General features: G+C 43.9%; 2 protein-coding genes and 1 non-coding gene across 3 annotated transcripts in view; 1 reads left to right on the plus strand and 2 right to left on the minus strand.

Annotated features, from left to right (window-relative positions):
* Window positions 1–35132: 35132 nt before the first annotated feature.
* On the minus strand, window positions 35133–44605 carry LOC129332015 (uncharacterized). The gene is made up of 2 exons (XM_054982767.1): window positions 44024–44605; window positions 35133–35846 (listed from the first exon to the last, which is right to left on the minus strand). The coding sequence occupies exons 1-2, from the start codon at window positions 44603–44605 to the stop codon at window positions 35133–35135; spliced, it is 1296 nt and encodes a 431-aa protein (XP_054838742.1).
* A 9640-nt stretch (window positions 44606–54245) lies between these two features.
* The window catches only part of DNAJC19 (DnaJ heat shock protein family (Hsp40) member C19), a 13971-nt gene continuing 430 nt past the window's right edge, over window positions 54246–67786 (plus strand). Inside the window, exons 1-6 of the mRNA XM_054984169.1 lie at window positions 54246–54342; window positions 59253–59304; window positions 60896–60969; window positions 63838–63914; window positions 65050–65120; window positions 67658–67786. The exon at window positions 67658–67786 is cut by the window's right edge and continues 430 nt beyond it. Of these exons, the coding sequence (XP_054840144.1) occupies window positions 54340–54342; window positions 59253–59304; window positions 60896–60969; window positions 63838–63914; window positions 65050–65120; window positions 67658–67728 (348 nt within the window). The 5' untranslated portion in view covers window positions 54246–54339 and the 3' untranslated portion in view covers window positions 67729–67786. The remainder of the gene's footprint in view (window positions 54343–59252; window positions 59305–60895; window positions 60970–63837; window positions 63915–65049; window positions 65121–67657) is intronic.
* TRNAV-GAC (transfer RNA valine (anticodon GAC)) lies at window positions 60219–60290 on the minus strand. Its single transcript has one exon. It is a non-coding gene; the product is annotated as a tRNA-Val (tRNA).

A 67786-nucleotide genomic window follows, 5' to 3' on the forward strand; every position in this document is an offset into this window, starting at 1 on the left:
GTAGCCACAGAATTCTGCACTTGCTGCAGGTTCTCTTCAAGAGAAGAGTGTCCCTCTGGCTTGGTCTGCTGCTGTACAGAGAAACCTAGGAGGCAGAGCTGTCAGATTTACACCACAAGTCTCATCCAGCCAGGCCTCCATAATACATGCCAGATCCCCTTACCTGTCCAGGATTAAATCCTGGATGTGTGTAGCTTTCCCATTTACTGATCTGGCATTCAGCAGTAGAATCTTAAGCCCAGCTTCAGTGCAACCAGGTCTCTCTTGGTTCAGAGACAGTCTGCATCCCAGTATTGGATACTGTATACTGTATACAGACCAGTGTACAGATTGGATCCAAGGACTCCCCTTCCATTAAGTGGGGAGCTTTCCTCAACTGGAAGGAAATCCAGAAGAAAAACCTTAGATCCAACCCAAAGTTTAGTGGCTCAGTTTAGGGTACTGGTTAAGAGCGTGGGACTCTAATCTGGAGAGCTGGGTTTTATTCTCTACTCCTCCACTTGAAGCCAGCTGGGTGACCTTGGGCTAGTCACAGCTCTCTGGAGCTCTCTCAGCTCCACCCACCTCACAGGGTGTTTGTTGTGGGGATAATAATAACATACTTTGTAAACCACTCTGAGTGGGTGGTATATAAATCAAATGTTGTTGTTGTTGTTGTTATAATACAAGTGAACCATCATTTGTTGTCATTGAATGATAAACAGGCACATATAAATGAGGCCTTATGTGTTCTTCATGTATATTTGGACTGTAAGATGTTTTCTGAGGCATTTTTGATGACAGAATCCACAGGATCTTATTAAAATCTCAATTATCTTAGAAATCACAAGTAGTATATAAATCAAAGAGGACATCAACCATGCTAGGAGACTCAACTGTTCCCCAGACTTCTTCTCAGTGTGGCAGCTTCATACTAGTAGAGATTATTAACAAGATACTTCAGCCTGACAGAGCAACACACAACACTCATTTCCAGTTCAAAATGCCTACTTCTAGCTCTTGTTCACATCACTTTCTGGTAGAAATTTGTATTGTGCCTCTGGCTATATAAAGATTCCAAACTTTCTTCCAAACATGCTTGGTTTCCTTAATAAACTAAATAAAACAAGGACAGCACTTACAAGACCATCAACTTGGCAATGGGGGGGGGCAGGAACCAATGAAATTATTGGACAAGGAAGTTTGGCTGTGCATCACAGAAGTGAGAGGTAAGTGGAAAAACCTGTATCTTGTGCTTTCCACAAGATTATTTTTCCTGATGTATCTCTGCTTCCTCCAACAGATGTTCCCCTTCTTTCCTTTCTCCTAGAGTGAATAATCAAGATATGCTAATTTCTTTCCCCTATAAGACATGACTCTTTGATCTGTTTTTTGCCATTCTTCATTCGTTCAAATTACTCTCTCCAAGTTTAAAACAATCTTTTAGGTAAGTTTACGCACCTCATCACAACCCCCATTATTCTGCTAGTGATGCCATCACATCCTGCTTCTCCATCTGTATCTGCGCAACACAGAGTCATTCTTTCCTGTTTTCACTGTGGGAAATGTGGGGCACATACCCATGCCAGAGACATTGTTTGCGGGATGGGTGTTTGAAGAACTAAATCAAGTTGAGGTGACAGATTATGTTCCAGCACTTATCAGCAAATTGAAAACTAAGTCTCCAGGTACAGATGCCGTACACCCACATGTTCTTTAAGAACTCAAATGTGAAACTGTTGATCTACTAACCAGTATATGTAATTTGTTGCTAAAATCAACTTTTGTGTTAGACAACTGAAAAATAGCAAATGTTATACCAATTTTCAAAAATGGGTCCAGGAATTACAGGCCAGCTAGCCTAACTTTTGTTCCAGGTAAATTAGTAGAAACTATTATTAAAGACAGAGTTATTAAGTATACTGAGGTACAAAGCTGGCTCAGGGAAAATCAGCATGGTTTGTACAAAGGAAAGTCTTGCCTCATGAACCTTTTGGACTTCTTTGAGCAGGTTAAGAAGCATGTGAGTGATCTGGGTAGACTTCCCAAAGACTTTTGAGTTGGTGCCTCACCAAAGATTCCAAAGCAATCATGGGATAAGAGGACAGATCCTCTTATGGATTTAAAATTGGTTAAATGGCAAGAGACAAAGAGGAGTGATAAACTAACGTTATCTCAATGGAGGGAAGCAAGCAGTGGGGTCCCAATAAGGATTATATTGGGACTAGTGCTAAGCAGAATAGTTTTGCAGGCACTCCTAAATGCCCTTAAGAAAGAAGCTTTACAGACATCTTCTGAAAGATTATTCAACAGAACTACAGAAGTCAACAGAAAAAGCTAATCTCCCTTTGAATACCAAATTAATAGTCCTGATTGAAGGGACAGATAAAAGTGGGAAGACTTAAGCTGGATCACAGGAAATAAAAGATGTTAGTCTTTAAATTGCCTTGGTGAATTGGAGTACATAGAAAACTAATCTGAGTAATACTCTTCTTTATCACAAGCAGCCAACTAGTCCAACTGCACATGAGTGAGGCAATGGGTATGCCTTTTGGAAACTTGTGCAGGAAGGCTCTGCAGAATCTCTTGCTTCTTGCAAGACCACAGAGAGAGAGAGAATAAAGGCACATAAAGAGAAGCAGGAGTCAGAAAGAAGCTTCTAGCTCAAAGAGAGGCATCACACATATACAGTCTAGCTCTAGAGAAAAGAGAAATATAGCATCCTCCTCAGTGTCCAGGCATGCTGAATCACCTCCATTCCAACAAAAGCAAGATTTTAAATCTTTCTTCAAAGGTTTAAAACCCCACTTTGTGTGGACTAAACAAGCTTCAATTCACAGAGGCACCTGCATATAAACAATAAAATATGATTAACTGAAATGTAATCAAGGTAAGAAATGTTTGCTGAACCTCCATGTACTAGAGGGGAAGAAATGCGGGAGGAGCAATGAACACTGCAACAAACTGTTCTTGGGCCCACCTGAAGTTTAATTGCAGCTTGTTGTTATATCTTAAGACAGATCCGTTGCTTTCCTTCCCTCTTAGGTTTATGAAGTACGACTAAACTTGCCTTTTATGAATTCTGGGGTGGTTACCCCAAGACCCCCTCCCTGCTGAGAATCATGCTTTGGAGCTGCCCTTGATCCTAGGGCCATATGTGATCAGAGGTATGGGCAGACTCCATATCTGATACCAAACCAGAGAATCATGATCAGGCTACATGAAATAAAATGCAAGAAGAAAAAGCCAGATTCCTATGGGAACGCTATTACATCCCTACCAAGACCACTTTCTGTGATTCTCCAAGGCCCTTCATGCTCAGGTGATGTGTGATGACTGATGGTTGCAGGACAATAACTGTACCATTCTCTAGCTACTGCAGCTTCCCCCTCCCTCCTGACTAGGGACTCCTTCCCTCCATCCTCTTCCACCTACCCTCCGATGTTCCACATCCCTGTAAGGCAATACAAGCTCTCTCCTATCCCCAAGAAGTTTTTCCTTGGAACTAGCCTCATGGGAGTATTTACTGTAATATTACAGTATTTACTCAAAGAAAGCCTAAGTTTTTTTCCTAAGTGTTGTCAGGCTATGGATGACAGGCTATGGCAGATAGACCCCTGTACCATCACAGCAAGAATCCAGGCTCTTGGTTAGAAGGTTTTATTCAGGAATCAGATCATTTCCACAAATATGTCCATAGAATTACTCAGAAGCAAGGTAAGCAACTAAGCAATAAGAACAGGTTGACAGGAATGGCAACACGTGGGAAAACCCTTCCTCTTAACTCACCCATTTACTCCTTCCCCCTCCCATCAGCAACACAGAACTTTTGGCATGAACCCGTCCTGAGAACGTCTCACATATTTGCACTATCAAGTCTAGACACTGAGAAAGCAGATCAAAGTTGAAACAAAGCAGTGCATGGGAGTGAGCAGTGTACAAGGTCAAAAGCACTGAGAGCTTCTACAGTCCGTTAGATAAGACACCTACAACTTCAATAAGCCTGTGAAAGCAAACCAGTTATGGCACTGGCAATATGACATAAAGTTATAGCATGAAACATTGGTTCAGAACAACAGTATCAAACATGGCTTGGATGAGGCACAGACATGACAAGTGTGCCATAAAGAAAAAGAGGAGGTACTGTTACTTTTGCATACAAGTTTCAAGTGCGTACATCACTTTTAAAAGTTTTGTGTATAACTTTTTTTAGGGTGTCATCTTATATTCAGAGTTGTCTTCCTTTCAGGTAAACATGTAGGTTAAATTGGACACAAAGGATTTGCTGCTGAATGTTATTGCTGAATGTTTCAATTGCCACAAGTAAAGCACCACGGTGTTATCATTCAACTGCACAGAACTGCCTCTCATGTTTTTACTGCATAGAACTCCCATACTGCTTAGAAGACATGAAAAATGCCTCTCTGCTACTTTGCATTCTTGGTTAAGACAATAAAAGTGCCGCTTTCGGTTTCGTTTTCTCAGCCATGCCGGACGCTCCTCTCGGCTGGTCCGGGAGGAAACGACCGGGCACCCTGACCGGGCGGCTGATCCGTAAGGATTAGCCCCCAGGACTCCCAGGGAGGGAGCCAGGGTCCGGGACGCGGCGGGAAGAACTCCCCGAAATCAATGCGGGGGGGGGGAATTGCCCGTTTGTCCCTATGGAGGCCGGCAGATGTGCGCGGCGCCTCGAGTGCCGCCGGGCAACGAGAAACGGCAAGTAAAAGAAACAGGCGGAAGCCTGTAAACAAGCGAATCCCTTCTGTTCTACAAGCGTTTGTGAAGGAGAGGTTGATCTGAAGAAGACTCGCTCTTCCCCTTCGTGGAGTTCCAGAATTTTGTTGGCGCCCCCCCCCCCCAAAATGGCAGCAAAGAAGCAAAGTCCCGCTCTCGGTAAGTCAATCTCGGCCACCTTGCAGAAAGGGGAGTCGCTCGAAGAGTTGGTGCGCAGGGCGGTGGTGGAAGCCATAAAACCCTTTGTTGACAAGCTGAACGAAACTGATCAAAGGGTGGGCTTAATTGAAAGCGAGGTGAAAACCATTAAGGCAGCAGCGGGGGGGGCAGAAAAGTCTGCTCTGGAAAGTGCGTCACTTGTGAAGGCTACAAAAAAGGAGCTGAAGTTGGTGGAGAACCAACTGATCGGGCTACAGGTGGAACGAACGCAGACAATTTTGCGTCTCCAAAACGTGAAAGAGGAGGAAAATGAGGATCTGTGGGATTTGGTCTCGGAACTACTGGCGACACCCGCGAGGACGACTAAAGGAGAGGTTAAAAGCGCCATTTTGGAGGTCCGTCGGGCTTCTTCAAAATATGCAACAAAGCGACAGTTGCCTCGTGAGATCATTATTGACTTTTCAACTAAAAAGATTCGGGACACCATCCTATATAACTCATACAATGCGGATTTGGACTTTATGGGTTTGAAAGTCAAGATTTTGAAGGACGTTCCATTTCTAGTCCGGAAACGGCGTTTTAAATATAAAAAGTTTGCAGCTCTTCTGAGGGACCATGGAATAAAGTACAAATGGTTATTCCCGGAAGGAATATGGTTCAGATATAAAGATCAGGCCTATAAGATATTATCAGAAGATCAACTAAAGGATTTTGAGAATAAAAACCCAGAACTCTGCTGCACCAAGAACGAAGAAAAGGAGGAGCCGGAGGGGGGGGGGGAGGAGGAGAGCATCGCAACAGCAGTTGCACAGAGAGAATTGCGTCCGGGACCTAGAAGGGGGAGGAAAGTTTAATCAGAATTTGAAATGTTTATTTTCTGTATGATTAACCACTCCATCATTATTCTATGGAGCTATTTTTGTATTATGACAGTATGAAGGGAAACATTGAAGTGTAGTGTTTAGTGTTTGTAGTTCATTCCCCCCCCCTTTTTCTTTTTCCACCCCCCTTTGTCCTTTCCCTTTCCTTGTGATAGTCTGGTGTAGTGTTTTGTAGTTATGAAAAATAAAAAAATTTATAAAAAAAAAAAAAGACAATAAAAGTGCCATCTAGTTAATGACTTTTTTCCTTCCCCTTTCTTCTCAGCAGGTATATCATATACTAATAGCCAAGATGCCCTGATCTGTGGATACTTAAATCCAGAGACTGAAGCCATGAATGGACAAGACAAATTTTCCTATACACCTGAAAATGCCCCAGGTTTTTTATTTAAAAAAACTTTTTTTAAAACCAGTTGATAAAATTATAATAACTGCGCTTATATACCACTCTTCTAGTGCCTCACCCAGAGCAGTAAACAAGTTAGTGTTATCATTATCCCCACAATACAGCTTTGGAGCTGGGACTGAGAGGAGTGGCTTATCCAAAGCCACCTACTGAGCTCATGGCAGTAGTGGGATTCAAACCAGTAGAATGCTGATTCACAGCTGAACTACTTTAACCACTATGCTACAGCAGCTCTAATCCAACCTAAGGGCTTAGAATCTCATCACATCCACATACCAAGGAGCACCTGGGCTCCCGAGACTGTGGGAGGGGCTGTCCCCCCCTCCATGGGTTTTAGGACACAGGGAAGAGCAATGGGCTTACAGGGTTGCAAACGTCCCACCTAAGTTTACGGGAAGTTGGGTGCACACCTCAAATAGAACTGCCAGGCCTCAACATAGGAGACCTGAGGCAGCAGGAGGAGGCAGGAGGCGGTGGGGTAGGGGTGCCAGGTGCAGGTTAGGAAATTCCTGGAAGTGTGGGTGGTGGAACTAGGGGAGGGGTCTTAGTAGGGTATAGAGCCCACCCTTAAAGCAGCAATATCCTCCAGGGGAAGTGATCTTTGTCAAGACAACAAGAAGCTACCACAGTACCAGAACACAAACAGAAAAAAGGCGTACCCCGCCTCCCCCATGGTATACAATAAAGAGCCTCACTAAAACAATTTTCATAAAGTGCAACAGTGTTAATGTGAAAAGTGCTACAATAAATAGGTAATAAATATCAATAAATAACTGACAACGGATTGTCCACATTTGTGCTTTTCATTTCATTGTAGGCTGCAGTTAGAGACACCCTTGAGGAAGCTCTGTGAAATCGGCCACCCACTAACATCCTGTTGCGGCCAGAGTGATTGTTGTAGCTTCTTCCAGACCTGGGGCTATCTGAAATACATAATCAAGATAATTTATCCATTGGTCTTTTTACTGGACTATAACTTTAAGACTTTCCAGCTCTGTACTTACCTCAGATCCAAGAAGCGGTTTACCATTTAAAACCTTGTTATCTGTAGCAGAAGGAAATCATTTATGTTGTTTCAACCAGCAGATAATTAGCTGGTGTATAATTACTGTTCATACATTGTATTTCTTGGTCATCATAACTCTTGTTATTTATTGATTATTTATTGATATTTGTTATCTATTTATTGTAGCACTTTTGCACATTAACACTGTTGCACTTTATGAAATTGTTTTAGTGAGGCTCTTTATTGTATACCACAGGGGTACACCCTTTTCTGTTTGTGAAGTAATCTTTGTCACCTGGAGATCACTAGTAATTCCAGAAGATTTCCAGCCACCACCTGGAGGCTGGCATCTCCAGTGCATGAAGGTCTTATGGTGGCTCCACCCACTTCCACTCTTTAGCTGTGAGCAGTGGAAGAATTTTCTCCAGACATCTCCCTTCTTGGGGAGTTTAATCTGTTCGGCTTCAGGGCTTCCACTGCGTGTAATGGGGACAGGCATACATGCACAAACACACACACCAAATAAAAAACAAACAAACAACTGCACGAAAGGGGAGGGGTTGTGAGGGGCTCACTTCAGGGAGGCATTTCTACCTCTGGGTCTGGTCTGGAGTGGGAGGAAGAGTAGGTATAAGGAACCAAAGGTTCAATATTCCCTCTCTCCCCTCCTCTGAGCAGAGTGCTCTGGAAAGCAGAGGCACAAACAAACAAGCAGACAAACAAAACAGACCACAATTTTACAAATAAAAATCACATGGTATTCCAGGAAGCTTGCCAACCCCAGGAACCAGTTGGGTCTGAATGCTGAAGTAGCCCCATGTTCCATCTAGGCTAGAAGTGGGTCCAGAGCAAGGCTCTGTCTGTTCCTTCTTAAAATTCTTAAAATAAAAAGAATGACTGTAGCTTTAACCAGATGCCTTTAGTGGCTGCTGCTAGGCAACCATAACAGTTTTGCCAGTATTCCAGGCTTAGTTTGTGTCAGGAAAGGGCTAGTGTAGGGGACAGGGCCCTTTTCAGGGGTGTTTTGGCCTTTGGGGGTGGACTCATTGGGGTCAGGCCCAGACACAACCATTGGACAACTTGATTCCACATGACTTGCATGACTCACCCAAGCCTGACTGCTTGCTACTGTGCAACAACACACCCCTCCCAAAAGCCAGTGTAATGTAATGGTTATAATTTTAAGTAGGATGTGGAAGACCCAGGTTCGAATCACCACTCTGCTGTGGAAGCTCACTGGGAGACTGATTCAGTCATACTCTCTCAGCCTAATCTATCTCTTAGGGTTATTGTGAGGATAATATGGAGGAAAGGAAAATTATGTAAGCTACTTTGGATCCCCACTGTGGATCCAAATTAATTATATAAATTAAGTAAATTAAGAAATATAAGCAAAGGTGTATGATCTTTTGGTGTACAATCAATTTCTTCTTGGACACTTGTGTAAAAGTTTTCAATTTCTTCCTCCTCATAATCTGTAGTTGGAGCATAAACTTGAATGATGATTATGTTAACAGGCTTTCCCTGAAGTCTGATTGATATTACTCTGTTAGACTTTGCATTGTAGCTCTTGACTGCTTATGCTATGTCTTGCCTCTCTATTAGAGCAACACCATTTCTTTTGAGTACATTTCCGCCGTAAAACACTGTGTGGTTTTCTGAATGATAATATCGAGAGTGAGTCCACATTAGTTCACTCATGCCCAGGACTGCAATGTTTAAACGTTTCATTTCTTTTTTTACGATTTCTAGCTCACCTGGCTTCATACCTCTCACATTACACTGTGTGTGTTGCACAGCTTTGGACGTTCCTTTTGCATCTATTCACATCTGCAATTGGATGTCCTTTTGGCTTTAATCCAGTCCCATCATTAAGAATAGCACTATTTGTACTTGTCCTCATCTCTTCCCCAGTAGCCAACTGAGTGCCATCGTTTTCATTTTGGATGGGACTCATCATAGGGTTTTCAAGGTAAGAGATCAGCAGAGGTTGTTTACCATTGCCTTCTTTTGCTGCACAGTACCAACCAGGGTTAGTTGAAATGACACTGCCATTGTCTGTGAAAGATCCTTCGCCAGTGTCACCTTCCACTACTGCTGCTGCCTCCCAGTAGCTATCCTTCAAGAATTCCACTGCTCCCATCACCATTGGAACATTCAGTTCTCTTCTGCTGATGTGACTGTTGATTCCTGAAGGGGGTGGATGCATCTTAGTCTGGCGTCTAAGCTTTGACCATTCTGCCTTGAGTGCCTCTTCCAGGAGTTTAGACTCTTGACCAAGCCTGTGCTCCTGATGGTGTTGCTCTCAGCTTCACTGACACACTCAAACTCCCTCACAGCATTAAGGTGTGTATTCAAAAGGGTCCAAAATAGTTTGTGGAAAGACAGGAGCATAGGAGCTAAGTAAGTTATAAAGGATGCACTTTACATTGTTAAAGCAGTAAGATTAGTTTAGGCTTGATAGAACAATAAAAGTAAGAGTAATAACTAGCATTTTAAATTGGGCCTAAAAGCAAATAGGTAACTAGAGCAATTGATGTAGCATTGGAGTTATATATTCTGACCCCAGACAGGAGTACTCACTGCTGCATTTTGTACCAACTGAGGCTACCAAACCATCTTCAAAGACAGTCCATACAGAGCACACTACAGTAGTCCACTACGGAGGTTACAGTAGCATGGTCAACAGGGCTACGACTCAAAATACACATTACATATGATATGATAACAACAACAACAACAACAACAGTGCATATATACCGCTCTTCTAGACAGATTAGTGCCTCACCCAGAGTGGTGAACAAGTTAGTGTATAGTTGGGTCATGGGTGCCCAACTCAACTTTCAGTCACAATTTCACACAGGGACAGCCTTTTAAAAACCCTTTCAGTCACTCCGCACAGCTCCAAACAGTGAGAGTGGGAAGAAGGGGCTTCAGGCTTCCCTCCTGCACCATTTTGACCAGCAGAAATGGACACAAAGGGAGCTGTTTATAGCCTGGGATGGACACACAGAGCCTGAGAAAGACGCAAACACACACCCCTGCAGCAGGTTCCAGTGGCTAAAATGGTGCAAGAAGTAAGCCTGAAGCTATTCCTTCCCTCTCCCCCTTGCAGTGTTTGGAGCGACGCAAAGGAATAGGGAGGTTTTTAAAGATTAGTCCCCACGTGAACATTGTGATTGAGAGTCACATAATGTGTATTTTGGCTAGCTGTTGAGAGAAAGTGCTCCTCCTAGCAACAGCGGCAATCTGTTTACATATTGACACAGCCAGGTTCAACAGCACCCCAAAACTTTTAACTTGGCCAACTAAAAAAAGTTTAACTCCCAACTAAGATTGAAAAATCAACACTGGTCAAATACTCTGCCTTCTCAAACGGTATCTCTTCTGTCTTGTTTAGATTATGCTTCAGTTTGTTCACCTTCTGCCACCTGACCACAGCCTCAAACCATTGTCCGAAGACCTTCACAGCTGCCTCCTGTGAAATGTAAATGTAAATGTAAATGTAAGATGTAAAGCTAGGTGTCATCTGCATATTGGTGACAACTCCCCCTGAAGTGCCTGATGATCTCAGCCAAAGGTTAAACATAAAGATTAAAGAGCCTGGGGATAAAATAAACTCTTGGGGCACTCCATATATCAGGTTCCAACTAGAGATGGGCACGAACAGCAATACGAACAAAAAGAAGCCACGAACAGCCCAATCTGCTGTTCGTGAACAAGCTGTTCGTGAGGCCCCATTCTAAATGAACAGGTGTTCGTTGCCAGTCTCGTGAGTTGCTGTTCATCGTGCTGTTCATCAAGCCAGACAGTCTGGCACCTGCAATCAATTCCCTTGGCAACTTAGGCAGGGATTGTCTGAACTCTGTCTGAACTCCTGCTGTTGCCCTGGAAACCCCAATCTTAAGCCCAATTTAGCTTGATAGGCAGGTCTTCCTTTCAAGTGTGGAGCTCCAAATTTGTTACAACAAGGGAACAAAGAGCAGGGGGGCTCCCAGATCTGGCTTAGTTTGCAGACAGTGGAGAGGGAGAAAGTTGCTGGTGGCATTTTGATAGAGTGCATTGGCGCTTGAATTTTCTTTGTGTGTGGTGGGATAGGGATCTACCCCTTCAAGTTCCAGGGCTGCTGCCAGGTTCTGGGCCAAGCTATTATTTATTATTGGTACCTTTCTTGCTGCCAGCTCAGGTAAAGTTTCTGAGATAGGTGTGGTAGGGATCTACCCCTTCAAGTTCCAGGGCTGCTGCCAGGCTCTGGGGCCAAGCTATTATTTATTACTGGTACCTTTCCTGGTGCCTGCTCAGGTCAGGTTTCTGGGAGTTGTGCAATAGGGATCTTGACCAAACTCGGATGATGGCTGGAGGAGAGCCTGCTGGCCCCACGAACAGCCAACCACGAACATGTTCATGAATAGGGCCATGTTCGTGGTTGTTCGCGAGTCCCTGTTTGTGGATGGCAACAAACAATGAACATGATGTTCGGTTTATTTCTGTTTGTGCAAATCTCTAGTTCCAACTGCTGATTCTGTCTCTTCTATAGAAACTCTTTCCTACCAAAAATAAACAAACAGAGGGCTGTCTCTTTTATTCCAGACATTGACTGTAGTCGAGCTACCAAAATATCATGGTAACTTCAAATGCTGCTGATAGATCTTACAAAATCAACAGCAATAGATTACCCTTATTCAATTGTAGCCAGAGATCATCAACCAAAGCCAATAGTGCTGTGGTTTTCATTCCTGAATTTCAGACTGAAGCCAGACTGAAATGGGTCAAAGGATATGAACAGTGCAAAGCTGCTCTTCTTGTCAAGAAACTTCCTCCAGACTAGACTGTGCAGCTCGAAACAACATATTGCTGCATGTCTCTCAAGTGAACCAAAAAGCAGAGCCCCTGCAATTAACTCTTCAAGCAGTGTGCTGCAGTACCTCTTATCTAGGACATTTGCTTGAAATAAGGCATTGCAGCACATTGCTTAAAGGAAATACTAGTGATGGATGGACTTTCAGAACGGATGGACTTTGGAAATAGACTCTCCCCGTTTGGAAACAGTACTTAGTTTCTCCTGTGTGTCCTGTTCCTGCCCACTTAAAAGACAAACACAAATCATCTCTGAAACCTGTAACAATTCGCCATCAGTCAACCCTACCTGCTTGTCCTCACTACCTGGCTGCTTCCCAAGCAACTTGGGGGGGGGGTTGCAGCAAGGAGGCCTGACAGTAACAGGAAAGGTCTTACAGACATGCATCATCCTTAACAACTGAATGGAACTAAACATGCTCAAAAGCAGCCTTTGCTAGCGAGGTGTTTGAAAGTTGCAGTTTCCAGGGCCACCCACAGCATAACCTAGGAGACACTGAAATCTTTGTCCCATGATTCAAAGCAGCTCTCACAAACATCCTTAAGGATGAATACAATGCCTCTTGTATTACCAATACACTTCCCACTACTGATCTTTGCAAGGGCGTGTTTGCTCGATGTGTAGTAGGCTGGTAGAAAGAGCTTGGAACAAAGTTGCCCATTCTTGTCTTCACAAATTCTCTGGAAGGACCAAACCTGGAGAAATTCACTGGAGGACTGTTTTTTCCAAAAGCTTTCTTAGAAAACTCAGGGAAATTGAACTAATTATGACTAGAGATGGGCACAAACAGAAAAAAAAATGAACATGATGTTCCTTGTTCGTTGCCATCCACGAACAGTGACTCATGAACAACCACAAATATGGCCCTGTTCATGAACATGTTTGTGGTTGGCTGTTCGTGGGGGCCAGCAGGCTCTCCTCCAGCCATCATCCAAGTTTGGTCAAGATCCCTACTGCACCACTCCCAGAAACCTGACCTGAGAAGGCAGCAGGAAAGGTACCAATAATAAATAATAGCTTGGCCCAGAGCCTGGCAGCAGCCCTGGAACTTGAAGGGGTAGATCCCTATCCCACCACACACAAAGAAAATTCAAGTGCCAATGCACTCTCTCTATCAAAATGCCACCAGCAACTCTCTCCCTCTCCACTGTCTGCAAACTAAGCCAGAGCTGGGAGCCCCCCTCCCCCCTGCTCTTTTCAGACCTGCCTATCAAGCTAAATTGGGCTTAGATTGGGGTTTCCAGGGCAACAGCAGGAGTTCAGACAGAGTTCAGACAATCCCTGCCTAAGTTGCCAAGGGAATTGATTGCAGGTGCCAGACTGTCTGGCTTGACGAACAGCAAGACGAACAGCAACTCACGAGGCTGGCAACGACCACTTGTTCATTTAGAATGGGGCCTCACAAACAGCTTGTTCACGAACAGCAGATTGGGCTGTTCGTGGCTTTTTTTTTTTGTATTGCTGTTCGTGCTTATCTCTAATTATGACACAAGCTGTTCAGGTGGTCACCCATAACCTTAAAAATGATAAAACCTCAGGTGGACACAACTCAGGATGAGAAGTGAACTGCACCACTTAATCACTGTATGTTCAATGACAAATCAGTCAAAAACAGCTAGTGAAAACACATAAAGGTGGAGGTCACATAAAACAAAAGTTTTAAAGGCACCCTGAAGATAGGAGGAAGTAAATTAACCACATCTGAAAAAAAAACATACACACACAATTAAGAATGGTTTGGTGTACATTTTAACAAAAGAGTTATGAGAGGAAATATTTTAAAATTCCTAATTTCAAAAGCTGGTTTGGAGAATAAAATTCAGATAGTTGGTTTTATGTGACTAAATTCAGTTTTCTACACCTAGATTGTACAGGACACATATTACACCAATCCTACAGCAGCTTCACTGGCTCCCCGTGGAATTTCGGATCCGTTTCAAGGTGTTGGTTTTAACCTTTAAAGCCCTAAATAGATTGGGACCAGCATACCTGAGGGACCGTCTCTCCCCGTATGTGCCCCGGACAGTGCTTCGTTCAGCAGGTAAGAACTTACTGGTGATCCCTAGCCCCAGGGAGGCTCGTTTGGCCTCGACCAGGGCCAGGGCCTTTTCAGTCCTGGCCCCAACCTGGTGGAAACTCTCTGTCTGAGGACACTCGGGTCCGCCAGGATCTTGTATCATTTCGGCGGGCCTGCAAGACGGAGATGTTCCACCAGGCTTATGGTTGAGGCCAGCGTCAGGACCATCATTGAGCCTCCCACTGGTCTGTCTACCTCCTCTTTGTATGCTGGGGGCAGGAATGTGTAGCCAACTATATCAGGTTTTTGTATATAATTTTAATTGCTGAATTTTATTGTAGAATCTGCTGTGTAATTGTATTTTATGACTGTTGTAACCTGTCCTGAGCCCACTTGTGGGGAGGGCGGGTTAAACACCGAATAAACTAAACTAAACTAAACTATTCTTGAAACCTAACTTTCACCACACTGCTCAGACTTTCACCTCATTCAATGTCATTCAGACACTTCAGAAGTATAATTTCCAAATGATAGAATTCTAACATTCTTCTATATGCACAAGTACAGTCCCCAGAGCATTGGAACGATAGGCTCCTGAATAACTTGTTGCATCTAGAGGTAGGCTAGAAGAACACACTAGAGGTATGCACTGAAGCAATTTCCATTTCAGTTTCAGATCTGGGGCTTCTGAACGAATTCCGTTCCATTATTGCTTTGTTCCAGATGAGCCAGTGCTGATTCAGATCTAATCCATTTGGGGTTTTCATTATCATGAGTTTCAGCCTGTTGCACACACACACACGACAGATGTTGGCTATCCATGAGCACACACATGCTATTCTTTTCAAGGGGGTTGGGGACACGAGTCTCTGGGTCTGCTGTTATTGCACTTAAAGGCACCAAAAATGCATAAAACACAATCCTCCCTCCATATCATCAACCCATCAAGTCTGAACACACACACTATAGCAGGGTAATGTTCAGCATTTACATATCCCAAAGAATGCTTGGGGAAAGGAGTCATGGTGAGTGTTGGGCTACGAATGCACACGCTGTTCTTTTGTGGGGGCGGTTGGGGAAACAAGGCTGTATTCGCACTTAACCAAAACTCAAAAATTTGTTACCAACCATTAGTCCCTCCTCCCAGTCCAAAAAACCACTGATCCAACAAATTTCTCCCAAGCACAAATTATACATACACAACAATGGAGCTCAAAGAAGGTGAGGATCGGCAGGTGCACACAACAGCAGGAAACTGTCTGGCAAAGCAGCAGAGTCAGGGCAGCTCTCAAGCAGGAGAGTGCTCCACTGCAAACATGTGCAGTGCAGCAAAAAAGAAAAAAAATCAAATCCTGCTTTAAGATAGTGCCAAAAAATTACTTTTGCATCCTGCTGTTGCCTGTTGATCCCAAGTTTCCCTGCGTTTTGTAGTTGCATTCCCACGGTGAGGGGTAAATCCTTCCTTTCGACACTCAGGAGGAGCCACCCACCAAAGTCCATGCAGGTGGATCTGACTGAGCTCTGTTCTCAGCTCTGATCTTTGAACTCCAGAACTGAAAAGCCCAGAAACAGCATTGTAGAGCTCTTCCCAGGCTTCAGAATTAAGAGCAAAGTGCTCCCAATAAAGGGCTTCACCTCAGGTTTCTTGTCAGAGTGGACCTGCTGTCACAGTGAAGAGATCTGCTGGAACAGTGACTGGCACTTCACTCAATGTCCTCTGCCAGTGGACACCTGCTCTTCAAAGATAACTGTAGACCATGTATCCCACATTACTTTGATCCTTTAGGTTTGGCCCTTGATCTGTCTTGACTATCTTGACTGGGCCATAATGATGTTTCACACCATACCTCAAAATTGATAAAGCATTGGTAGAATTAAAAGCCCCACAAAAAGGGCAGAAAGCAAAAGTAAAAGAAAGTAAAAGAAGCTTACAAGAGAAAAGAAAAGAGAGTTTAGAAATAGAACAAAACAATAATACATATTTCATTTCCATTCTTCTTTACAACACATCTTATTTTAGCAAAAATCATACTTAAAATTTTAATCTTTCCAAAAAAAAAAATTCCACTACTGCCTCCCTATTTTTTCCCCCCAGATTTATCTTCTTAAGGATCAAAACCACAAATCATCAAATTGCTATTCTTCATTTCATGCAGAAAGTCAATAAGAGGATTCCAGTTAGCCAAAAAGGTAGACAATGTTTTGTCTCTGATCAAAGCTGTAAGTTTAGCCATCTCCACTAATTCCATCATTTTCATAATCCTGTCCTCAATTGAAGGCAATTCTGTACTCTTCCACTTTTGTGCATACAAAAGCCTGGCTACAATAGTCATATATAAAAATAAAATCCCATGTTGATTTTCCAACTGTTTGTCCATTAATCCCAACAAAAAGGCTTCTGGCTTAAACTGTATAGTAGTTTTAAAAAAATTTTGTATTGTCATATGAATTTGAGTCCAAATTTTTTTAGCTTTATGGCAAGTCTACCAGAGATGATAAAATGTTCCTTCTTGTTTCTCACATTTCCAGCATTTATTTAACATACTTTTACTCTTTTAGCTAATTTATCAGGGGACGTATAACATCGATATATCATTATATAAAAATTTTCTTTAAGTCTAACACTCAAAGTAAATTTAAGCCCCTTTACTCACATATTTTCCCACTGATCCATCATTATATTATACCCAAAATTTTTAGCCCATTTAACCAAACAATCTTTCATAGATTCTTCTTGTGTTTCAAATTTCAGTAACATCTTATACATTTTGGAAATATTAATAAAATTTAAAAATATTGAAAAAAATGTGATAGAGCATTGGCAGAGAAATCTTGGGGGGATGTTGCCATGCCATCAACATGGAAGTCAGTGTTATGTTTCACTCGTACCTTCTTACACCAGTCATTCCTCTCCTTCCTAAAACAGTCCACCATGGTGAGATTGAGAGAGCGGAGGGGAGAGTCCTTTGGTTTTGTTAATGGGACATTGAGGGAATAAGGGAGGACCCACTATCTTTTCTCTATATTTTAAGAATAAAGGTGGGAGACTAGCAGGTTGCCCTGTCTCCCTTATCCGACTAAAACCATTAACCCAGAGTTGAAGGATGAAGGAATAGAAGTTAAACTGAAGCCAAAGCCAGTCTCAATAAAAAAAATGAAGGGAGCCTAGTCTTTAACCAGATCAGTCCACGTGGAATATAGATCTGGAAAGACTTTGACGTCTGCGTGGAACTGTGCACAATGCACAGCCCTGCTATCTCTGCTCATTTAACGCTGGGTTAACCATTTTAATCAGGACCCAGGAAAGATAAAAACATCTTTTCTGGGCAACATGAGGTGTATTGTCAAAGGCTTTCACGGCCGGAGAACGATGGTTGTTGTGGGTTTTCCGGGCTGTATTGCCGTGGTCTTGGCATTGTAGTTCCTGACGTTTCGCCAGCAGCTGTGGCTGGCATCTTTAGAGGTGTAGCACCAAAAGACAGAGTGACACTGAGAGATCTCTGTCTTTTGGTGCTACACCTCTGAAGATGCCAGCCACAGCTGCTGGCGAAACGTCAGGAACTACAATGCCAAGACCACGGCAATACAGCCCGGAAAACCCACAACAACCAACATGAGGTGTCTTTTGGTTTTTCTTGGCCCATTATCATAGGCTGACTTCTGCAGTCACAGTTGGCTAGTTGTGGTGGCACCTAAGCGAAAAGCAGGAGCAGAGAGGCAGTAAATGGGCAACCTGGTCCTCACATGCTTAGGCTCTCCTTGGCATCGCTCTCCTTTAATAATTTTTACAATTTCCAGTTTTCACTCTGATCTACATAATATGTGCCTTTGCAGAAGCCAGGGACTCAGGCTGGAGCTCACCCTCCCTCCTCAGTCCTGCGTGTGTGCCCACATGGAATTTGGTTGCTTGCCAGCCTTTCCTTGCATTATGCATAAAAATGCACAGAAAGGAACAAGTGGATCATTGGTTACTTTCATGGGAAGGGAAGTAGAGGGAAGATGACCCTATCTTTTCTCTATCTTTTACTAGTAAAAGTCAGAGACTGGAAGACTGGACAAATTGCCCAGTCTTCCTTTCCAACTAAAACTGTTAACCCGAAGTTGAATGAAGGAGAAGTTGTTGAATTAAAGGCAAAATGAAGTTTGATGGGGGGGGGGAATTAACCAGATCAATCCTCCCACCTGCAATACTGATCTGGAAGGATTACTAAGAGCATGCACGGACCTCTCCTGTTCTTTAACCGAGGGTTAACAATCTTAATCAGAAGATCCCAGAAGAAGAAAAAAGTCTTTCCAGGCAGGGTAAAGCTCCTCTTGGCACTTCTTGACCTGTTTTGTTTTATTTATTTATTTATGAGCCAGAAATACACCTAGAAATCACTGGTTCAGTTCATTAAAACAACTTCCGGAATGGTGAAACAAATTTGGGAAATGAAGTTGCAACAACTCCGTCCCACTGAAAGGTTCGTGTGGTTTGGTTTGGTTCTTACTATGCAGCTGCAGTGCAGGTAGGCACTGACCTGGCAGCCGGCAGCATCTGTAACTATTTTTCTTAATGGCAACCAATCAGTCAACTCTCAAGGTGAGAGACTGAAGCTAACATAGTGTAGTACTGGCAGGAAGGGGAATGTGCACGAGTGCCTTTTGTCTTTGGTGCCTTCTGGGCAATGGCATTGGCACTGAGACGCTCATCTTTGTATGGATAGATTCTCAAAAGGCTTCCTTTGCACCAGAGAGGGGAGCAGTAGGTGGCATGGCAGCAGCATCTCACCAATCCCTTTCTGCGCACTTTTACGCATAATCCAAAGAAAGCCTGGCAAGTGACCAACATCTATGCGGGCATGCACATGTTGGTTTGAAGAGGGAGAGGTCTCCTCCAGCTTCTGAGTCTCTAGTTGCCACAGAGTTATACAGATTAGGGTGCAACAAAGACCCAAATGAAAATCCTATTGAACTTGCTTTCCTTATAGCTCCTGCCTGCTGCTTCTTCAGCTAAGCCCTTTTCAGCAATATAACAGTTACTTGGAGCAAACACGTCTTCCAAAATCCCCCCCTCTCTTTCCCAGTTCAAAATAACCAGCACTTATGCTTCACCCCCCACCAAGGTTACAGTGAACAAAGTAGCTACATACAATCCTCCCAGCATGCAAATTAGGTAGTTGCTTTGATCCACCAAACAGCCTCCATCTCCCAAGCTCTACGAAAGTGTTGTCACAGCTTTTATATAGAATGGCCATTTGGATTTCTGAAGCTAACAGCTTTATTGATTGACTCATCGAAGCTTTCCTTTGGAAAATTAACGGAGTTCCTCATTGCATGGCCTCTGTGGCCCTTTGACTGGAATTGGGTGTTGGATCAGGGGAATGCCAAACTTGGAAGCTAGCTTTCCACCTTTACCTGAAGGCTGTTTTCTAGTGAAGCTTCCGGTTTCCTTCCTTTTCTGTACTCCGACGGTTATGTTTCACAACTGACACACAGCCTTGAATCTGAACTCCACATACATTTCTATTCTCTAATGGCCCTCAGGCTGCAATGTCATCTCTTGATAGACCACTGGATGCTTTAGATCATCAGATGGCCCTTGATAGGGCTCATAGAGTGTGTTCTATATTATTTTTTGGCACTGTGCCTCCTTCTACCGTACCATTCTACTTTCATTGACTGCCCATTCCTAAATATTGAAGGGCTTTTATTTTTGCTACGTTAAATGGTTTTTCCTCTGCTGTTTTACTGGGCAGATTTTGAGGAGTGGAAATCTGGATGTGGTGCAATTGAAACACCAACTCCTGTTTTCTTTTGAGTGTGTCCTGTTGGACCCTTTGAGAAATCTCTGCATTCAGTCAGTTATTACTTCTGGTCCTTCCTCTGCTTCCATTAGGGTTGCCAGCCTCCAGGTGGTGGCTGGAGACCTCCTGGAATTACAACTATCTCCAGGCAATAGAAATCAGTTCCCCTGGAGAAAATGGCTGCTTTGGAGGGTGGACTCTATGACATTATACCATGCTGAGGCCCCTCCTTCCCCAAACCCACCCTCTCCAGGCTCCACCCCCAAAATCTCCAGGAATTTTCCAACCTGGACCTGGCAACCCTAGCTTCCACAGCTTTTTTGCTGATACTGATTTTGGTATAATGCTGGCTTGGGCAAAATTTCTGACTGCTGTGGCTTCAAGATGAGGGTGGAATTAGAGGGTAGAATTATTACTGTGATTTATGTTGTTCAAGACCATTGGGTTTATTGAAGATTATTTGAAATAAAGTTATTCATTTACTTAGTTATGCAAACCACTAATCAAATATATTCAATATTATTTTTGCTCTGTATTCTATGACAGTAAAATATTTCAACATTCCTGAGATTGTTTTTTGTGTTGCCCGAGCTAAACACTGGGAAATACATGACATCCATGTAACATACAGCTCTCAGGAAATACATGTAACCTGCAATAATCCTCAAATACCATCTTCAACTTCCTTTTTAAAATATAATTTTCTACCACCTGTGATCAATTTGAAAATGAAGTAGCAAAAATATACGAAAGAAAGAAGCAAATAAAAAACTATTCAGAGGCCAACATGGCAAACTTTTTAATTATAATGAAATTTGTTGATCAAGATTTTTCAAAAACTGCCACTCATTTCTCATATTTGAGGGTAATCTTTTAAAAACTAAATTAAGTAAAAAATATACATTTACTTCTGGTTGCATCTGATAACTTCAAGGATAAGCTAAGCAATATGTCATTTCAGCAAATATCTAAAGTATTTTGTTTGTGATCTTATGGTTTGTGATCTATTTTCCAGTGTGTATTTCAGTGCTAAATAAGTCACCAATCCTTGATTTAGAGAATATCGTGAAATTGGCCATCAAAAGAAACAGGCGGTAACACGCAGATGATAAGTTTGAAAGAAGGTCTACCCATTTAACCTTAAAAATGTTTTTTGCCAGGTGTGAAACTATTAAGTATGACAAAATTACACTACTGTTTCTCTTAATCTTTTCATAACAGGAAGTTATAGCCCCATCTATAACAAACAGACTGTTGCTTTTCTGAAACAGTAAATTGACTTGTCATGGAAACCAGATATATTTTCCTTCTATTCCAGTTAACATTTTTTCCCACTTTTTGATTTGTCTGTATATTTTTTGTTTTCTTTATCCCCTTAGATCTATATTTATCATTTCTGGCCCCTTCTTATATTTATGTTAATTCTCTTCCCTTTGTCTATGACCTCCCATTTCCCCTCTACTACCCATGACCACTTTTCCCTTGGCTTTCTCTTTTTGTTCCAGATACATTACCACTGGATTTTTAGTGAATGCACACTCTAATGGTGTTTCCCCTGCTGAGCTCTGAACAAATACGACTGACCACTGGAGCAATCTGTGTAAACTTAGTATCACGTGCCAGTTCCAGATGGACAAGCTGAGTTGTTTGATTGCTGGAGATTATCGCAAAATGAGGGTGAATTATAGCTCTGCTACATGTTTGTGAGTATTCTTAATAATACAGTGTCATGTATTAATAACAGTGTCTCACACATAACAAAAGCAATAGCTGAAGGTACATCTGTGGTTCCATTATGAAGTCATTTTTGCGTGGCTCTGAGTACAAGTTATAGGACAAGGCCACTTCCAGCTCTCATGCTCCAATTTTACATGTAGAATAAGTGGGAGCTATCTTGAGGAGCTGTTTATTTAGGGTTACGTTGATACTGGGCTACATGCTGGGAATCTGGATAACAACTAAGCGTTAGTTTGTGGTTGTGATGGGTAGACTTCCGCCAGACTGATTCATTTGAGGTCTGTGCTTAACAATCTCATTTTCTGGCAAAAGATCCATTTCTTGTTCTCTCCTGAGTTTTCATCTTGGCTCATGTATTCTGATGGTGCCTTGTATTGCTTATCATTATGATGCATGTAAGGATTTTTTTAAACCAAGCTCATGATTGCTTATATATCTGCATTGCAACTGATTAAAATGTATTATTGAACAAAAGATAAATCCTGCTCTTGGATTTGCTGCTTAAATAGCATAGTGTTGTAGGATAAGGATGTTAACACTTGCTGAAACTTATTGATATATGATGTAATTGTAATAAATTGTGTAAAGTTTAAAAAAACCCTCACAGAGTGGATAAAATAAAAAATAAGTGTGTAATACTATGCACTGCACATCTACTTAGGAATAAACTGCCTTGAACACAGAATAAACTTACTGCATATGTCAACATGCATTTATTTATTCATTTTAAAGATTTATACCCTGTCTTTCCATCAATTGATTTCCAAAGGGGCTTATAATTACAAAGAGTCTACAATGAATTTTGGTGAATTGGGCCACCATTCCAGTCCTACTGCCTGGGCCCTTGAAGCCCAGGGATGGAGGGAATGAAGTCAGCCAGGCATGGAAGAGCCAGTGACAGCAGTGTCACAATGAAGCTGGATGCTGCAACCATAATCTGTCTCCCTTGGGTGATTTGGCCTTGCCAAATTGGTCTCATCAGCAATCACCCTTGGCAGGTGGCACTAGGCATGCTTGATTGCTGATGGGACCAGCTGAAGAAGGGTGAGCTGTTGCATGACCAGCCAACATCAGCAATTGCTGCTAGCTTTGCTGACCAAAGGAGATTGCCAATGGGGCCAACTGGGTAAGGACTACAGCTAGTGGCGTGCTGCAGCTGGCACTGCAGTGAAGTTAAGCACTGCAGCTAAGCCAGCACCTGGCTTCAGTATGGCACTACTACTACCACTTCTTCCTTACCCATCAGTTCTGACCAGCGGCTGTCCCACTGAAATGATTCTGGGAGCAGATGGGAAGGAAGCACTCAGCTCTCTAGGTGAGGGGATGGGAGGGCTGTGGACAGGGCCTTTTTTGGTCACTCAATCCACCACTGACAAGAAATAAGGCTTTGTATGGAGCACAGCTTCTGACTCACCTTTTGGTGGCAGTGATTCACACATTACCAAATACACAAGTTGGGCCTGGCGGTCTCCACCTTGTGTAATAGTCACATGTGAGTTGTGGGGTCTCCTCAATTCCTGCTCACAAAGTGTCCAGTTAGGATAAGAACCATGGGATACATGGAGGAGGAGTTTCAACCTTTCCTCCTGCACTGTTTTCCTGATCTGAAATGGCGCAAGAGGGCCTGCTGCAGGAACACTTGAGTTCTCACAGCGGGCCAAATACTACCCCCTCCCATTACCATTTCAAGTCCAGCAAATGGCACAGAGTGAGGGGAGACAGTTCTTCACATGTGTAGGAATCAAGAAGAACCCACAACCCACCTCAGATTGTTACATAGAGTAGGGATCGCAGACCTCTCTCTAATGTATTGTGTCCAGCCTGAGAAAAGCAGAACACATAATATGAGGAGCGACTAGCAACACATGATAGGTAAGAAGATAGTTAGAAAACATCTAGCTACTTTGTATGAGTTCAAGTCTCCAGGGCCAGATGAATTACATCCCAGGGTACTAAAGGAGCTTGTGGATGTTGTCACAGTGGATGCGGGGGTGGGGTGGGGAATGTATGTGTGAGGGCATTTCTCACTTCTTCCCCCACCCCCACCCAATGGCTATGCCAGGACTGCCAATACTCAGGTGGATTCATTCATCCCTTGTTTACCAGTGGCTTGGGACACTGGTTGGGCTCTGTGTGCATGAAAGGAGTGTGAATGTTCCTAGTTCCCACCCTCTTTCTCGTGTTTGTCATCCAACCCAGCCTAGCCAGGAGACTGTAGCATATGCATGGAAGAAATGGCCAGATGAGCAGGTGAGGCTATTTGAATACAGTCTGGGTTTTTAAAAGAGAAATAACTATAACAGATTTATACTCTAAAGCCAATGTACATAGGAAAAAAGGTATACTGCAACACTGAGGACTATTGCAGAACTAAGAAAGAAAATAAGAAACTTGAAGCTAGTCTCAGCTTTAGAGACACAGATGTTATCTTGGTATCTCCTCGAGACAGACATAAGCCACTGGAACTTATGAAACAGAGGCAGACACCATTCTATTCCCTCCCTAGGGTGACTATCTTTTAACCCTTCCTGCCCCAACTAAGTGAGTTTCCCACCCAATCCTGAGTTTGGGAATTTGGAACAATTTTCTCCAACCAACATGGAGCACACATCTCCTTCCTTTATTGTCCACTCAGGTCACACAAATAGTCATCTACCTTGCCCCTTTCTAGCAGCTGGGCAAATGGGTACCTCCTTGCAGGGAACTCATCTCCCTGTCACAACAGATGTAATTTCAGAGCTTCTAGCTCTAATCTTTGAGAATGCTTAGAGAACAGGTAAGGTGCTATAAGACAGGAAACAGGCAAATGTTGTTTAAACTTCAATCAAGGGGAAAAGGTGGACCTGGAAAACTACAAACTGGTCAGCTTGACATCAATACCTTGTAAATTCTGGAGCAGGTTATTAAGCAGTCAGTCTGTCACTATATAGAATAGAATGCACTGATTAGTAGAAGTCACATGGGTGAATCAAGGATGTATCATACAAGACTAACCTTTTCTGATAGTAAAGTATGGGAGTGGGCCATGGAAATGCTATAGATACAGTGTTTCATGATTTCAGCAAAGCATTTGATAAAGTCCCCAATGATATTTTGTGGACAAGATGGTTAAACATGGGCTGGATGATACTACTCTTCGGTGGATTCATAGTTGGTTGAGCAACTGTACCCAATGAGTGTTCACTACTGGCTTTGTGCCAATGTGAAGACAGATCTTGAATACAGTACTCCGGGGCTTCATGTTGTTCAACGTTTTCATAAATTATTTAGATGAGGGCACATATGGCTTATCACATTTGTAAAGCCAAAATAAAAGACACAAAATCAACAATGACAAGCTCCTGGTGACTTCCGGTTTGGGATTCATGGAGGTCTAACGCAGCTCCATTTGCGGAGCTGACCGGACTGCCGTTTTAAGCGGCCGGCGGGGTGAAAATAGCCCGCGGCCGACTGCTCTCAGGCGGAGAGCAGGCAAAGAACGCTCAAGACCCTAGGGTGAGTTAGATCTCGGACGAGGGGGGGCTCTATATAACGGGTCCCCTCCCGATCCTTGAGGTCCCACCTTGCGACGGGTCGGCTACAATCTCTGCGGCAGTTTTGGGGCCAATTCGGCTGGCATAAGACCTACATACCCAAGCTTCGATTGGGGGAAGAAGTGGAAAGGAGAACTTGAAATCGAAACAGCGATTACAACCCGAGGAAAGTGAAGGGAAGGTAAAGATCACTATCTTCCGATACGGGACAGATTGCTAAAAACAGAGAGGAAAAAAGTAGACTTTTAAACTGCAACAGACTAGCGAAAAGGAGGGGAAGCTTCGGCAGGAGTTGTATTTGAAAAGAGACTAAGTTTAAAGAAGTTATTAAAGAAATCGGACTATTGTTTTGAATACCTGTGGCTTTGGAGCTGTGAGAAAAAGACACCATCGCGAGATCTGCTGTGGGAAGACGGGAGACAGGAAGTGCGTAACAACAATAGAGCGGCTGGAGAGAAGCGGCCCTTGCTGGAGGGCAGGAAGAAGGGAATCGCCATCTTTGAGAGGGGAAGGGTCGCGGCCTCAGCGGAAAAGGAAGTAGGCCATATTGGATTATAAAATCATAGAGAGACCATAGAGAAAAGACGCCCGACATTTTGGACCCTTTAAAATCAATTTATGCAAGAAGACCGGGACATTTGAAATAAAAAAGGTACTAAATTTAACGCCACGGAGCTAAGGAAGAGAGCGGACTCGTGGGAGCGAGCCAAAGCAAGCCCCACGATGTCGAAGAAAGAGTGGCAATCGGCAATAGAAAACCTGGATAAAAAACTTGGAGGTGATTAAAGAATTTAAAGACATGAAATTGGAGCTGATCAAAGAGGTTAAACAGACAGTAAAATCGGAGCTGTCAGAAGTAAAATCGGAGCTGTCAGAAGTGAAGAAAGGTATGGAAACAATACAAAGTGAACTACAAGGGACGCAGCAGAGAGTTAAAACAGTAGAAGGAGCGATGGAGAACTTAGCAGATACGCAACAAACAGAGATGAGGCTGATGAGGGGAAGGATGGCGGTTGCGGAAAGTAGACATATGGAGAAGCAGCTGAGATTTTGCGGCCTGCCGGAAATGGAAGGAAAGACAGCGCAAGAGCAGATGACGGAGGTGTTAGCTGAATACCTGGGGAAGGAGGAGGAGGAAGTTGTGGCTATCCTAGATGTGGCATATCGTGTGAACTCGAGAATTGCAACCCAGAGGAAAGTACCAAGAGATGTGATTGTACAATTTACAACAAGAAACATGAAAGAGAAGATTGTGACTAAACAGTTTCAAGATCCATTGGAGATCGATGGCAAGACAATCATTATAATGAAGGAACTACCCAGATCAGTGTTACTAGATCGGAAAAAATATAAAGCGCTAATCCAGATGCTGAAGGACATGAAAATCAGGTACAGATGGGAGCTCCCAGAGGGTTTGTCCTTCGAATTTGGAGGTGCCAAAAAGCGTATCAGATCTGAGCGGGAGATGGAGCGATTTATAAGGGACATTGAAAAAGACTTACCAACAAGATTATGAATATGGAGTGTAAAGTATTATCTTGGAATGTAAATGGACTAAATTCACCGAATAAGAGGAAAAATATTTTTCACTGGCTACTAAAACAAAAATGTGATATTGTTTGTTTGCAAGAGACTCATATTCGAAAACAGGATGTAAAATATTTAAAATTGGGAAAATTGGGCAAGGACTTTGTAGCGGCCTCAAGTAAGAAAAAAAGAGGAGTGGTGTTGTATGTAAAAGAGGAGCTACAACCAAAATTCATAATGAAAGATGTGGAAGCCAGATTTGTAGCAGTGGAATGTACTTGGAACCTAAAGAGAGTGTTGGTAGTCGGAATTTACGCACCTAATGGTGCAAAAGAGAGCTTCTTTGAGGATTTGAGGAAGCATTTAGACGATCTTTCATATGATCAGATAATTCTTGCTGGAGACTTCAATGGAGTGACAGACTTGGAACTGGATAAAAAGACTACAATGGCACAAAAGAAAAGAGGACTATTACCAAAGCTCTTTTTTGAGCTGACTCAACAAGAGACTCTTGAAGATGTATGGAGGAGAGAATATCCTAAAAGCAGACAGTTTACTTTTTATTCTGCAAGACACTCCACATTATCAAGAATTGACATGATCTGGGCCTCAAAAGATTTGGCGTTATGGACTAAAGATGTAGAAATAATGCCGATGGTAGGCTCAGATCATAACCCAATTATGTGGAAATTAGGGAAAAGGAGAAAAAGGAAAGCATGGAGAATAAATGAGGACTTGCTACAGGAAAAAGAGAATTTGGAAATATTGAGAAGAGAGACAAAGTTTTTCATACAATACAATGTGAATAAAGAAGTACCAACTGATAAAGGCTGAATCCACACTACCCCTTTTCTTCCGTTTTTTTTTACGGATTTCCCCCGCAATTCGGAGCCGCGGTCACATTACCTGTTTAGACAAACGCATCTCATCCGCATATTCCTCTACTTTTTAGGAACGGGTTTTTCGCGAGATGTAAACGGTGGCCGTGAACGGGCAATCCGCGATTTTCGCGGCTTTTGTCTTTTAACCGTTCCCCCCTCCATTTTTCTTGCCGTTCCCAGAGTTCCTATTGGCTGTTCAAAACATCCATAAATTCGTGTTTTGTGAACGGCTGTGTTTGACCTTGCAGTTTTAAAAACATTTGTCCAAGCAGAATCTAGTCATCTTTTTTTTTGGTCAATGGAATGTTGGGGAATGACTTCTTTCGATGGCCCTTTTATAATTTCGCCTTTTTTTTAAATTTTTTCGACTATAATATCGAAATAACGGCGAATAGAGCAGTCGCTGTTCAGATTAAATGTAATGACACCCGATCGTTGAACGAAAGTCTTTTTTTTTAAAGTCACCCTACACAGACGTCTCTCCTTCTCGTTTGCTCTTCCCATGTAATGGTGGCCAAATATGAGCGCGGTCACAGGTTTTTCCCCAAAGCGATGATTTGCAGAGCACCTCCCTTTCGACGGTTTGTAATTTCGTTATACCAAATTTCATGCAGAAAAAAAAATAAAAAAGGAGAACCAAACTTGAGAGTCGCGTGCTCAGTCTTGAAGGAATAGCTGCATGATTTGAAGAAAATTTTTTTTACTAAAAAAACCTTGCCAGGGTGACCAAGGCAGGACTCACTTTTAATTTTTCAACCTTTTGTTAAAATGCAAGAATACAGAAAGCCCAATTCCGGCATGTAAGTAAAGGCTGTGCAGAGGAATATGTGGAATAAAAATTGGCCCAAGTAGGATGGCTCCTGGTCCTTCTTACACCTGGACTAACACCTCCTTGCCCTCTCCATGGGGCAATGGAAAGTTTATGTCAAAGGGTGAATTCATTCACATGCAAAACACTCTGATGCAGGATTGCTTGCTTTCTAGACTGCTGCTCTGACATGTTACCAGAGAATGAAAAAAATTACACCAAGAAACAGTGCAAAAAAATGATTTAATGTCAAACTTGAAACAATCTAACAATAATTTTTTGTGAGGTAAAAAGGAAAATATTTTCAAAAGGAACGCATTAATTTTCTTTTAATTTAACATTAACTGCATGAATAACTTAAAACTATTATTAACACTGTACACAAATTCAAAGTAATCCCAAAACATTTACAAAATTGAGGACAGTTCAGGTGTGTGCTGCTCTGTCCGTTCGACGGTCACGCCGTTCAAGAGTGGACACCCTTCGCGCCAGTCTTCTCAGACGCCCCTCCACCATGGTCATCCTCTCTTGCAAGTTGGTGACTGTGGAGAGGTGGAGAAGTGGATAGATATTACCATCCTCCAAGTGCAGGGTGTATCTCACCTGTCAAAACAACACTTACTTGAGGCGCCCAGTCTTCCTTCCATGGCCTCCATAGCGGTGAGAATGTCCTCCACACCTCTACTCCTGGGTTGGGTTTTGGTGATTCTCGGAGCACTAGTTGAGGGAGCATCCTCTGCTGACGTTCCCGGGGCACTTTCTTCAACTGTGAAAGAAAAAAATTGTGAACTTTGACATTATGTAGAAATTAGGTTATTCATCTATACATTGGCAATTCAGCTTTGCAGCATGTGTTGGAAATTGTAAATTTTTAAATTTCAGGAGAGCAAATAATGTAGGGCAAAGCATGTTCAAGCGGCTCAACATCCCACAGGTGCAAAACCTGTACCACTAGACAGCAAGCTTTGAAATAACTGAATGCCAAAGGACAACACTTCATATTTTCTGAGGTGCAGATTTAGAGAACTGTGCCATTGAATTGTTGACCCATGCATCTTGTGACCCACAATAGGTGGAAATTTAAGTACTAAGCTCACCTGAGTGTTGCTGTGTCCCTGTAACCTCTGTGTCCTCTGGGGCGGTTTGCTCAGGTGACTGTGGAGGATTTTCCTGTGCTCCCTCCTCTTCTTCCTCCCCTGCACGATGAGCTGCAACTCTCCCACGAAGTATGGCTGACAAGGAAACAAGTCAAGCATCAGAGAATAGACTCAGACTCAAACATGACAGTCATAATTTCTATTAATGAAAACTAAATAAACCAATTCTATTGATATTGGTGTGGGGGGGGAGATGTGTTTCATGCTCACACCTAGGGAAGCTTGGAATTTTTGACTCTCTCAACATCTCTCTAACACCAAATAATGGTGGAATCAACTCCAATGCATTCTAGCACGCGTCAACACTTCATCAATCGTACATGATTTCGCAAAACTTTAGGGGCAGGTAACAGGACATTCCAAGAAAAAAGGGTATCCGCTGCATGCTAAGCACGCCAAAGGGTGAGATTTTGAGTAGAAATTGCAGAACGCAAAGTATTTTAGAAAAAAACTTACCAGCATGTCTTCGGGTCTGCCAGCTTGGTCTCCCGGAGAGATCCCAGAGGTGCATGAGACTGGTGAAGTAGGGGGGCTTGCCGCTTTGGCGAGGAATCCCCTGCCAAGCTTCCAGCGCCCCATAAAAATCACCCTTCACCCTCTTGAATTTGGACCTACACTGCTCGGGGGTCCGCTGGTAACCTCGAGCACTCATTTGCCTTGCAAGCTTGTGAAAAATCAGCTTTGTGGGCAAATGAGTGCTCTTCATTACACGCTCAGCTTTCCCTGAGCGTGCAATGAGGTCCAGAAGTGTCTCCACCTCTTCATCTGTCCAGAAGACTCCCTTAGCCCGTCCTGCCATCTTATTGTGAGAGCGATATTACAGAAATAACCTTGGGTAATACCTAACACGAGCAAACAACGGCTACAAAAAGGCGCGAAAAAACAAGCAGTTCATTGGTCTATCCTTCGAATTTTGTCCAATGGGACATGCTCTTGTGCAAAAAGGAGGGAAATCAACTCTGAAGACTGCCTAGCTTTCCCGCACAAATGTATCGATTTCAATTTAATTTTTTTTTTTAAAAAAAGGACCGGTGACCCGGAGGACATACAGGGAAATGCTGTTCAAAACCTTACAATGGTTAATCTCTGGGGATCCGCATCTTGGTCGCACAACATGGCTTTTGCCGGATTGTGGCAATTGCTCATTTCACAGTTTGAACGCAGAACTGACAGTGTATGAAATAGAAATACATCCAACCCAGCCGAAACATTAAACAACGCTTTGGTGCATGCGGGGTCTCTAACGGTCCTCCTTTTTAACAAAACTTCGATATAACGGAATATTGAAATATAAAAATAGATTAAAGGAATGGAGAGAGGTTCGGCAGCCGTTCGGCTGCTTTGCGCATGGTCAGGGAATAGATTGAACAAACGGCAGGAGAATTCAGTTCTGGTCGAACTTTGAGCAACTGGGGATCACAGCATTCTGTCAACGCCTCCGTTAAAAGGTGGAAGGGAAGTATTATCTTTCTTTGTCATCCTTTTTTGGGGAGATTGGAGCATCGACAGCAATATCTTTAATATGACAGCCCTGGCTCCAGCTTCAGTGAGATCAGTAACATGGAGGGAACGCGAGGTGCTGGACTTGCTTTCATTTTGGGGAGAGGAGAAGATTCAAGAAGCCCTTAGGAGTTCCCACAGAAACATAGACTGCTTTCAAAAAATCGCGCTGATGATGTCCTCCCGTGGCCATCAACGCACAGCCCTGGAATGTCGTAACAAAACCAAAGCCATGCGTTTGGAGTACAAACGCGTGATTGCTCACAATTCCACCTCGGGCAACGGACCAGTCACCTGCCCATACTTCAGGGAGCTGGACAGCATATTGAGAGGTGATGCGAGTGTGAAGCCAAGAAGAATTGCACGCAGCTTGAATTTGGGTATTGGTCCCCAGGAGCTGATCAGGCCTGATGTAATCATGGAGGGATCAGAGGAGTTATTTACCCATGATTTGGTGACCGTGGATTCCACCCTCTTGAGAACCTCGTCACCAACGACCATGTATGAACGTGAGTGCACAATAAACAACATAAAAGTGACAAAAAAAAATTTATGATTGTGCGCACGCTCACCTTTCTGAAAAGCCAATAATGTGATTTTTTTTTTCAATGTCACCAGAGAATCACTCAACATCGTCCACAGATGTAGCAGATGATGACCTTGACCGCACCATAGATGGACTGGAAGACAAGGGTGAGTATGGATTGCACCTGTTGGGGGCCAAAAATGTATTTCCTGTTTAGGGGCTAATTTCCATGTTTCTTTCTATTGTGGAAGCCCCCCCTGAAAAGCGTCATAATCATTTGGGGAGGTCATGTGCTGGCATTTTTTGATATTCTCTATTTAAAAAACCAAGGTGGACGAACCAGACAAGACAAGGTTTGTGTGGTTTTGGCGCATTCCTGCCCACAAAGATGTGATCCTTCCTTCTCCACGGAGAGAAGCGCAGGTCACCATCACGTGTGATTTCAAAGCTGACTACATTGCCATGTGAGAATGTTATGCCCAACGGTTCCATCTCTTGAAAAAAATGTGTTGTGAAATCCAAATTTTCCTTCTGAGAATCACACTGATTTGTGTCTTGCCTTCAAGGGGGGATGGCTGGGTGTTCTTAGAAATGTTAAGACACGGACCAGATCGCTGTCCTTGCAAGAACGGCGTCACCCGTGTCCTGCAGACATTCATGCTATTACGAAATCAGGAGTCAAATGATGCACGCAGTTAGTGTCATTCCATGTGTCAGAGTGCCCATATTAGACCCTTACCTGCTTTACCGAGAACTGAATTGGAGACGTGGGAAATGGACACAATTTGCCCCTCTGATGTGATCTAGGAGAGATAGCATCTGCATCTCCTATCTTCTTCGTGCCATGAGCCGTTGACAACCCCGTCTGGCCACAAACATGGAGAATGGTGGACAACCATAATTTTTTTGCGTGCCTTGACCAAGGAACACCCCTTCTAATCACTCATAATGTCACGTCCTTCTATTTGCAGAGAATGATCCCCCCGGTGCCAATGCTGAGGGTGATGCGGACAGTGAATCTGACCTGCCAATGGGCCATCGCTTGCGTGACAACAATGGTGAGTGGATTATTCATTGTCGGTTAGAAAAGTTAAAAATCTGTGTACTGTCTAATCCAAAGCAGTGGTATGCCTCTCATCTCAGAGCAAGCACCTGTGATGTTGAAAACGGTTGTTCCTAACCAACTCATGAATTTTTGTTTTGCATACTGGAATAGATCATCCCCGACAAGCCCATTCGACAATCCACAACAGCTGACGATCCACATGCGTGCATGGCAATCCATGCATGGACTGCTGTTTTGTGAAGTGTTAACTGTGTTTTAGGCTACCATTGGGGTCAAATTGAAGAACAGTGCTCCTGTCATGACAATTCCCTTCTTTGCTTGGGCCCAGTCTGGAACGCATCCCACCATCACAACACTTTCAGCAATGATTTGTGATTATGCATGGCTGTAGTGGAACTAATGTGTATGGTTCACTAACAAAAGTTTTCTGTCACACATTTAGGAAGATTGAACGCATGTTTGGCAGAACTTTCTCCGGGGACAAGGTTAAACCAAATCAGAAACAGGAAGAGGCGTAACGCGGCACTATATGGCGTGGCAGACCAAATGATGAACCGGTCTCGCCAGGAACATGACGCTCATCTCGCAGAGTGGAGGATTGACAGAGAGGTCATGTGTGAATGGAGGTCGGATGAGAGGCGGCTCCAGAGAGAGTTTTTGGAGCAGGCAAGGTCAGAAAGTGACAACTTTGCTAGGGCATGGCAACAGAACATTGCTGTGATGACTGATGCTGTCCAAACATTGAAAGCACTTGGAGAGATGCTCACAAGTCAGCGCCAGCAACCACTTGTCACGCAAGAAACAGAACAGTTGTCTCAGGACGTTTTAACTGTCTCTAACAGGCACACCAACAGCAGACGGTCATGCGTTGGCAAACCTAGAGATAGGCTGACCCTCTGAACATTGTGCCGTGTCGTTCTGTGATGAGTCTTTGGTTTTATTGTCACCACAGTTGAAATAACTGCAGTTGTGTTAATTCGATTTTTGGCTAGGTGTTTCTAACAATGTAGACCCTCAATTTCAAATTTCCTCCTGTTGATTAAAAAAAAAGTTATGTTTGCACCTTCTTATAACGTCCATTCATTTTTCTTTTACCGCAAAATGCAAATTCATCACTTGTGGACGACACATCAATCCAGAGCGACTTGGTGATTGGTCCACACTCAAGCCCAGTTCAAGTAGGACCACACCAGTAGGTTTTTGACATGGAGGGGCTTGTCCACGCAAAATCTGATCTAGGCTGATAATGGTGCTTTATTTCTGGCATGGCCTCAACTGCACTTATGGGCACTGTTTGTGCCATTGTTGGGTTTCCATGATCTCAACCTTTGCCCTCACACTCAGTCCCGTTCTCTCATCATCGCAGTCACCCCCTTTTTTTGTTTAGATCAGTCCGGGCATGTTTGAGCTTTGCCCACCCCCTCTATTGCCTTTCCTTAGTTCTCTCCCATTCCATGACTTGTCTGGCCTCTGACTGAGACAAAGAACAGTTCCCAAAGAAACCGCTCCGGCATACGCAAGGGTGGAAATTGTCCACATTGGCACTCAAAACGTGTCTTGTGTCAAACCAATACTAAATAACAGAGTCAGCCAGCTGTTGGTGAGACGACACACGCACACACACCCCAAAGGAATGGGAGCCAAAATCATGCAACGTTTGTGTCACCAAACAATCCCCCCTTTTTTGATCATATTATGGATAAGAAAAACACAGTTAATGGAATAGATGTATTCTCTCATGTTAGGTGAGAAGATGTTTTCCAAATTTAGATCACGTCCCTCCTGACCTGAGACACATAATGATTTGCTGGCCTCCAAGATGTTTTTCCACTGATGCATCCAGCCAATGGATCGCGGAGTATGCCATTTCAAGCTAAGCTTGAAAAATTATTTATGGGACAGGAAGCTCCCTTCCAACTATCACTGTTTTGTGCATTTTTTATGTTCCAGAACCTATGCTCTCTGGGTGAGATGGAACCTGTCAAAGATATTTAAGTAAACAATGAGTTATTTCAAGGACGACTCTGTTTGTTCTGAAAAGCACATCCTGCAAAGTGGCGGCATTTGTGGATTTCTTTGATGTATTTGCCCATCACTAATCCGATCACTCCTCATTTACCCAGACTGCGTGCTTGGATGAGTCCAGGAACGTTGTTCTCTAATGCTGCAAAGGCAAACATGTGCAGCAATGGTTGGCTTCAGAAATGTAAGTGCTGGAGACTGTTGACGTTTCCAAAATGATGGTTCATTAGGAAACATCATTTTTTTATCTGTTCTCACACAGCATTGTGCCCAAGCATGAGACCATAGTGGAAATATCACATTCTGGAAGGCAATTCAACCACACCACATATTACAATTTTCCTTCCAAAGCTTATAATCAAGTGTTCCAATTCAAAAAAGAAAGATATCAGGAAAGATTCTCTAATGTTATGTTGGGTGTTTTTATTAGCATACAATAGGAAGGGAGAATATTTGCAAACCCCAAGCACAGTCTCTCTTCATGTCTTGAGCCCGGTTTACATGTGTGTTGTTCCGGTTTTCATTTTTGGCCAACACACACAAGCAGTCTCAGAGTGAGTCCATCCTTCCAAGGATGTGTCTAGCAAGGGCATCGCGGACCATCTTGCCCTCTGCAAGGTGCCGGGTGTTGCCATTGAAATCTTGCTCCTCCTGTTGGGACAGCAGCACCGGTGAGGGACATTCACCACCACCCACTATCGGGTGCCCTTTGCTCTCGCACAAGTTGTGGAGCACCACACATGCAGTCACAACCGAGATGACATTTTGCTCTCTGATCTGCAGCCTGTGTGAGAGACACCTCCACCTGGATTTCAATCTACCGAAGCTCCTTTCCACCACGTTCCTGCAGCGAGCAAGTTGACGATCGAAATTCCGCTGTGCAGGGGTTGTTGCGGTTCGGCCGTATGGCTTCATGAGCCACCTGCGCATGGGATATGCACCGTCAGCCAAAATCACCGGTGGAATCCTAATCCCATCCAAAACCATGTCGTGGTTGTTGGGGATCAGTGCGCCGGAGTCCATTGCAGAACACAGGGCGGAGTGGGCAAAAACAAACGCATCATGGTTTTTGCCACTCCACCCGACCTCAGCGTCCACAAACCTTCCTCTGTGGTCCACGGTCCCCTGGAGCAGTATCGAGGAGTAGTTTTTCCTGTTGCCATACTGCTCTGGACGGCCACCAGGGGCACAAATGGCGATATGTGTGCCGTCTACTGCTCCCACGCAATGAGGAAACCCCATCCTCCTGAAGCCATCCATTATCTGTGTGAAAAGACAGGGTGGGGAACAAAGACCACTGTTTAACCAAACTGAGGGAACGATTTGGAAGCACGGTCAAGTGTTGTTTCACTACTGATAGAAGGAACAGATTCCTCAGTGATTCTAAACACAAAATGCCCAGGGTTGATATAGCTTGATTCTTGAAGGACCAATTGTCAGCTTGTGGCTAGATAAGGTTCTTTCTACAGGTTCCCTCTCAAAAGCAAACAAGAGTCCATTGATTGAATAAGGAAACTTTACTGCAGAAAAGGTCCATTATAGTCCACAGTCCTGAATAGGAGACTCAGGATGGTACACAGTCATTGTTACCAATGAAGGGCAAAGCATGAGGTACAAAGTAACAATACCCATCTGGATTCGCCTCCCCCCACAGTTCTCAAAACAACATCTCTCAGTCCTGGGAAGCTGCTCTCCTTCAAGGCCAATGCTTGGTGGAACGGTGTTAGACAAAACAGTCGCCTCCGGCGGGGATGCTGCCTGGGAACTGGTGCACCTGGGAAGAAAGCACTTAAACACTAGAAGCATTAGAAAATGGAGTCAGTATAGTTTAGATATACACTGGACCTGACATTCTGCCCCCCTTAAAATAGATTCCCCCCTGGTTTATATGGGTAGCGAGTATGAAAAGCTTTGGTTAATCTAGGAGCATGAACATGTACAGAGTTCACCCACTCATCGTATCCAGAATCAAAGTCCTTCCATCTAATGAGGTAAAAAAGCTGATTTCGTTTGAGTTTAGAGTCCAAAATTTGTTGCACCTCATAGTGTATTTGGTCGTCAATCAAAGTTGGAATGGGTGGAGCTTTGATGTGCCACTTGTCATCGGTAGGAGCTCTTTTTAAAAGACTGACATGGAACGTATCGTGTACGTGGCGTAAGTTCTTGGGCAAGGTTACAGCAACAGTCACTTTATTTATTATTTTGCGCACGGGGAAAGGTCCCAGGAATTTCAGAGCGAGTTTGCGGCTGGTCTGAGCTAGTTTTAGGTTCTTTGTGGAAATATACACATGATCTCCAGGTTGCAAATTCCATTCGGCCACACGATGGCGATCTGCGTATTTTTTATAATCCAGTTTGGCTTTTTCGAGATGTTTCTTAATAAGAGTCCATTGTTGCGCCGCCTCCCCCCACCATGAAGATACATCGGGCAAATTAGAGGAATGGAGAGGGGGAGCGTCCAACGGGAAGGGATTGAAGTGAGCTCCATAGACAATTTTGAAAGGGGCCTCTCCAGTTGAAGCGTGTACACTGTTGTTGTATGAAAATTCGGCCAGAGGGAGAAGGTCTACCCAATTATCTTGTTGGAAATTAATGTAACAACGAAGAAACTGTTCTAGTATCTGGTTTGTTTTTTCGGATTGTCCGTCGGTTTGCGGGTGGTGGCTTGAGCTGATACCTTGCTCAATATTCAACATTCTCAAAAGCTCCCGCCAGAAGTTGGCAACGAACTGTCCGCCGCGATCCGAAATCACCTTGGATGGAAAAGAATGTAATTTTACGATGTGTTTTAAAAATAAATCTGCTAATTTTCGAGCGGTGGGTATAGTAGTACAGGGAATAAAATGAGCTTGTTTGGAGAACAGATCTACCACGACTAAAATGCAATTATGTCCTTTTGAAAGAGGTAGATCAGTGATAAAGTCCATAGATATTATTTCCCAAGGTCTGTTGGGTGTTTCCAATGGTTGTAGGAGACCCGGAGGTTTTCCTTTTCTGGTTTTGGCGCTGAGGCAAACGGGGCAGGAACCAACATATTGGGAAATATCTTTGCGCATGCCCGGCCACCAGAACTGCCTTTGGATTAGATGCAATGTTTTCAGATACCCATAATGACCAGCAGTGGGAGCATCATGACAGCGCTGCAAAACCTCCAGCCGGAGGCTGTCTGGTACATAAAACTTGCTCCCAGCTAGCCAATCCCCCTGTGGGGATTGGACCAGTTTGTTTCGCGGCGCCTTATCCCCCTCCTTTTCCACCTCAGCTTTAAGTTTCGATTTCCACTCCTGGTTGGCCGGGAGGGGCTGTTTGGCTCGACTGCGAGTAGTCACCACGCCCCCAAGTTGCGTAGGCGAGAAGACCGTGTCGACAGTCTCCTCCCGTTTGCTCTTGTGTTGGGGCATGCGCGATAGGGCGTCCGCCAAAAAGTTAGTCTTGCCCGGGAGAAAATTCAGAGTGAAGTTGAATTTGGAAAAGAATTCCGCCCATCGCAATTGCTTGGCATTCAGTCTGCGTGGGCTTCGGAGGGCCTCCAGATTTTTATGATCTGTCCAAACCTCGAAGGGGTATCGCGCCCCCTCCAGCCAATGTCTCCAATTAGTAAGGGCTGCTTTTACGGCAAAAGCCTCCTTCTCCCACACATTCCAATTCCTTTCCGCCTCCGAAAATTTTCTAGACAAGAACGCACAAGGCCGCAACTTTCCATCCTCCCCCTTCTGCAATAAAACTCCCCCTATTGCCGTATCGCTGGCGTCGACTTGCACTACGAAAGGGGACTGTTCGTTGGGGTGGGAGAGGATGGGTTCCGTTACAAATTGCTTTTTCAGGCATTCGAAAGCAGTTTGACAATCAGAGGTCCATTGTAGTTTGGAGGAGGGTTTTTTAGCTTGGTCCCCTTTATCTTTTGTTTTCAACAATTCTGTTAAGGGGAGCGTGATTTGGGCGAAATTTGCTATAAAGTCTCTATAGAAGTTGGCAAAACCCAGGAAGGATTGTAGTTCTTTACGGGTGGTGGGTGTTTGCCATTCTTGAATCGCTTGTATTTTGGTTGGATCCATTTTTAAACCCTCTTGGGAGATGCAATACCCAAGGTAAGTGAGTTCGGTTTTATGGAATTCACATTTGGACAACTTGATGGGCAGTTTATTATTCATCAAGGTGGCCAGGACCTTTTGTACCATTTGAATATGTTCTTCCTCTGTGTCTGAATAAATTAGGACATCATCAAGGTACACCACCACCCCTTTGTACAAAAATTCGTGCAGAACTTCGTTTATCATGGACATAAATACAGACGGGGCTCCCGTTAATCCAAAAGGCATAACTAGGTATTCATATTGTCCGAGGGGCGTATTAAATGCGGTTTTCCACTCATCCCCTGCCTTGATACGGACGTGGAAGTAAGCATCTTTTAAGTCTAATTTTGTAAAGATCTTACCTTGGGCCACGACGTTGAGAAGGTCTCGGATGAGTGGTATAGGATAGGCGTTGTTGGTGGACACTGCATTAAGTCCTCGAAAGTCCGTGCACAGTCGTAGTCCCCCATCCTTCTTTTTCACGAAGAGAACGGGCGCAGCGTGGGGGCTGTTGGCTGGACGGATGAACCCTCGTTGGAGGTTGGTGTCGATGAATTTCCGGAGCTCTTCTCGTTCATGGAGACTCATGGGATAGAGTCGTCCTTTGGGCAGTGAGGCTCCGGGTAAAATTTCCACCGCACAGTCCGTTCGTCGGTGCGGGGGTAGAGTATCAGCTTCCTCCTCGGAAAAGGCGTTTAGAAAAGGCCAATACGGTTCGGGTATTTGGTTGATTTCTTCTTGAGTAAGAAGGGCCTTTTCAGTATGAGTTGGATCATTGCCCCAGTTTTGGTTCCAACGATGATTTTTGCAGTTGGTATGATTGAAGGTGATACATCCTTGTGCCCAGTCTATGTAAGGATTGTGATCACATAGCCACTTGCTGCCTAGAATTAACGGGTATTTGGCAGTGGCGCTGATGACAAAAGACCTTTTTTCCCAATGTTGTCCCATGCCTGTGATCACTGGGATGGTCTCAGTGGTAACAGGGTTCATGTTGGTGCCATCCATTTGTTCAAAGATTACTGGATTTTGTAATTCCCGAGTTGGCAAGACTAGTCCATTGACTAGAGCTGGGGCGATGATGTCTCTCGAACAGCCCGAGTCGATAAGGGCTTGCACTCGGATGTGCATTTTTCTCTCTGGGTTGATGAGAGTTACTGGCATGAATAAGATGGACCCAGGCGGCCGGTTCCGTGCAGGGACGGGCTTGGGGCGGATCTGTCGTTTGGGCCCTTTTACGACAGATCCATCTCGTTTCCCGACTGGGGGCTTTCTGGATTGACTTCTGCGTTTGGGGAAGCGGGGTCGTATTCCATAACTTCTTCCGCTTCCAGTCCTCTCTCTGAGGCGGGCCTTTGGGAAGCGCCGCGGCCTCTGTTCGCGCGTGGCGCGGGAATCGGGCGTTGGAGAGTAGGAAATGGAGCAAGGGTTGGGCGCCGTAATTGAAGCGGAGGTCTTTGCACAGGCCGGTAGGGGCATTGTGCTGCAAAGTGACCGGCTTGTCCGCATTGCAAACACAGCCCTTGTTGCCATCTAGCATCTCTCGCTCCACGGGTGGCGTACCCAGCTCCCCGTCCTCCCTTCTGTAAAGTCAAGGGTCTTCTTTGTCCCGTTTGTTGTTGTTGTTCAACCAAACGGACTTCCAAAATGCGATTCTCAACTTCGCACGCAAGTTGGATCCAACCTAACAACGTAGGGGGATTGTCCTGCATGAGGGCTCTGTCCAAAAGTCTCGGGTTTAGTCCTTGCTTGAACAGAATGATTTTGGTGGACTCCTCACACCTAGGGCATTTGGCGGCCAATTGTCGGAATTTCGTAATATAGTCTCTCGCCGACATACTGCCCTGTTTAATGGCTTGCAATTCTGTTCGGGCCCTGGTTTCCTCTAAGGGGTCTTCATATTGCGCTCGGATAGCATCCACCAACCCCTGGAGAGTATCGAGTTCCGGGGCCCCGATATTGTATAGTCCTACATACCAGTCCGCTGCTTTGCCTTGTAAGCGGGAGCCGAGATGTTCAATTTGACTGGCCTCGCTGCCGAAGAGGTGTCCCCACCGGTTGAAGAATTGCACCACTTGCACTAAGAAAAATCCCAGTTTGGAGGGATCCCCATCAAAAGTAGCTTCCAGTTTCACCCAACCCATCGGGAGGTCTTGCCTCGGAGCCGGTGCTGGGTAGAAGTCCGTCGGAAGCATCAATGGCACTTGAGGTATGGGGGGACCCGGTTGTGGTAGCGGTGCTGGTTGCGCTGGCGGCGGCCTCACCGGTTGAGCCGGGGGTGGCGGTCTCGGCTGGGCTGGCGGTGGTGCTCTCGGCTGGGCCGGTGGCTGCAGTCGTGGTCGGACCTGTGGTGGCAATACAGGAGGTGCTGGCAGTAGCGGTTGAGGTGGAGGTGGCCTGTGCGGCTGAGTAATGACCGGCCGCTGAGGGATGGGTTGGTGGGGTCGTAGTGGTGTAGGTCCCACCGGTTGGTTCGGAGGTGGTAACACGGGTTGATCAAGTGGCAAACGTATCGGTTGCTGCAACGGGGTTAACTGCGGTCGAAGCGGAAGGGGCCGCAGCGGCGAAGGTCTGATGGGTCGTGGGTCGCGCGGGCTTGCCCCTCCCGACGCCGCGATCCTGGGAAGCAGAGGATGATCTTGAGGTGCCGGTAGGCCGTCCCTCGGGGTTAGTTGAATGGGGACCGCTTCTCGTGGTTGTTGTGGCAATTCCTCCCCAGGAGGAGCCGGAGGCTCTTCCGTCTGAGTCGGCCGTACCGTCGTTGTAGAAGCAGGAGGGGGTATCACCGTCGTCTCGGTTGGACGGGTTGGTCCTTCTTCCCCCTCCCCAGGCCGCTCAGCTGGAGTCTCCTCGGCAGGTGTATCCCCGTCTGATTTAGGGGTTTCCGTTGGAGTCTCTCCGGGTGCCTCAGCTGGAGTATCCCCGCTAGGCGGAATTTCGTCTAATCTAGGGGGTTCCTCGGGCGTTTCCCCCGGTTCTCCAACGTCCTCCACTGGATAGGACATAACGCTTTGGAGGGTGGCTATTTGTACAGCCATTTCTTCAGGTGAAAGCCTCTCTCCTGCCCCCATCGCTGAGATTAGGTGGATGGCATGAGCCAAACTTTCCTCCATATCAATCAGTCTAGCTTCCAACTGTTGCATTCGGCTTGGACCCGGTTGCCCCGTAGCGGAATCTCCCTCGGTTGTACTCACCGGGGAAGACGGCCCCCAAGGCGGAGGATCTCCTTGATCGACTCTCGATCTCGCTGCTAAAATTCCTTTGGCTAGACCCGTCACTGCCGAGATCCCGGAATCTACAGCATGGGTGCGACTTTGCATCTGCACCCAACTTTGTTCAGGAACTTCCGTTGGCTCTTTCCATGGAGCAAGTTCCGAATAATCCCAACTCAGGGCGCCGCGGTGGGATGTATTCCCGTCCGTACGTTCGGTCGTCCTGTTCCAAAACAGCCACGGTTGGCTGCTATCCAGCTCAGGGACAGTTCCTAGGCTTCGGCGCCCGTCCATCGAAACTCTAGGATGTAGTCCTCCGGCCCGGCGCTCTCGCGTTTCTCGGGGTCTGGCTCCCCACTCCGACGGGGTGGGTAACGAGATCAAGGGGAGAGCAGTAGCCTTCGGCCTGGTCCCCTCACCGCCGAGGTCGATGAGAGGCGGTGTGGAGGTCGAAGCTCCGGCCCCGACCGACACCGGTTCTTGAGGTTCTTGGGGTTGCGCTGTTTGACTGTCGGGGGACGCATACGGATCAAACAAGGGATCCTTGTCCGGGACTCCCTTGGATTCCGCTGGGCCCGACTCAGGCATGATTGGTAACAAAATGTCAGCTTGTGGCTAGATAAGGTTCTTTCTACAGGTTCCCTCTCAAAAGCAAACAAGAGTCCATTGATTGAATAAGGAAACTTTACTGCAGAAAAGGTCCATTATAGTCCACAGTCCTGAATAGGAGACTCAGGATGGTACACAGTCATTGTTACCAATGAAGGGCAAAGCATGAGGTACAAAGTAACAATACCCATCTGGATTCGCCTCCCCCCACAGTTCTCAAAACAACATCTCTCAGTCCTGGGAAGCTGCTCTCCTTCAAGGCCAATGCTTGGTGGAACGGTGTTAGACAAAACAGTCGCCTCCGGCGGGGATGCTGCCTGGGAACTGGTGCACCTGGGAAGAAAGCACTTAAACACTAGAAGCATTAGAAAATGGAGTCAGTATAGTTTAGATATACACTGGACCTGACACCAATTACAATTGGGCAAGTAGCACATTGTAGAATGTGTTCTGAAGTGTTCAATCCCCTTAATAAAATCAATCCAAAAATGTTTTAATGCTGACTATTCCTAGCTCTCATGTCCAATGAATCAAAGACAGTTGCCATGGATGTTAAATTGATTGCCACATGAAAGCAATGTGAACATTTACTGTGTGACAATTTTTTCTCGCGTTGTTCCAGGGACATCCACCACAACTGTCATCGGGATCTTTCCGAGGAATAGAGAGGTGATTTTTCAGGTGGTGGCATCATTCTAATAACTTATTTTTGGGGCGATCAAGTCCATAGAAGTTGCATTTTGATCATTTAAAAACAGAAAGAGAACGATATGCACTCTCTCTCTGCTTCGTCATGCAGCCTTGATTCAACAGAAACCAAAGGAACAAAAAAAACCCTTTGGAGACTGTCAAAGTGATGGCTTCACCATGTCTAAAGCCATCGAATGTGTGGTCTCTCTACAGAGGTCAACTATAGCCATGGGGACAGCAAACATTGACAATGCTCCATTGGAGACACCATTGCAGTCCCATGGGGCCAACAACAAACCTGAACAAACTTTTTTAAAAAAAAAAAAAAACTACAGGAAGAAATTGTCCAGACAACAGCAGACCTCTGTGGCGTGAGACACTGTGCAGACAGTGACCAGACTGGTCCAAAATCACATTTATGCCATTATGAACCGAATGTGGTGGGTGAATGGCACTAAGAGAGGAGGCGTTCGAGTTTCACAATTTGGGATTTGGAACAAAGTAAAATTTGTCTTTCCTAAATTCTGCTGGCATTAACATTGCTGCAGCGGACGCAACACAGCAGAAACACATGGCCACTATTGTGCTGCCATGTAGCGCGTTTTCAAATGTTAATCCACAAATTGGTTTAGGTGCGAATTGCCAATCCACTTTTACAGTAATGTCATTGGAGAGACAGTGCAATACATCACTCCATTGTACCAATAGCTTCTTTCTGGGGGTGGAAGCGTAGGGGATGCTTTCATCACTGTTAACGAAAGGTTTTTTAAAAGGTTTTAAATTGGCAACACAGAATTTTTTTTTAAAAAAAAATTACCGTCATAACGAAATTGTGCAAGTTCAGTGTATAACTAACCTGTGCAATAGAGTCTCCAAAGAGAACCGTTCTTGAAAGCAGGTGTAGCTCGACGGCAAGGCAGAATTCTACGACAGCCGAGGCAACCGTTGACTTGCCAAGTCCGAACAAGTCACTGGTGACCTGGTAACTGGTGCCGCTTGCAAGCCACCAGATCGCAACAGCTACTCTGCGCTCAACAGATATTGGGGAGCGGAATGTGGTTGTCTTTCGCTGAAGCGTTGGACGGAGAGCGGAGACCAATTCCAAAAATGTGCCCTTGGACATTCTGAAACGGCGAATCCACCGATGTTCATCCCAATGTCGCAGCACGATGTTCTCCCACCAATCCGTGCTGCGTGGGTATACCCAATGCTGCCTCGGTTCCTGCATCTCTGCAAGAAAAAACCACTGCTGTCGGGGCTGGCGCCGCCGTCTTCGTGCACGTGTCATTGCCAGGGTGGTGAGCGAGTTGCTGGACAAAAATCTGGCAACAGCCCTGCGCCTTTGGGCACGGTACCGCCAGCAGGCCAGCAGCATCTGAGACTGGCATGCCATCATAATAAAAAGCACATGCCCGATGATCGCCAGAATAGGATCCATTTCAAAAAACACAGATTGCAAAAACACCAAATCCAAATACACCAAACAACCATTCAAACCCACAAAGAGTTTTTCCCCAGACACTTCCCCTTTTATAACATTTTTAAAAACCCCGCCAAGAGACGCGGACCAATGGTGTTGCTGTGCTAATTTGATGTTTCGAAATGGTCATGTTTCCTTGTTACGCATGTCCGTTATAACGGAATAGGTTTTTTTTTTAAAAAAAAAAAAGGCGGGGAAAAACGGTCCCGCCCAAAACAACGGTTTTCGGGCAGGCGTGTGACCGCGAGGACGCGCGGAAAAGGCGGATTGGAGGTGGAGATGTGAACGGAAAAGACAAAATCGCGGATTGGAGGCAAACGGAAGATATCCGGAAAAAATGCGGGGAAAAAGGTAATGTGGATTCAGCCAAAGTTTGGGATGCTTACAAGGCGGTTATAAGGGGTATACTAATGGACTTAAATGGTAGAGCAAGAAAGAAGAAAGAGGAGAAGAGACAAGAGATTGAGGAGAAAATAAAAGCTAAGGAAATACAGTTAAAAAAGAGACCAGGGAAAAAGAAATTATACCAGGAAATTAAAATATTGCAAGAACAGCTAACAGCAATGAGCAATAAAGAATTGGAGTGGAATCTTAAAAGGCTGAATCAGAAAGCGTTTGAGGGTGCAAATAAACCTGGGAAGTACCTGGCATGGCAACTGAAGAAGAGAAGGGAAAAGAAAACAATAAATAAAATTTGTGAAGATGACAAAACGTATTTGGAACAGACTACCATTAGTAGAGCCTTTTATAAATTTTACGCTAAACTGTACAACAAGAAAGAAGTAAATAAAGACTCAATAGCGTCATATCTGGAGAAAATGACGCTACCAGAAATCTCGGACGCTTGGAGAAATAAACTGAATAGTGAAGTAACGGATGAGGAAATAAGTAAGGCAATACAATCTGCAAATCTAGGAAAGGCGCCAGGGCCAGATGGACTTACAGCTAAATTTTATAAGACTATGGCCAATGAGCTGGCACCATTCCTAAAGGAGGTGATTAATGGAGTTCTAAGGGATCAAAGAATTCCAGACACTTGGTCTGAAGCGAACATATCATTGATCCCAAAAGAGAGCCAAGATTTGACCAATGTGAAAAATTACAGACCTATATCGTTATTCAACAATGACTATAAAATTTTTGCGAAGATACTGGCGGAGAGACTGAAAGGGTGGCTATCGGAAGTTATAGAGGAGGAGCAAGCAGGCTTTTTGCCAGACAGACAAATAAGAGACAATTTAAGGACAGTGATTGATGCTATTGAATATTATGATAAGCGTTGTGATAAAGAGGTTGGTTTCTTCTTTGTTGACGCTGAAAAGGCATTTGACAATTTAAACTGGGACTTTATGTTTGCCACTATGGAAAAGCTACAATTAGGAGAAAGATTCATCAGAGCAATTAAGGAAATCTACAGAGACCAGACTGCAGCAATTGTGGTGAACGATGAATTGACTAAGAAACTGAGTATAAGTAAAGGAACAAGACAAGGTTGCCCGTTGTCTCCACTGTTGTTCATTTTAGTATTGGAGATCCTGATGATACAAATACGACAAGATGAGGAAATTCGAGGAATAAAAATAAAGGACTACTCATACAAGGTCAGAGCATTTGCGGATGATATAATGTTAATCGTAGAGGACCCATTGGAGAACATGCCAAAAGTGATAGATAAGATCAAGGAGTTTGGAGATTTGGCAGGTTTCTATATCAACAAAAAGAAGTCAAAGATACTATGCAAAAATATGACTAAGCAGAAACAACAACTGTTAATGGAAACAACGGACTGTGAAGTAACAAGTAAGGTGAAATATTTGGGAATTGAACTGACTGCAAAGAATATAGATTTATTCAAGAATAATTATGAAAAACTATGGATTCAGATTGAGAGAGACTTGATTAAATGGAATAGGCTTAATCTGTCATGGTTGGGTAGGATTGCAGCAGTTAAAATGAATGTGTTACCAAGAGTGATGTTTTTGCTACAGACAATACCAATCATCAGAGACTCTAAACAATTTGAAAAATGGCAGAGGAAAATATCAGACTTTGTATGGGCAGGCAAGAAGCCTCGAGTGAAAATGAAAGTTTTACAAGATGCAAAGGAAAGAGGCGGAATGCAACTGCCCAACCTGAGACTTTACCATGATGCAATCTGCCTAGTTTGGCTGAAAGAGTGGATGACATTAAAGAACAAGAAACTATTAGCCCTAGAGGGATACAAAAAAATATTTGGATGGCACGCATACCTATGGCACGACAAAGTAAAGGTCAACTCGATGTTCCTGCACCATTTTGTACGGAGAAGTCTATACACAACCTGGAAGAAGTACAGAATTTATCTACAAGAAGGAACTCCTTGGTGGGTGGTTCCATATGAGGTGATAGACCCGAGAGCTGTTGATAATGAACGACAATGTTTAACATACAAAGAAATAACTAAAGTAGAAGCATCTAAACTTAGAATAAAGACGCAAGAGGAACTATCACCTAATTACGATTGGTTCCAGTATAGACAGATCAGAGATTTGTACAACTTGGACTCTGTAAAAGGAGGTATACGAATAGAGAATTCGGAACTAGAGCAGACCCTTTTTAAAGAGGACAAGAAAAGAATATCCAAGGTATACCAAGTACTGTTGAAATGGTATACTGAGGATGAGACAGTTAAAACACAAATGGTGAAATGGGCTATAAATTTTAACAAAGAAATAACAATGGAGGCATGGGAATACTTGTGGAAGACTACAATGAAGACAACGACATGTACAAATATCAAAGAGAACATCTACAAAATGATTTATCGTTGGTACATGACACCAAAGAAGATTGCGCTAGGGAATTTGAACACTTCTAATAAATGCTGGAAATGTAGGAAGCATGAGGGCTCCCTCTATCATATGTGGTGGTCGTGTGAGGTAGCCAGGCAGTACTGGGGGGTAATAATAAGAGAAATGAGTGAAATTTTACAATTTCAAATTAATAAGAACCCAGAACTCCTGCTACTGAACTTGGGAATGGAGGGAATTCCAGCCCATTACAGGACGCTGATATTTTATATGACGGCAGCAGCTAGACTATTGTATGCGCAAAAATGGAAAGTACAGGAAATGCCAACTATTGAAGATTGGATCTACAAATTGCTGTACATGGCTGAAATGGACAAGATGACAAGAAAACTGAGAAATCTGGACTCAGGGCAGTTTAACACAGACTGGGAGAAGCTGAAACAATATTTGGAGAAGAAATGGGAGGTGGGAGGAAAACTGTGGCAGTTTGAGAACTACTGAAGTATAATAAAATGTAGAGGGGGGTGACTTTACCGGGGGGAGAAGAGATAAATGTGAATTTATAAGCAGTTAGATTAACAGATTGATATATATATAGATATATATAGGTTAATAAATAGAATATTGATAGAAAATAATTAATTATAAGGATTAAATATAAGGATTGAGTAACCAACAATATTTTCTTTCTTTGATAAGATTTGTATAATGCACCAAACTGAATGTCTGAAGGTATAGATGAGTCAAATTGATTGACTATGTGATGAGAGTTATATAGAATTACCATAAAAAGATAGAATGAGTAATATATAGAGAATAAGTCAAATTGTTTGATTTAAATGTGTAAGATTTTTATGGTTTATGATATATAGGTTTATGATATATAGAAATATTTAAAATTGGAAAATGGGATAAATTGTTTATCTAAGATGGAAACAAAGACTTACAGTTTGGGTATATAATAAGAAAAATAGTTAAGGATGTACTGCTTAGTATAATGGAGAATATATATTTGTTTTAGATAGAGGAATTTAATAGAAGTAAGGGAAAAGGGATAAAGGGTTGGAAAACTGTTGGAAGTCAACAAAAGGGGGGGAAAGGGAGGGGGTTAGAAATGAAAAATTTGGGGAAAATCGAATGTAAATGTAAAAATAACGGATTCTAACCCAATAAAATTTTTTCAAAAAAAAAAAAACAATGACAAGCTCCTGCTCCCCAACACTTTCATGTAATAGGCTATTTAATTCAAAATTCCCTGATCTGGATTTCTCTGTCCAAGCTGTTCTAAGATAATAGTGGAAGTAGCCAAATAGCAGGGCATTTTAAAATGGTACTAAATCCAGGAAATGGTGGCGCTCTACCAACACCACCAATCAATATTACTTCGCCTATCTCCATTAGAAAGGATGCACTACAATTCCAGTTAAAGCCATAAAAATCTTATAGACCTGGTCTAAAAAATGATGGGAGGTCAAAAGACAAACATTACTGGACTACAATGATTTGATAGCTAGGTCATTTGGATTTATCATAGTAATGCACAATTCCACTGTCACCCTTGTTTTAAAATGCTACCAGCCCACACTGCATTATTCACACATATTAGCCACACAAAATCCATTCCTGTTTCCCTTGTTTGTAATCGTAGCTCCTGTTTCAACACAAACATGTACACATTCATAATTGATCACTGTTCTACTTTTTAAAAAAAACTACCCAGGAAAAACAGAAGATATTGTAATGTAAAGCATAAACAAATGATGTTTGCCATAATTCAAAGCATAAGCTTTTTAGATCATTAAGTGTATTCTGCAACACCTGCCACCTTCTAAGCAAGTTGGGTTTCACAGCTTTACCAGCTTTCAGAGTCTTTGAAATTTGCTCGCAGAGGTTCTTGTCCTTTACCACCACCCCTACACTTAACCTGCTTACCTGTTTTAGTCATGTTCTCAAATACAGCAACAGATAGTGCAGTTTAGGGAGAGAAGATCTTTTCCTGTGCTTTGTGGGGGGGGGGGGAGAGGTACATTCTGTGAGGGTCAAAGAGGACAATGATGGTGGAAGTCATTTTTGTGATTCATGAATTTGCCCCATTCATATACGAAGGGAAGAATAACTAATTTTAAAAGGGAACCTTAGCATTTAACATTAACTTTGGGGTGACCCCCCCCCTTCTTCCTCCATTATCCCATACCCATTTCTTCTCCAGCCAAGCTCCAATACTGGACGTGCGCTGAACTGGGGAGAAAGTACCTGAGATGACAAACCACATGCAGATAAAAGAAAATTCAGCTCCTCTAACTTACATACCTAGTTAGATATTAAAATTGGGCTCCACCCCAACCCCTACTTCACATTGGGCAGATACATGAACAAACATGGCTGTTCCTGTAATATCTAGTTTGGCCAGAGTTCCTTCACAGGACTGATTGAAGACAGAGTTTCACACCTCTGCAAAGACTCCTGCTACACATTGCTGCAACAGTCTGTTTTGCAGTCATTCTGACACATCATTGCTGACATCCAGCTCAAGATCCTGGCTGTGCCCTTCTCATGAAGCACTGCACAGACTCAGATGGTGTGGCAGAAGAGAACTTTTGAACACGACAATGGCATTCCATGGCTGCATCTATTAGATACTCCACTACCACTGCAATACAGCAATAGTTTACAACAGTATTGACTTGGATACATGGGAAAATAGATTTGTAAATTATTTCTATAGAACAGGGTGGGCACCATAGCTTCCATAAATATCTTTCTTGGTACCCAATAAGTTTTTCTAGACAGTGGGATGAGCCAGGTGAGGCTCTTGCCCAGCAGGGCTTCTAATTGGCCACTGAAGATCTGATCGACTATGCAGACTAAAATAACATTGTTTCAGTGGCAGCTGCCATCAGTGTTTGTTTTATTCTCTACCACTCCTCTTTCCTAGTGTATTTTAATTATCCCTGTTCTCCCCTGCAAATTGGGCTTGTTCTGTGTGCTTCATTCCTCTTCCTACTATGACAGCCATTTTGTGGTTATGACTGACCACCACCCTGTGTCAAAATTCCAAAGATGCCTACAAGTTCAAAAAAGGTGGGGACCCCTATAGCACAATTATAGCACAATATCCAATGATGTGCAGAATGCAGCCCATGAGTCTCTCATGCATCATGATGTCACTGCAATGCACCCCAAAAAATTTTAGTCAGTTATATTCACTTTTGCAGTGTTTTCAAGAATGACTCGTTAACCATGTTCCTGGTTTGGTAATTTTAACTGTGTTTGCCTACCCAACAAAGCAGCACAGAAAGCACCTATGAACAAGAGTAAAAGGGTGTGGGAGGGAAGTGTTTTTATCTTGACAGAACTGCTGCAGTCATCCAAAGGCAGCTAAAAAACAAGAAAAACACAGAAAAAATAAGCTTATGAAGGCAAAGTACCTTTGGTGGGGGAGACGTGAAGGATGAGAAATGGAACAGTCACAGGCTGACAGGCTCAAGACCATTAACCATTCCATGTCTTTGGAAGGCTGTTGAAGGAAATGACACCTGGTTTGTAAACTGACCACAAATGTATTCCAAACAATGTAATTACACAATTCAACCATGTCTAGTTCCTGATTATATTTATACAACATATCAGTGGCAATCCAAAGTATCTGTAATACACATCTGGCCTGAACCTGCACTAAGAATCAATATTATTGTTTCATTACCATGCAAAAAACTGTCATTGGACTGGAAGCAGGGTCTAGTCCTCCTTGGCAATTTTGTTAGGCCAGAGTCAACAGTTTAGCCCCCAAAGAAAGCCTAAAGAGAGGAAACAGGGGAAGATGGCCCAGTATGAAGCAGTGGTGATAACAGAGCAAGGGCCACCCAGGAGACACTGTTGAGCTTCATATTACTATAACTATATGGGGAGATATCCCCAGCCACAGCCATGTGCCAGCTGTTCTAGTCCACAACACATTGTCCAAAAGTGGTGAATGTGGTCTGGTCATAGCTCAGCAGTGTGCTGTGGTGGACATGTTCCCTGACAGATCACTCTGGAGCATCGAGTCTGGCCTCAGTGTCCCAGTGTATTTTGTTTCAGTTACTGCTCACCTTTCTCACTAAGACTCAAGGCTGTTTACAAAATATAAAAAACAATTCAGTCAGACAGTATAAGGCATGTAACAAACAATATAATAAGGTATTATTACATACAAAGCTCATCAAGGCCTTGGTCTGACATACCTATGGGACCACCTCCCTCCTGATGTTCCTCCACGGCAACTTCGCTCATCTAACCAGGATCTCCTGCAGGTGCCACCCTACATATGGGTGAAATCAACAGCAGCCCATACACAGGCTTTCTCTGTGGTGCCCTCAACCTGTGGAACAGCCTGCCTGAGGAGGTCAGGAGAGCCCCCAGTCTCTTGGCTTTCCGCAAACAATGCAAAACTGAATTATTCAAAAAGGCTTTTTACTCAGACAGGAGGGCTGTATTGTAGGAAGGGGGTCTCAGATGTTTTGTAAACTTGCATTTATTTACCCTATGTCATTGTTTACAAAAATGTCCTTGACACTATATGGAAATGTCCTTGATACTGATTGTACTAATCTCACACTATGTAATCTGCCTTGATTCTCAATGAGAAATGTGGACTATAAATTACATAAATAAATAAAATATTATAAAATTAGACAATGAAAACAGAAAACTGTCTAAGGGAGTAATATGCACTCTGATACTTAGCACATAACATACATAGTCAGTGGCTTGGGAGCAACCTGTGGCTCTTCTGGGACCATCCCCCAATGCTCTTCTGGGACCATTCCACATGGCCATTGCCCAGTGGCAATGCCCATGGCCATTGCCCAGTATGCCGCTGCTCAGCATATGCCATGAGTTGCCTACCCAAGCTGTAGACTTCTGTTGTCAGAGGAGGTTTTACAAACTAAAACAGGGAGAAAATAATAAGCAACAACCCCAGCACAGGTCAACACCTAAGCACACCTGCTCACTCTTCTGCTAGACACACATTGGAGAAGAGCAACATTCAAGCACTGGGGTGCATGTGCGAAAGAAGGGAAGCATAACATTTAGGGTTACCAATTCTGGGGTGGGAAACTCCTGGAGGAGGTAAGAACCTCAGCATGGCATGATGCCATAGAATCCATCCTCCAAATCAGCCATTTCTTTCAGGAGAACTGATCTCTGCTCCCTGGAGATCAGTTGTAATTCCAGAATATCTCCAGCCACCACCTGGAGGTTGACAAATTTTGCTGAGCCATCAGGTGGCCTGAGGCCAATCTCTTTCAGTTTAAACTCAAAACTCTTGTGAGGGCAAAATGGAAGGGGGGCACCCTGAGCTTCTTGGAGAAATGGTGGCATAAAAATGTAAAAATAAATAAATATCTGAAGATCTTGTTGGTCTCTGTGGTGCCACTGGACTCAAATAATCTGAAGCAGGAAGATCTGCCTCTCAGGAGCTCATACCCTGAAAATCTTGTTGGTCTCTAGGGTGGCATGGACTAAAATCATCTGAAGCTCTGCCTCTCAGGAGCTCATACCCTGAAAATCTTGTTGGTCTCTAGGGTGGCATGGACTCAAATCATCTGAAGCTCTGCCTCTCAGGAGCTCATACCCTGAAAATCTTGTTAGTCTCTAGGGTGGCATGGACTCAAATCATCTGAAGCGCTGCCTCTCGAGAGTTTATACCCTGAAAATCTTGTTGGTCTTTAGGGTGCCATAGGCTCAAATCATCTGAAGCTCTGCCTCTCAGGAGCTCATACCCTGAAAATCTTGTTGGTCTCTAGGGTACCATGGACTCAAATCATCTGAAGCGCTGCCTCTTGAGAGTTTATACCCTGAAAATCTTGTTGGTCTTTAGGGTGCCATAGGCTCAAATCATCTGAAGCTCTGCCTCTCAGGAGCTCATACCCTGAAAATCTTGTTAGTCTCTAGGGTGGCATGGACTCAAATCATCTGAAGCGCTGCCTCTCGAGAGTTTATACCCTGAAAATCTTGTTGGTCTTTAGGGTGCCATAGGCTCAAATCATCTGAAGCTCTGCCTCTCAGGAGCTCATACCCTGAAAATCTTGTTGGTCTCTAGGGTGCCATGGACTCAAATCATCTGAAGCGCTGCCTCTTGAGAGTTTATACCCTGAAAATCTTGTTGGTCTTTAGGGTGCCATAGGCTCAAATCATCTAACGCTCTGCCTCTCAAGAGTTCATACCCTGAAAATCTTGTTGGTCTCTAGGGTGCCATGAAGCTCTGCCTCTCAGGAGCTCATACCCTGAAAATCTTGTTGGTCTCTAGGGTGCCATGGACTCAAATCATCTGAAGCTCTGCCTCTCAAGAGCTCATACCCTGAAAATCTTGTTGGTCTCCAGGGTGCCATGGACTCAAATCATCTGAAGCTCTGCCTCTCAAGAGCTCATACCCTGAAAATCTTGTTGGTCTCTACGGTGCCATTGGACCCAAATCCTACTATTCTACCGTAGACCAACACGGCAGCCTACATAAAAATAAATGCATTGTACTTGGAGGGTAATGTGTACTGGGAAGTTTAGACAGAGGTCTCAGTCAGGCAAAACTAACTACAGAGAGGTATACCCCTCCCAGCCTTCAAGCGCCTCACAAAATTTCCTCACGGCTAAGGCAAAAACAACCCCCGCAAAACAAACACTGAGCGCCTGAAGCGCATCGCGCACGCGCCCCAGCCTCCGATTCCCGCCTTCACGGCCGCTAGCGGGGAGGGGCGGGGGAGGAGAGGGACGGAGGGAAGATGAAGCGAGAGGCTGTTGCTGTTTTACGACACGCGCGGCGCCAGGCCTTTCTTTGCTTTACGGCAGGAGCAGAGAAGAGGACAGGGAAAGGGCGCGGGAGCGAGCCGGCGTGGTCTCCCCTCGGCGGGGGCGAGCGGCGCCATGGTGAGTGTTGGAGGGGCGACCAGCGCACTCCCCCGCGGCAGGCGGGGAAAGCCACTTTCCTACCCACTTCCCAATTCCTGCCCCTAAAGAAGCCGCCGTACAGTTAGGGTTTCCAACCTCCAGGAGGTGGCTGGAGATCTCCCGGAATTACAGCTGCTCTCCAAGAGTCCAGGCCACTGGAATCCATTCCCGTGAAGAAAATGGCTGCTTTGGAGGGGGGGGGGATTCTATGGCATCAGACCCCGCTGAGGTCCCCTCTCCCCAAACCTCACCTTCGCCAGGCTCTACTCTCAAATCTCCAGGAATTTCCCAGCCTAGAATTGGGAGCTGCTCTTTGTTATTTAAACGACTGTACATGCACCAGGGTTGTTATTAAGGGGAGGAGGTCTTTTTCTGAAATGTAGTTTTCAGAAATAGCCACGGATTCCTCTTACTCTTCTTTAAGAGCATGATTTCTCTTTCATTGCTCTGCAAAGAGAAATCAAGGCACCCTTTTGTAACGTCAGCCCTTGCACTTGTTTTATGTTTCACACCCCAGGGTGATGCTCTGGTAGGACGATAGGAAGGCTTGGGAGGGCATTGCCTGCCTCTGAACATCTGCAGAGTGATAATCTGAGATATTGCAGAACCTTCCTTCCTACCCCTCCTCTCTCCACATTTCTTTTTGATCCAAAAGGGATTGTTTAGAAACCGACTCAAAATTCCGGGAAAATTAAAGGATTGTTGGATTTCAGGGAGTAACTGGGTAAAGAAGAGCTAAGAGCATTTTTCTCAACAACTCTATTGTGCATGCTGTTCATCCTTGGGAAGCATTTGGGAGGTAGGGAGCGTGCAGTGCATTGAACTTTAATCTGAAGTAGCATTAATCCAGATCAAGTGCAGCCATTGTGCTTTTCAATTTACATTCCTGAACTTGGATACAGTTGGCCTCTTACGCAAGGCAAATCTTTAATTGAAAGGGGGTTGGGGGTTGGGGAGCAGCTTTCCATTTTATTAAAAAAAAATTATAGGGTAGTGAGGCTGTGCTAGATGGTGGTCTTGAGCATGTTGGAGGAGGGGAAGAGGATAAACTGTCTGGGAAGCGAGGGGGAAGTTTAAAGTAGTGATGCAGGTGAGACAGAAGGATTTCCTATACAATTTGGCATATGGTCAGTGCTTTGCATAGTACTGGACTGTGACTTGCCTAGAGCAGTCATGTGCAGATGTTGACATGACAGCGATCCATAGCCCAAGTGGATGTTGTGTTGGCACATTACTCTTGCACACACAGCTCCTTTTGAAATGTAATGGTCCCATATAAACAAGACTGTGGACCCATGTAAATTCTCGTAGATAAATCCTTTTTCTTTCAGCATCGTATTTAAAGACTGCACATGGAAAACAAATGTGTGTTTCTGAGCTAGGATTGCCAGGCATGGCCTAGCAACTGGCAAGCAATGGTAGGAAAGGAACTTCTGGATTGCAGCGGGGGTGGCGATTAACATCCTTGTCGCAATGATGTTGTTTCCCAGCATGACCCGGAAGTGACATCATCACACCAAAGGTGATGCTTTAGTTTTGGGTAAATGCTAAGCTGTCACTCAGTGTGATGATGTCACTTCTGGGTTGCACCAGATGCAATATCATTGCACCAGGGATGCCAGTTATGTACACACACTGCCATTTTGCCAGGCATTTCTTCCCACCACCCAGCTGAGCTGCAACAGGGGCTGGGGGCAGGACATCCTCTGCCCCCAGTCAAAAGAATGGCAACCCGACATAGAGTCCTCCCTCCAAAGCAGCCATTTTCTTCAGAGGAACTGGTACCTGTTGTCTTGAGGTCACTTGTAATTTTGGGAGATCTCCTGGCTTCACCTGGAAATTGGAAACCCTATTTTGAGCTGGAGTTAGTGTGGTGATTACAGGAATTCTCTGTGATCTGCTCTACACTTCTGCTACTCCCTCTTGGTGACGTTGGTGAGGCGATGCCCTCTCAGCCTCAACTCTTCGTTTGAGATGTTTGGGTTAATAATTCTGGCCTACGTTGCAAGGCTGCTGGGGGATTATAACCATATAACTTGTGAAGAAGTGCTTTAAACACTGACAGAGTCAAGTTAACTAAATGGAATTCCAGGTTCATTAGTGTCTCTCTGAGAAAGATGCTGGGATAAACAACAAAGGATAGTCATGCTTTATGCAACTTAGGCACTTTTTCAAGGTCACGTAATTCCATAATCAGTCAAAAAGAAGATTTGGTCTATAATTTATTAGAACAACAACAAAAATATCACGCTCGACAGGTTTGATACATGCTAATTAGAAAAACAAATTAGTTAAGGGTTAGTGTGAAAGAATGACATAGACACTTGAAGTTATATTAAAAGTGACCTTAAGCGGACTGTCTACTTATGTTCCAGTTTGGAAATGTCAATAGGAAAAGTTCTGCCGTGCTGCTAGGTTTCCCCAGCTTGATACAGAAGCAGGGATCAAGTCTCCCTCCCTCCTGCCCTTTCTAACAAATGGCATCATTGTACAATATGAGAAGTAAGTTACCTGCACAGTGGCATTCTTGGATTTATGGAATATTTAACAGCATAATACTGTTAAATACTCTCTAACTATGCAACTGGTGGATGCATTTGACTGGAAGTTAAGTGCAGGTGTTGGACTAGGAAGATTTGGGTTCAAGTACCTGCTCGAGCCAGACACTCAGTGGGTGACCTCAGGCTAGACACTAGCAAAATTTTATTTATTTATTTATTTATTTATTTATTTATTTATTTATTTATTTATTAGATTTTTAGTTCGCCCTCCCCGCCAAGCAGGCTCAGGGCAGAGCACAACATTTTAATTTACATAAAAACACAGATGAAACATTACAGTAAAATTTAAAACATTACATACAATAAAAACTTCTCAGATGGCGATGGAAGAGTTACTTCATTTCAGACATGGTCCATATATCCATATCTATAGATATATATAGGGTGGTGATCTTTTCAAGTCAAGTCAAGTACGGCCAGTGGGGGCCCAGCCTAGCCTCCGCCATATGCCTGGCGGAACATCTCTGTCTTACAGGCCTGGCGGAGGGATAATAAATCCTGCCGGGCCCTGGTTTCATCAGACAGAGAGTTCCACCAAGCTGGTGCCAGGCCCCAAAAGGCCCTGGGTCTGGTTGAGGCCAGGCGAGCCTCTCAGGGACCGGGGACCGGGAATTTATGTTACTAGCAACAAACCCCGTTGTGGGGAAAAATACAATGGGCTCCAGAAAGGGGAGGGCGGGCATTGCCACCTCCTCTGCACCTGATACCAGCTGAGTGAAGGGGAGGTGGGCATTGCTGGCTGTTCCCTGATCCCGGGCGGGTGAAGAGGTGCGGGCATTGCTGCCTGCTCTGTGCCTGATCCTGGCCCACGTGAACAGGGAGGCATTGCCACCTGCTCTATACCTGATCCCGGGCGGGTGAAGGGGTGCGGGCATTGCTGCTTGCTCCGTCCCTGATCCCGGCTGGGTGAATGGGGAGACTTTGCCTGCTTCTCTGCGCCTGATCCCAGCCAGGTGAAGGGGTATGGGCATTGCCGCCTGCTCCATGCCTGATCACAGGTGGGTGAAGGAGGAGACGGGCATTATCTCCTCCACACCTGATCCCGGACAGGTGAAGGGGGGCAGACATTGCCTCCTCTGCACCCTGATCCCAGCTGAGTGAAGGCAAGGGGTGGGCATTGCTGCCTGCTCTGCTCCTGATCCCAGCTCGGTGAAGGCAGGGGGCAGGCATTGCCACCTGCTCCCCTCCCAGTCCCAGCCTTGGCTTCCTGCAGTGGCGCAGCATTCTCTGGAGGGACAGGCTGCCTCGCCTGGGCTTTCCTGTACGGTAACGCCCTCTGGAGGTGCACTAGGATAGGAGGTGAGTTGTCAGGAACATGACTTGCCTTTTATATAATAGGATTTGGCTTAGAACTTGCCTCCAGCACAACTGAATTACGTTAAGGCTCCAAAAGCATTCCATCTAAATATTAATCCACAAGCAAAAACAATTCACTGTATTTGGAAACAGACAGTAAAATCAAATCTGATTTTAAGGGGATGGGTAAACTTGTAGCTCTGGCATCAGTTTGCCCAAGGCCACTTACAGTAAAATCCTAAGCAGAATTATTCCAATCTAAGCCCAATGGAGTAACTCTCTTTAGGATTTCACTGTAAGTTAATCTATGGCTGAGGATGAACACAGATCTTCCAAAGTCCAGTATTGTGTCAACTGATACAGAGAGCTGTTTGAGAGAGAGGAAGGGAAGTTTATTTATTAACTTCATTTATACCCTGCTTTTCTTCCCAGTGGGCACCCAGAGAAGCTTTCATCATTCTCCTCTATTTTAACCTCGCAACAACCCTGTGAGGTAGATTAGATGGAATTCCTAAGAACAAACTCTTTTGTTTCTTGCCCATTCAAGAACACTGTGGTTTCCCCCCTTATTTGAAGTGTAAAGACATGGACTGATATGCAAGCTTTTGAATTAAACAGAACACATCAGTCAGCTAGAAGAGAGGACGAAATTTCAAACAAGCACACACGCTTCGTGCCCTTATAAACTGGAGAAAAAAGAAGCTTTTTCATATTTCAGAAAATGCACCCACAATTTCTTGCCTGTTCCGAAAAGTTATTCCTGACCTTACTTCTAGCCTGCCTTTCTCCCAAAGGACTTGACTGTAAGTGGTTATTCCTTTTACAGTTCTAATGCAAGAAGTGCTTGAAAGCTGACGATTAAGGCTCTCTGTCAGTGTGTAAGCAACCTTTATCCCATCCATTTTATGGCAGCTTTAGAATGTTTTTCTTTTCTCTCTCACACCATTTGAATCCCAATAGTAAGTATACTTAATGCACTGAGATTACTGCTGTATCACTTTTACAGTATTGCTTCCCCGTCCTGTTTTTTAGGCAAGTACTATGATAGCCGTCGGTCTGACAATAGCTGCTGCTGGATACGCAGGTTTGTGTTGGGATTGCATGCTTTATTCCAGGCTGCTCAAATAGTGCTGCACTGTAAATTGATAATATTATAGTACAGCATTGGGCAAGGTGTGTTAGTCTCCACAGGCCACATTGGAGGAGTATCATGAGCAGAAATCTATCCTAAGTGGTGTGTTTCTCATTTTAAAAAAGAAGAATCTTACGGCGCTAATTTATTATCACAACAGTGGATTGGGTTCAGCCAGCTTTTTAAAACCACCTTATGCATTCGCCCCTTCCTCACCGCAGCCCCTGCCTGCATGGCTTTTTTCCATGCAGATCCTGTGATCGCCAGCATAGCCTTTTTAGTGGACAAAGGGTCGATCCCTGTTCCTGTTTTCACCATCTGGTACGCTGAATGGATCCAACCCCATCTTTTGTAGCACCAGATGAAGTGTGCCATATTTCATAAAAGTTTATGCCGTAATAAATATGGTATTCTTTAAGGTGTGGCAAGACTTTCATTTTGTCATAACAGACTGCCACTCCTCTGAGATTTCTGCCCATTTTCCCCCTCACTTTTCACATTCTTGTGCTTCAACCTGTTGGCTACCATGCTACAACGCACATGAAGCAGCAGGCTTCTGAATCAAACTGTGGGTCCATCAAGGTCAGTATTGGCTACTCTGACTGGCAGGGACTCTCCAGGGCCCCAGATGAAAGCCTTTCCCATCATCTGTCACTTTTTGCCAGTACATACATGCCGTCAAGTCGCAACTGACTTAGGGTTTTCAAAGCAAGAGACGTTCAGAGGGGGTTTGCCATTGCCTTCCTCTGTAGAGCAACCCCAATCTTCCCTGGAGGTTTCTCATCCAAGTTCTGACCACGGCCAACCCTGCTTAGCTTCCAAAATCTGATGAGATCAGGCTATACCATGCCACCTTTCCTTTTTACTAGAGATGCCAGGAATTGAACCTGGGACCTTCTACATGTCAAGCAGATGCTTTATCACTCAGCCACAGCCCTTCCATGTTTCATTGTGAACTCATTCACATTATTTGGGAATAAAAGACGTAAAATACAAAAATGTGGGTCCTTATTATAAGGCGAAAGTTTGGGTTGAACTGTTTTAAGTAAATAAAACTATGTTTAGCCTAAATATCAAACTTTTTGAATTCTGAGCCTTTTCATAAACTGGCTTAGAGTCCTGAGCCATTTGAGAAAACTTCATGCTTGCTAAACTCTAATCCACTGCTAAATGATAATGATAAGATCTTAAATTGCTCCTGAAATCTGCTAGGCTGTTTATGATTTTTTTTCCCAAGAGAACAAAATTAGGTAGCTGAAGAGCAGCTATATTTGATTTGTCATTGTTGCTCACACATATTACACGTAAGATACTTTTATTGAAGATTTCTTGAAAGAATTAAAGGGGAAGACTAGGCAATCGAATGGCTGGGTGTGGGGAGAAATCACATGTCGCTGGCCTATCACAGTAGTAGAAAGCCTCCTTGGAGGCAGTGAGTGTCATCCAGTCCCTCCTGGGCAAGCAGTGCAGGTGCAAGGTCACTTGCACAGACAGAACACATGGGTCATGCTGTTCAGTACTGGAATTCTAATCTTTCTTGAAGGTCGTTATGCCTTGCAAGCAATGAAGCAAATGGAGCCACAAGTGAAGCAAGCTCTCCAGTCTTTGCCAAAATCTGTGAGTTCCATCTTTTGCTTAGTTTTGTCTTCCAGCAATGTTAACTCTTGTTTGCCACTGTAGCATTGTCTGACAGGGACCTAAGCAGCTCACCAAGCAAGAATGGCTGAATTTTGTGTTTTTGACAAATCCCAATTTTTTGTTGTCAGAAAACCTACTTGCATCAGTAGGCAGGCAGAAGTGAGGAGCAACAGCCAAATAATGTACACTGCAGTGGTCAGGCAACTAAATGCAGATAGAGGTGGTGCTGATTAGTAGGATGTATGGGATAATTCTCCCCATTATCGATCGAGTGCAGTTTTTATTGAAGGGCTTGGTTAAAAGTTTTGGAGTCCTATTCAGTCTGGGTCTCCTGTTAGAAGAAGAGAAACATACAGTAGCCAATTAAGCAAAAATGCTGTTTCCCAGCTGCACTTCATTAGGAAGCTGCCCCTGCTACTGCAGACACCTGATTCTGCAGCTTCCCTTGCTTCTGCAGCCATGCTGATCCATATGGTAACTTCATGCTAGATTACTGTACAGACTGTGTGTGGGGCTACCCTTGAAGACTAAGAAACTTTACCTGGTAGAAAATGTTATTGGGGGCTGCTTGTTGGGATCAGGTTACACTGGTCCTGAAGTTTCTTTACTGGTTGCCTATTTATTTCCAGCTCCAATGTAAAGTGCTGGCACTTACTGTAAAATCCTTCATACTTGAAGAACTATTTATCTCAATATGAACCTGTGCAGCCATTGCTTTCTTTGGGAGCAGGTCTCTGAGCAGTCCCCTCATTCTCAAAGATCTGGTACGGCCTGGACCCAGGCATTTCTGTTGCTTCTCCACTGCTGTGGAACAGCCTCCCAGAAGGAAGGAGGCAGGCACCTATGCTTAGAACCTTCCAACAAGGATGCAAGATGGGGCTATTTGAAAAAGCTTGTGGAGCAGCTTGAAGGCTGTGGCTCACTTGTTTTAATTAGCTGTTTCAGTATTGTATTTTAATGATTATATCTGAATTGTATTTATTGTTGTTACCTGCCTCAAGTCTTGATTGTGTCAGGAGAAAGGTCAGGTATATAAATTCCATAAATAAAAAAATCGCCTGTCTCAGAAGAGGCACAGATGAACCTTCGAGTACCTGCGCTGATTTCCTTCCATTCAGCCACCAGGCAGAGTAGACATTTAACACGTGCCTTTCCCTTACGCTATCAGGGCACATGTGCAGTCATCTCTCCTATTGAGGGGGGAGGATTTCCCAGGCATGTGGAACCCTTTTTAGGTGGCTCAGTTGTGCTGCTTTTAAGGTCATCGGGGAACCGGCCACTTTAGAAATACTGCAAATGAGACACATTTATAAACAGAGACGTGTGTTTGGGAGCACAGTTTTTGCAGCACTTGAAATACTTTGGGTCACCAAATGAGAAAAACAGATTGGATATAATAATAACAGAGAAGGGAGAAGGCATTAGGAATGGAGAGGCAGGAAATCTAGGATCATCCAACATTCTTTACCCTGCTTTGTAGAATTCAGTGGTCTGTTTCATGTGTGTTGGCACCATCACAGGAATACAAAGTTATCAAAGTCAAAAAGAGTTTATTGTCTATAGCCATAGGCCATCACAATTCACCAAACGTTGACTAATAAACAATTAAGTCCCTTATCACAGTTAATATAGGTTACTAAAATTAATTAAAACAATACAGTATGCCAAACTATCCCAGGGGTCACGAAACAGCCTCATTCAGTACCACCTTAGATCTTATCTTTTTGGCTGCGAGTGCAAACTGAGAGACTCTATAGGACACATGATTATCAGTGTCAGATAACAAAAACACAATCTTCTCAATTTCAGAGTATGTGTTTGTCTCTGATAGGATTCTGGCCAAAAATTTAGCTCTGGGTACACTATATAATGGATAATAAAGTAGGTAGTGGGAAAGGTTCTCCACTGTAGGTAATCCACAAATGCAGGTGCGATGTTCCATAGGGGTGTGAGAATTAACGCCCTGCCAAAAGAGCTGTCTGCATCATCTGGAAGCGCAGAGCAGTGAAAGACACTCTGAGGTTGTAATGAGAAATACTGGCTAGGTAGGGAGAGCTTAAATGGTCAAATGTGATTAGTTTATACCAAGGAGCTGCCTTAGATTTTGATATTGATAGCCGATCCATCACTGCATCTGACTTATAGATCCACTCCTTAAGTGGGAGGTTGTTGGCTGAGACCCCTAACAGGTCATCTGGGATGGTATACCTTTGGCAAATGGTGGATAGAAAGCCAGGGTGTGTGGGGTCTTTGAATAGTAAGTAATTTACTGATTGGCAACTTAAGGAGTCAGAACTGGAAAATTTGATCCTTTTCCAGTATTTTAAAACTGCAAGGTGTACCCGCATTCTAAGGGAGGGGAGTCCCTTAGAATGCATTTCAGCCCTCATCAGGGCGGCAGGAGCGCCTTTGGATAAAGCCAAAATCCGTCTAAAGAACTGGTTTTGGATTACCTCAAGGCTGGTTAGAACATCTTCCTTCCAACCCCACACTTCAGCTCCATATAGGAGGTGAGGGACTACCTTGCTCTTAAATAATTTCAGTGCTGGATCTATCAGTCGACCCCCCTTTGTATAAAAGAAATGTATGATTGACCCCACAATCCTTGATGCTGAGGATTTAACCGATGCAAGATGTATCTTCCAGTTCAGAGTCTCTTTAAAGGTTACCCCTAGAGATTTAAAGGAGCTGCATTGTTGGATTGGGTTGCCAAGGATGCTCCGGTGGGAGATTTTTGGCTTTCTCCTGAAAAACATTATTTTTTATATATAAAGTTATCGGTGGTAACATCATGTGCTACTTTTTTAAAAAAAAATCTACAGTCTATAACAGTGTATCTTATTTCAGGCATTCAGCGGCTATTACAGAGGAGGATTCGAAACCAAAATGACCAAGCGGGAAGCTGCTTTAATATTAGGAGTAAGGTAAAAAAATTAATTTTTGCCAAGGAACTAACTCTGTGAGTTAAACTCGGGAGCCCTTTTCTGAAGAGACAGAATCCCCACAGCAGCCAGTGACCGACTCTGGGACGTTCCCATGCCGGGGACATTACCTTGAAGGCTGCTATAACTGCAGAGAGGGGTGTGTGTCTCAGTCCACATCGCTGCAGAGAACGGTGAATATTTTCTGTGTAGAAGTTTTGTTTTTGTTTCTGCACCGTTCAGTCTCTTGAAGCAAGTGGACTGTCAGGCCATTTCACAGCAGCCAGCCCTGATGGCAATGCTGTTGACGATGGAGGTCCTTGAGATTCCTGTTTGCACGAGGATCAGGGTGTGTTATAAACCTTCAGATCTCTCGAGCTGAAACTTCAAATCCTGCCTTCAACAGAGCTGCAAAGCAAAGCTGTAGAGTGGGGAGAAGTGTAGGTGGTGGTGAGGGATTCTCTCTTTGGCCGAGTCTTATACTAAGGTTAGGTGGCTGTTTTGGATCCAGACACTGGAGAAAAATGCAACGTCTACCTATGAAGATGGTGTTCCAGCAAAAAAAAAAAATGGGGTTGAAGAAGGATGACGGTTGCTTTTGGTGAGACATGCTTGGAGCAAGCCAAGCCCAGTTGGCACTGCCAGCATCTCAGGAATTCGCCTTGGATTTGGCAAATGGTTGCGCAGGACTGAGATGCAGTGACTGCGTGAGGATGTTGCTTTCTCCCACTCTACTGGCCTCAGCAGCGCTGCCAGTGCCTTTTTGCTTGGGAGGTTCTTAGGAGCCAGGCAAAATGGTCACACATGTCGCAGGTTGCCTCCCCCATATACTATACCATAAAGGGAGAATGCAAATTCATATTTCTGTCCATTTTCTTGTAGAATAATCAAGCAGGATTCTTTTTGCCTCTGCTTCTGGAATTTCCGTAATATTGTGTAGCTCACAAACACTTTTTGCTTGTGGGTTGCAAAAATTCTGTCAGTAGCCATGCTGAGAGTGCAGAGTTGGAGCAAATGGAAAAAAGTGGGAGGGAAATTTTTTTTAAAAAGCCACGCCCTGATAGAAGCTAGAGTTTGAAGCCTTTTGAAAATAACATTGACCTAATGTAGTCACTCTCTCTCATTTTTAAACTGCTAGTCCTACAGCTAATAAAGGAAAAATCAGAGAAGCTCACAGACGAATCATGCTTTTGAATCACCCTGATAAAGGTAAATGAAAACAGAAGAAATGGGTTTTGTTTGCCATAAACAGGTTGATACTGTTTTCCTTGCTGATCTAGCATGTCCTATTAGAGGACTGTACTATCTGTGTACCCCAGCAAAATTTTATTTTATTATCTTCCTTTATAGCCTGTCTTTCTCATTGAGACTTAATATGGATTATAAAAGATGACAAGCAATTCAGTCAGGCAGCAAAGACCTCCAATAAACTGTTCAGAAGGACTGGGATGACAGAACTGAAAAACACTGCAAACCAAAAGTGTCTAAGGCAACAAAACCTGTCTGAGACATGGCATACCATAATGAAGAAAGTGGGTTACAAAGGTTGGGGACATTGTAGGACAAAAGGAGGCAATACATATAATAAACATTGCAATAAACTACTATCCCCTGTTGAAGTACTCTCATAAGCTGTGCCACTATACTGTGGTTCTAATCCTTTTATAAAAAATCCCCTCCTGAGCATTTCTGTTTTGCACATTTGGTGAAATAACAGAGACATGGGAACACAAGTGGGAGCCACCACAGAGAATGCATGTGAAGGGACAGTTGCCATTCCTACCCATTTGCAGGGTGGCACCTTCAGAAGACTTTGCTCAGATGAGTGAAGCTGTTGCAATGGAGCATAACTGGAGAGACTGTCTAGCAGATATGTGGGTCCTAATGATTTAACCCAATCCAAAGTACATCCCTTAATCCCTACTTCTACCTCCAAATGTCTCAACAAGGTGACATACTCCACATTATCACAGGTTGCTGATATATGTAGTAAAAGCAATGAACAGTCAGCCCTTGTTCCTATACAGATGCACGGTGACCAACCATTTTATCTATCTTTCAAACACTGTCTTGGAAGAACATTTCATCAATATCTGGATTTTTTTCTTTTAGGGCGAATGTTGCCCTGTAAACACTTTGGCACTTCTTAAGATTAGTCAAAGGCCAATAGAACAACGTGTATTGCTAACTGGTAGGCATTGTGTGATTGAAATTAGTCGGACTTAAAAGATCCTGGTTCACATACACATCCCGTGAAGGGCTGGAGCTTGACTTGGCAGCTACAAGCAAATACTTAGGATACCTTCAGTCACCTATTCACATATTTATTTCAACAAGGTAGAACACCAGATGTTACTACTACTGCTGTTAATTCATATAGCACTTACAGTTTGCATAGTACTTTACAATTTGGTTGGATATAAAATCTGCATTCCTTTAATGCGGGAGCCTTCTTCTGGCAGAAGAAGGAACACTGAAGGAACGTTCCACCATTAGCAGAATGGAACCGTTGGTTACAAAGGTGAACATAATTAAGTGCATGGCATGAGTGAGTCTTGGTCTAAGATTTGTCCAGTCATCCACCCACTTGGACTTAAATATGCATGCCTATAACTCCCATTGAGAGAATCAGCTTACAGCACAATAAATATGTCATCATTTGTCGCATAGATGACTCTGCCACAGCTGTGGCTCCTTTGCCAGCAATATTGGCTATGGTGGTTGACTCATACACACACGAGCAAAGATACAGGCAGAAGACTCTCAGATCCCCATAGGGTTAAAGCTGTTGACAGAGCCTCTTTTAGGTACCCAAGGAGCTCACTACCATTTTCCCAGGTCTTTGTGCCTGCAATTGAGTACTTGAGGTGCTTAGTTGGAGAGCCGCTGTTCCTGTTCCAAACACCCAAAGGGAGTTGTTTAAAAAAAAAAAAAATTCCTGCATTTCAGCTTTAGGGAAAGTAGATCTGCATAGTGATATAAGGTCATTATACTATTTTTTACGGCCATGGTGCAGTTCATAACTTGGTTGCTCTTTATATTTTTTTTCTGCTGCACCTTTTGCTGCTTTGTTCATTGCTTCTGTCATGCTAGAATTTTATCACATATCTTTTGTGATTTTAGCTAATTTAGATGTTTTGAGAAAGGTAGCTTAGAGATGTGAAGTCCTAGAAAGTAATGGGAAAATAATATAAAGGTGCATTAAGTATTCTATTTTTAATTCTGAACCTAGCCACAGAGTGAAGATTAAAATATCTGCACACACCCTAGGGCAAGGGAGATTAATCTCTCAGGTTTGCAAAAAAAAGATTTGAGTAAAAGGAGTTTTAAGGAAGAATTTGTCTATCTAGGTTCCTCTTCTTCCAAAACTGAAGCTGTCTTATAGTCTGACCATTGGTCTGTCTCCCTCAGGAGTCTGTTCTGATCAGCAGATGGGGGCCAGGATTTTGAATGACTGGTTTTAACTATATAATTTTTATAAAATAAAAATAAATAGCTGTTTACTGACTTGTGTAAACTGCCTTGCCGAGATTTTGATTTTTTTAAGGTAATGAGAGATGCTGTAACTGAATGTATACACAAAACATATGCGTATCCATAAGCAGTAGCTTCTCCCCGACTCTTAAAACTCGCGTTTAATTCTTTTATATGTTTCTAAAATATGTTTCTTAACTATCAGAAGTCATGTGTCAAAAGCACAGCACAAGACTTTTGCAAAATGACTTTCACGTTTTCCCTTTGGCCAGGTGGATCTCCTTATGTTGCAGCCAAAATCAACGAAGCTAAAGACTTGCTTGAAGGTCAAGCTAAGAAATGAACACTTTACCTATAAAGTTGACTGGCTTGACAAATGATGGTATGGACTGTGCCATGAG

This window comes from Eublepharis macularius, chromosome 6, assembly GCF_028583425.1.
Source record: "Eublepharis macularius isolate TG4126 chromosome 6, MPM_Emac_v1.0, whole genome shotgun sequence".
Taxonomy (NCBI): domain Eukaryota; kingdom Metazoa; phylum Chordata; class Lepidosauria; order Squamata; family Eublepharidae; genus Eublepharis; species Eublepharis macularius.

Coding starts and splice junctions, on each gene's coding strand:
- LOC129332015 (XM_054982767.1), bottom strand. CDS start 44,605: ATGGATCCTATTCTGGCGATCATCGGGCATGTGCTTTTTATTATGATG. Junction 35,847..44,023: donor TTGGAGACTCTATTGCACAG/GTTAGTTATACA, acceptor CTTTTCACACAG/ATAATGGATGGCTTCAGGAG.